Source organism: Periplaneta americana, chromosome 3 (assembly GCF_040183065.1).
Source record: "Periplaneta americana isolate PAMFEO1 chromosome 3, P.americana_PAMFEO1_priV1, whole genome shotgun sequence".
Lineage (NCBI taxonomy): Eukaryota > Metazoa > Arthropoda > Insecta > Blattodea > Blattidae > Periplaneta > Periplaneta americana.
Window position 1 is genome coordinate 77,199,834 of NC_091119.1, and position 72,089 is coordinate 77,271,922.

The window sequence follows — 72,089 nt, forward strand, 5'->3', positions numbered from 1 at the left end:
CCCAAATAATTTCCATTCCCTTTCTTTTTGGCGAAAGTTTAAATTAAATCTCTAGTTTTAATATTTGTCTACACTGTCACTTTTCATCTTTAACCGAACTGATGTGAAAGTCGACCATGTCTGTCTTCAGTATCCAGGAGACGTTGGTGAGCTTATGCGCATGCGCGTCTCGCGTACTCTTCCGTACATGCCTCAATCCGCGGACTATTTCTGACCGTTCCGAACCCGTGTCAAAAGCTTGTTGGAACGCCCGACTGCAGTACATGTTTCCGGTTCAGGACTGGTTCGGATTGTGTTGGAACGCTTTTTCTGTACTGCGCATGCTCACGATGGTTACGGACGGTTCCTGACTGCTGTTGGAACGAACCTAAGATAAACCTTACCAGGTAAAATTTCTAGGCTAGGCTAGGCTTACGGGTAAGGTGTCCCATCCCCTTAACTTGTGCACTGCTCTCTCCACCCCTTAACTTGTACAGTGCTCTAACAGACAAACCACACATTACACAAACGAATGCTTTTGGGAGTTTTACAGAGATGTAAAGATGGGCCTGTATACAAATTTTGGATACGAAATTCCTGTTCGATCCGAAACTCTTCCCTTGTTAGAGTAAATTCGCCTACAAAGTTTACAGTGTGCGACTTTATTGTTACCTTCAACAAAATTAAAGAATTTCCATGCGACGGATATCCGATTTGGTGCCATTTTATTTCACTCAACTACCTTCAGTCCGTACGCGTTGGTTGTCCTTGAGCTAACTGTCGCTTCGCTCCGAACCACCGCATCCCTCCGTATGTCCCCTGTTCCACCAACGATAGTACCGGAGATCACCGGTGGAGAGCTTTATTCGTAATCTCCGATTCCTCCGCGGTAGTAGTCACTCCGATGAGCAGCACTGCTGCATAGCAGAAGAAAAAATACAAATGACATATCATATTTCAAGTAAATTTTATGAAGTTAAGTCCATAGCTTTGTTAATTAGCAGCATTTTTTCATTCGTAAATGTGTAACAGAACTCGGCATACATACCATGTGTACCATAGTATTTTTCTTTTCTTGCAGATTCCCTTTGAAAAAAAAAAAGAACTGGTGAAACAGTGGGTAATAAATATGAAATAAGACAAATTGTGTCCCTCCGATCATAGTTTTTTGTGTTCACGACACTTTTTGTGTTTTTCCTTACTGCTTATAGAAGAAGACGATGTGCTGTAGCTTATAAAAAGTAGGCATATTTCGAAGACTAACGGTAAACCAAATAAATGATTCACTAGTATTGGACCTAAACTAAATACGAATAAAATCACTACAATTCCGTTTTAAACCCAGTCAAAACCTAATAACAATAAAATATTAAAATTGTATTTCAATACTGACATCCAAAATTCTGCAAAACTCTAGGGTAGGCCGTATTGTTGTTAGTATCTTGACTGGAGGGAAACGAAAGAACATAATTATACAATAATAATAATAATAATAATAATAATAATAATAATAATAATTTGTGACGCCTAGACAGACCAGCCCGTGATAGCCTCACGTTCACATTCCGATAATTATACTGTACTCCAACCACGAGAAAGTCTTTGGGGACTGAGACGAAGCGGGGTAATGCTGTGAATGAATGTTGATGTCATAAGATGTCATAAGGTCACACACGTGGGTACTCGTATCTCTATTGGCTAGCACTTACAGCACAAACAATAACATTGATGCACACATATTGACATTACCAAGTTACAAAATTAGATCACTGTTAATCTCCTGGTCTTTTAATCTCTCCATACAGGAAATAACATATGCAGGAGAGCGCATGGTTTTTTAAACTGACGTTATAACGGTAATATTATCTATCTACTTCGTTCCAATAGATGACGCAATAGTAAGCACATTCCTTTCACGGTTGATCTCCTGGTTAGAGAACAGTACACTATTGTAACAAAAATAAAATAAAAGCGAGTTGAGTCATGTTTTACTCAAGTTATAAGCCTATAGGTAAAGATTGATTACTACATTTAGGGCCTACCTTCATCCTATAACATATTATGGTATAATAAATAGTTTTGCAACGTGTAGAGACTAGGAAAACAATTTAATAAAATCATCCCAATCATACGCATTCATTTTATAGGCAGTCTTGCAGGTCGCATTACAAAACTTAAGAATATTAACATTTCTTTCAGATTATTTGCCGGCACTCTTGTCGTACGTACAGTTTCCATGGAAAAGACTGAGACGATTGAATATTCCAAGTCTCAGATGTAAGACACTGCGCATGATCGGAGACCAGAGCACTGATACACAAGATGATGAATATTGAGTTACTTAAATTCAGGCTATTTGGTTTGTTACTAGCATCGTTCCGAAATTCACTTCAAAAACTGCAAAAAATATGATAATATTACGTAAATAAAAAATAAATATATACATAAATCGTGTAGTTAAATCGACAATGGACCTACATGACTAGATCGACACTCCGCACAGAAAGGAAAGCTCTCTTGTCGTTTCAATAGCTCAGACGCTAAGACTTCTGCATGTTGTGTAGAAGAGAGGGAGTTCGATTCTTAGTGTATATCAACTATTTTTGTTTGTCTAAATAACGTTGAAATAGCTAAATAACGTTGAAATAGGGTTTTACAAAGTCCTCAGATTAAGTGTTAATGATCACAGATAATACAAAATTACAAATTATAATATTATAAACGTTAATCTAATGAATGCATTTATACACACACATATACAATGTAAATGCATATATATTAATAACTAGCAATTAAAATGAAATTAAAAAATATTCCTAAGCCACACAGACAAACTTTTACAAAGTTTTAGAGTCCTTAGGTTATGTCATTTGTTGAGTAATTATTATAATATTTTATTAGTAGCATTTCCCATATGTGTAAGAAATGCACTGGCACAAAACAATTTTTGTTAAAAGTGTGGCTTTGGATTATTTCATTCTCACCCCCTCAGTTAATTTTAACTATTTTATCTACGTGTTTGCAATAGGGTTTAATTTAATATGCATTCAATTTTATTCATGTTATGCTTGAATGAAAAAGCACAGTTCCAGTTATTGACTAATTACATATATTAATACTAATTATTAAATGCATCTGTTAAGTAACCAATTGCAGTATCTTTTGCAAAATCTTGAATATATAAGTTGTCAATAATATTTATGTACTATATACTATAAAACGTTAAAAAAATTTGCAATAGATTTGGGATCCTCTACTTTATAATCACTGAAAATGAAAAAAAATATTTAAGGATATTAAACACTGAAGGAGAAAGATTCGGTCCGGTGCTGTGGATTGAATTCGGCGTAGCTCAGTGGTCAGAGCGCTTGGTACGTAGAAATAAGAGACCCGGGTTCGATCCCCAGCGCCGGAGCGAATTTTTCTCCTCAAATATTAAATATTAAATGAAAAAATATTTTCTTTCTTACGATATCTACAAGTTTAACTTTAATAATATTCCGAATAGCTTTAATTGCATTATCTGAATTTTGTACTTTTCTACTCAAATGTATTCTATTTCCCTCTTTCATAATTTTTTATAAATTACACTGTACTTCTTGTAGTATTTAAGAACATGAGGATCATTACACTGCAACTCATTACATATAGATTCTTCTTTTTAATACATGAGATTTTCAAGTCCCTGCGTTGTCTACATTTTTTTACTTTTGAATTTTTCACAACATTGAGTGGAGAACATCCACTGAGTGATTCTGAAATTAAGTGAAAAATACAATACATTTATTCTTAATATCAGTAGTACCGGTACCATATACGTTTTTCCAAGATTCATTTTGTAGACATAAATGTAAATAATCGCTAGATACAGCATTTACAACCCTTTTTTAGTTCTTCAATTAATATTTTCAAATTGTTCAGTGACATTGGAAACACTTAGGATTTGTTTATCATGTTCAGACAAGCCATTGATCATAGATTCTGTCGAATAGAAATTCAGTCTAATTCTGTGTACAAAAATATTATCAATGGCTCTGCTACTTCAGCTTGTATTTTTTTTATTTAATTGGGTTATTTTACGACGCTTTATCAACATCTAGGTTATTTAGCGTCTGAATGAAATGAAGGTGACAATGCCGGGGAAATGAGTCCGGGGCCCAGCACTGAAAGTTACCCAGTATTTGCTCGTATTGGGTTGAGGGAAAACCCTGGAAAAAACCTCAACCAGGTAACTTGCCCCGACCGGGGTTCGAACCCGGGCCACTTGGTTTCGCGGCCAGATGCGCTGACCGTTACTCCACAGGTGTGGAGTTCAGCTTGTATGCTGGTGGGAAAATTACTCTACGACTAAGGTTTTCAGTTTCGAGGAGTGAATTTAATTTACTTTTACTGGAAAAGTTCCGAGAAAGAATCTATATTTATGCCACTGCAGATTACAAATTCCATATGAGATTTCTAAAGTCTTTTCTTTACAAATTCAATGTTGGCTATAAATATTAATAAACAATGTAAGAATTATGAATGATTGTAGTTATAAGTCTGATTTACATTATAAAAAGAAAGAAGTTACTGTACATTCCTCGGTAAGATTCGAACTTTCGATGTTTGGTTTTGTCGTCCAACGCTTAAGTACGGACCTATTCAATGCTTATGTCAATAACCTACAATTTAGCTTTATCAATGTAGTGTCATATCTTGGGGTTTGTTTGCTTAATGTAATTATATATTTAATTTGATTAGTTTCGAAACAATTGGACTTCCTGTAATTTTCTCCAACGAAACAACCATCTCGAATGATTACGAAGATCCTGTTCGTGTCTATCGTGAGAATGGTCTCCGACATGATCAGCGGTATGTGCACCGACGTGAAAGATCGGGGCGCTTTAGCATATCTTGTTGGGGGTGGATGTTTTACGATGGACCTGGCGTTACAGAACGCATCGATGGCCGGTTTAATGCGGGAACTTACGAGCACATTCTGGAAAATGTATTCCTTCTTTCCGTCCGAGAACGTTTTCCCCAAGGAACATTGCTGTTCCAGCAGGATAACCATCCCGTGCACTATGCCGCAAGCATTCAAAGATGGTTTCAAAGGAGACCCGAGATCGAAATCATTAATTGGCCTCCGAAGTCACCTGATTTGAATGTCATCGAAAATTTATGCGCGGAATTGAAAAAGATAAGGATAGCCACCTATGCCCACCGACGCCCTCGAAATCGAGACGAATTGTGGAATCAAGTTGTTGACACCTGGGAAGATCTCGTCGGGGATCAGAACTTAGTACACAATCTCGTGACATCCATGCCGGATCGACTTAGAGCTGTAATAGAAGCTGATGGCATGTGGACAAGATTTTAAGTTAACAGGTCTCTTTTTGTTTCTTATGATTTTTGTTTGAGGAAGAATACTTTTAACTTCCAAGTAAGATTTATTTTTTTAGACGAGGTTCAGCCGACTTGTAAAACCCAGAAATTGTTCATAAATTATTCCATATTTTTCGACAAATTATACACTCGAGGAACTCTGAACAAATTAATTACACCTCAATAAAAAAAAAAGAGTTTTATCTGGGATCGAACACGAGACGTTTCGGTTATACAGTGGAACCGACATTCTACTATATGAGCTACCGAAACAAGACAGTGACAGCAGCAGTCCAGAATGTAGATCCCATAGCAGGCATTTGCCATTCGGTACAGAGAAGCAATGATATTTTGTGACTCGAGTTATGTTGTGATATCGTGGCCTTAAATGGCGATCTACTTCGTGATCCTTATTCTGGTCCTTGTCCTTGTTGTGGTCCTTGTAACAATTCTTGTTGTATTTGTCATGGGACTTATTGTTACGTCGATATCGAGTGAACTGCGCTGTAGAACATCAACTTCCGACGATCAAGAGTCGTCTCATTCCTTTTAACCGTAACTGTACATGAAAATTTTGCTCCGTTAGTTTATTCTTTTACTGTAAGCTTTCATTCTAGGAATAGCTCAAGTGTTTTAAATTTAGCGTACATGAGTTCTTTATTTTAGATTAAGTTACTAGCACGTATTTGACGAAACACTAGGTTTTTCCACTTCAGTTAACTGATTTATGCAAACTAAATGTGACAAATTCTCGACTCCAACCTTACTTATCGTCACGCCCACATTGCTTTAGGCGGTTATTTTAATGGCGGACGGTCTTTCAATTTTTTCAAATATGGCTGCGCTATGGCACTCTATAATCTCTCTTCTAACTCGTTGAAATAGCCACATTTTGCACTGAACCAACTTATATTATGCGAATATTATAAACTACAATACTAGATCTATATCTGTGTGTGTGTGTGTGTGGTGGGGTGTGGTGTGGGGTGTGTGGTGTGTGGTGTGTGGGGTGTGGTGTGGTGTGGTGTAGTGTGGTGTGGGGTGTGTGGTGTGTGGTGTGGTGTGTGTACAGAATGAACCGTAAGTAATGTCATTAATTTCAGGGGGTTACTCTTTGAGATATTTCAAACAATAAAGTTTAATACAATACTCGATTTTACTTCCTTTTTGAGACAAAAAAATGTTTTGTATGAAACATTAAACATATTTTGGGAGAGGCATTGATTTAATTCTCAATGTGCTCAATCAGTTTAAGATAACGTGTTTTATTATAATAAATGATTGAAAGAATTTTAGTTTTGTCCTTTCAATATGAAGAAATTTGATGCGAACAAATGTAACATTTTAAAATTTCTTTGCAGAACGAAAAGTTACGTTTATTCAGCTAGAATTTCTGTACATTTAAAGGACAAAATTAAAATTATTTCAGTCCTTTATTATCATAATATCCTGCTCTCCTAATTTGACTGAAGAGTTTGAGAATGAAATCAACGGCTTTTCCACAACAAGCTATGAAATATTTCATATAAAAGGAAGTAAAAACGAGCAACATTTTATTGAAATTTTTTTATTTAAATATCTCAAAGAATAACCCCCTGAAATTAATAACACCTTATTATGGTTCAATCTGTATATAGCTACAGGAGCTGCCTCCTTTTACAACGAAAAGATTGGGAGCTCAGCTGGATTATCACTGTAACTGACTGCCAAATGCTCGGAATCGCACCGAAAGATCGGGCATATTTTTTAACGTATGAAAAACAAGCAATTTAATTTGGCCAAAAAGTGGTGTCGCCTCCTGTTTGCAGGGCGTCCTTCAATTGTACAGTACAAGCAATGATTTGGATGTTTGTAACTAAGAATCCCTTCTTTTCGACACTTAAAATTAGTTGCATACAATACAGGGTTGTTTCCGATCTCTGATAACGAATTTGAATGACGTCATGTGCGTCAGGAATCACACCGACAGCTAAATTGAGGGGAGAGGTGACAGACCAATAGTGAGTGATTTCATATCACAGTGCACGGTGTATCACAGTAGCAATGCCCAAGAAAATCGAGCCTTTTTGGGAGGGGTATATAACAACTCTTTCCGATGCTAATTACAGTTACGTGAAAATCATAAGAGCCTACAAAACACGTGGTTTCGTTAGTTCCAAGAAAGGCATCTTGTGTGTACGTAATAAGACTGGCAAAGCTTGGATGGGATTAATTACAGAGTGGAAGCAAGCAAATCCACCCCCGTCACAAGTCGCCGCACCCCACGAGATGATACAAATTAATTCCATTCGAGCGTTACCAATCCTAGTAAGTACAAAGAAGATGCGTTTCTTGGAAATAACAAAACCTCGTTTATTGCAGGCTTCTTCTATTTTCACTTACTGTATACTTGGGATTGAAACGGGCGTAATGTAGGCCTACCTCCCCCAAAAATACTCGATTTTCTTGGGAATTTCTGCTGTGAGTCGCTGTGCACTCTGACTATGCATCACTCACTACTGGTCTGCCACCTTGCGCCACAGTTCAGCTGTCGTGTCACTCGTGACGCACATGACGTCATTAAAATTCGTTATCAGAGATATGAAACAACTCTCTATTAAAATGTATACAAAATGAAAAGAATTATGGAATTTAAACCTGATGGGACAAGGAGAGTTGTGTTGTATTGTATTGTATTTATTAACATTCCATGGTGTTCATATATTGCTTTACAGCTAGAATATGGAACAAGTCAAAAAACTTAATACTATTATAAAGTCTTACTTTATAGTCACAGTCTAGATAAAATATATACAGACGAGATTTACAATATAGACTACTAGTACAACACATAGTTTTAGTATCAATTCCAGGAAGTGTTGCTGAATGTCATGAATTCACCTACAGAATAGAAGGCGTGAGAAATTAAGTACTTCTTTAATTTGGCCCTAAATAATCTTATGTTCTGAGTTTCATTTTTTATATCGATAGGGAAGCTATTAAAAATTTTTACTGCCAGGGCTGTGTAATACACTATATGAAGAAGCTTTGTATTAAAAGCTGGTGGAGTGTATTATTTTTATATTATTGTGACGTACCGAAGTACGTGTGATATTTCCGTGCAGGAATTGATTGGAGAGAAGTCGGTTGTGATTGTAGAGACTGGATTAATCTTGCCCAGGTTAAGGACCGATGACTTATGTGAGGGGGGCAAAAAAGCCTTAAGTATAAGCAAGTTGTCATCGTTGATTACATAGTACACGCTGAATGAATATTAGAATCGGAATAAGGTTACAACAACGCAAATAAACACTGAAAGGTATTATACAGGATGTAAAGGGTATAAGTGTCATTATTCTAACTGATAATTGTTTGTCATAAGGAAGAAAAATGTCTTCACAATTGTTTTCTAATTGCAATATTTAACTAATTATTAAAGTTTACAATATTAGGCGTTTGAAAACTTTGCTTGATGGGGAAGAGGGAGTTTACAAGTACACGCTACAGCTCAAGCAGATAGACATATCGGTACAAAACAGATGATCTGTTGTAATGCAGGGGTGGACCGTTCTTTACATAAAACAGCAAATACAAACTGTCAATCTCATTAATAGAAATTTATGGTAAATTTCCATTTTATTTAACAATATTGGCAATATTTGTCCATTTTTTTATTGTACGCCTAAAAAATAAACTGTAATGGTTTACTGCACAAAATCACACGAACTTTTTTTAAATGCAACATTTTAATCTCTCCCGCTTCCATAAAGCAGTACCATTTTTAAACAAATTTCTGTTTGTGTGATTTTCGAAACGAAGTAAGAGACTCCTAGTTTCTAATAATCGTTGAGAAACCGCTACAAAAGTTCGCCGATTAGGTAACCTTCATTGCGGAAAACATTGACGATACATCTTCTTGCCTCACTTGAATTACGACGACTTTCTCCATAAATGAATAACATATGATATTCCTAAACTTTGAATGACATTGTAGGTTGTTTATCGAATACCTGGTACTGACCGAACTGTCCGCTTGGCAGTAGGGGAGACTGTTGTACCTTTCACATAGTGTACCTTTGAACACTTGGAACTTTTTTGTACTAACAATGCCATTCTGTGTTTGCCGTTGATACTAGTTTGTCAAGTAAATTCCAGAGTGCACTAGTGTTGTAGTTAGAGGTTTTTCTCACAGCCATTTTGTCTTCTTCATCAAGTTTATGTTTTGAGCACAGAAAACGAACATTCTGTTGCCTCAGTTTTTATTTATTTGTGTTCATACTTCGTTTAACTTCAAATATTTAATATCACAGCTTGGTTGTCTACAATATTGTGAGCAATATATTGTAATAAGTATTCTTGTTGAACCTAATCTAAACCTAGCCGTATGTTTTTTTTCTAAAGCAGGCATAGTCTTGTAGCTTTGAACACTATTACGTAATGTACCTCTGAACACTGTTCATAGGTACAAGATGTTAGTAAATAATTATATAGGCTATACCATCCTATCATAATAAGTTCTTAACTGAAAAAGTAATACGCGTAATTATTCGTCACTTGAATTTTTACCAAATTTTAAGTTGTTTTTATAATTGTGTATTTCACTTCAACAATGCCAAGAAGTAAAACTGGCAAAACGAGGCATCATATTGATACAGATGCAATGAATGCTGTAATTGCTGCAATTACGAAGCAAACGAAGTTCATAAAGTTAAATTGGGAACTCTTCATAAACGTGTTAAAAATTACAAAAACTCGGGGTCAAGTGAACCACTTTCATAAAATATTCGCTGTGATACAAAGAACGTTTTTTCTGAAGAGGAGGAGGAGGAGGTATTGGTTGGTTATTTAAAAACCTGTGCTAAAGTGAATTTTGGTTTGAGTAAGAAATCTGCTAGAGAATTGGCATACAATTGCAAACAAAAAGAAGGCTGCATGTCATTGGGATGTTAATGAGATAGCTGGGAAGGAGTCGATGAGTCTATTCATGAAGCGACACAAATAAAAGTGTGCCTAACACATCAGAAGCTACTCTGTCTAATTAGTTAACACTATAAACACACCAGACAACTAATTCGTTATTGCACGTTGAATTATACCTCACACATCAACACCAGTGGAAGAGGCATTAAATAGGCAAACTAGCTTTATTTCTCCAGTGGAAATTCGGTCCTACCCCAAAGCTGCCCCAAGAAGTTCTAATAATACAGGAAGAAAACTATGAAGAACAAGGATTAAGATAAATAGTCCTGAAAATGAAGAAATAAGAATGCGGTATGAGCAACAACAAGTTAAAAAAAAAGCAAAGTCAACCAAACCAAAAAGAGCTCTTATTAATTTTCTCATTTCATTTTTCAAATTAAATTACGATGACAATGGACAGATTGATGCTTTCTAGAACTTGTATTATGATATGTGATGAACAATTTTTTTTAAGTTTCCTTAAAAATTCACTTCAGTAACGATGCGTTCAAAGGTACACGAGGGTGTGTTCAATGGTACATGATCATCATGTACCTCTGAATAAAATTTCAAATTTTTGTTTTTCTTTGAAAGTTGAAAATGTGTTGCCTAAAGGTTGACGGTCACTGGCACGAACCGACCGGAACGGAACGAACCGGAAATATTCTGCGAGAGACGTATGCATGTATTTTAAACGGCAAACGCTCACTTGTCCGAACGGAAGCAACCGGCTGCCGGTCCTGACGGACAGGGTTCTCGCGACACGACCCTAGCGGAATTTCCGATGACGATCGTCAGCATTCGTATGTCTTCGCTGGTCTTCGGAGAAAAGTGTGTTGGCTGTTCTCAGTACTTTCCCACTCAACATGTGCTGGTGCGTTGTCCAGACAGATTATTCTTAAAATGGGTGATGAAAAGTTAATTTTAACAGTGCTAATCGCGCTTCTGTGCTGAGTGGCCTTCGAAATGTGATGTTTCCCTTCATTATTTCAGGTGCTAATAACAGATGAAGTTTTAAACATTTTCTTCGCTCATACGAAAGTACTAAAAAAACCATTACTCGATCTTTACACAAATGTGGGCAAAGATGGTTAAATTCATCAAAACACTTTTTTATATTGTTATGACTAGAGCCCGGATTGTATGTAATTACATATTCCGTTCCTACATATGTAGCTATAAGGAAAGCTAAAAATCCGCGAATCGTATTAAATTTAAATTTAAATATACAGAATAAAGAATATAATTACAAACAAACAAGACAAATAGAAATAAAATAATACAATCAATATAAAAAAGGAGATACAGTAGTATTAACAAAATTTGAGACCGAATGAGCAGCGCTCGTGTTCGGTCGCAGTTCAGATATAATATTAATAGGCCTATAAGAGAATATAAAATAAAATAAAATAAAATAGGAAATAAAATAAAAATTACAGTTACAGAAATTATATAATACAATATTAATATAAGAGAAATATAGAAAAAAATAATAAAAATAAATAAGTAAAATAAAATAGGAACTAAAATTTAAATTACAGCATTGTACAACCGAGGGCCAAAATTAATGCTATGCTTTAGACCAGCAGATGTGAGACATTTAGTTTCTATTAATGTTGAATTAATATTTCGTCTTCTGTCATAATTATGTGTCTGTAATACAAATTTATTACGATTTTTTTGATAAAAATTTTACAGTGTATACTTATAAATTTGTTCAATATTAAATACATTAAATTCAGAATAAATTAATTTAGTTGGATAATCGAAACGTTTCTTCAAACAAATTTTAATTATTCGTTTTTGTAGTAAATTTAACGAACTAAGATTAATGTTTGTACTTCCACCCCAAACAATTATACCATATTGAATGGTAGACTGAATAATGGCCAAATAAACATTTCGTAGAACTCTAATGGGTAAGTAGCATCGAAGATTAGCGAAAGGGATCATTATTCCGAAGTTTTAAATGTTTTTACATATTTTGGTGCATAACAAATATTTTGGCATATATTATATATTTTTAAATATTTTGAAGGATATTGTATATTTTGAAAGAATATATACATTTTTTCACTAATTTTCTCTCTACGTAGTGCTTAAGTTATTTTTTAAAATTGTTTATAAAGCTTAGCCCTTCGTCTCTAGTGCATAAATATAATTTGATAATTGAAAATAATAACGTTTTCTGTCAAAAAATGGACATCTCTTTGCAATGCTAATAGTTTGTAGGCTATATCCCTTGAGAAGTAACGGTAAAGTAGGTACAAATACCAATGCGAATGGTAGTAGTGAAGGAAAGAATGAAAATTACCCTGTGGGTATGACCGTTTCGCACAAATACCCCCAATCAGCTGCTCTAAAAGAAAACAATAGTTTTTTCTGTTTTTTTTAAGAAACTTATTTTGACATCAGGTAATACAAGTAGCAAGCCTACTGCCATTCGCATCCAAGTTAAAAGACTGGATTTCAATTGACGATTCCTTTACTAAAATGGTAAAATCGTGCAGTCCTAAGTGTGTGACAAACGCATTGGGTGCTCCATGAAGTCACAATTAGAATAGCATTTAAAAATTGGACTTCATGTGAGAAATAAAAAACGTGCTCCGTCGAAAAGAAAAAGTTCTTCTTACACAAGTGGTGCTGAAACATTCGTCTTCTACAAGTGAATTTAATAAAAATTTGTGCATGGCAATGGTTGCTGCAAACATATACAGTGGTATAAACTTGGAGTTCCAAAGTTCCAAGCATTCCTACGCAAATACTGCAACTTCAATATTTCGCATGAATCAACACTCCGGAAAAAATATTTGAACTCCTGCTACACTGACACAATGGAAACGATTCGAGATGGACTTGATGATTCCTACGTATGGGTTGCCGTTGACGAGACGATCAATAACCGCAGAAAATATGTAAAAATATTTAATTATTAATTGCGCCTCCAAACAATGAGGTTCAATCACATGTGCATCTGTAATGTTTTATTAGTGTGCAAAAATACATCTAATAAAGCTTAGATTTTAAATTACCAAAGTTTTTTTATTTATTACATATTTATCTACATACTTCGTCATTTTTAGCTCCATATTTATGTAGTCTACATAGTTCTCATTTTCACATTACATAAAATCCGGGCTCTAGTTATGGACCCATATTTTCTTTTTTCTTTTCTTTTTTTCTTCCTCATCAGCTAAAGACTCAGTAAAATAAAATAATCTTCGGAACTACTATCCCACTCCATGTTTAAACCAGACTGCCTGTCGACTGTACCGGAATATTCCGAGCAGTGAGCGTCAGAGCTTCCGCGGAAGACGGACGGCTGTAGATTTCCGTTCCGGTCGGTTCGTGCCAGTGAGCGTCAACCTTAACATGCATAATAGAGACGTGGTTTGATAACCTATATGCTTTTTGTCTTATTGTATGTATTGTAACTTGAAATAAGTAAATATAAATGATTTGTATTTAAAATAAGCAAAATTGTTCAAAGCTACAACGATCTCCCGTAAACCTATTGACTGACATGTACGTACAGTTACTCTTAAAATGAATGAGACGACTCTTGGTCGTCGAAGGTTAAAGTTCTACAGCGCGGTTCACTCGATATCGACGTAACAATAAGTACCATGAGAAATACAACAAGAATTGTTACAAGGACCACAACAAGGACAAGGACCAGAATAAGGAACACGAAAAAGATAGCCATTTAAGACCACGATTTCACAACATAGCTCGAGTCATAAAATATCATTGCTTCTCTGTACCGAATGGCAACTGCCTGCTATGGGATCTACATTCTGAACTGCTGCTGTCACTGTCTTGTCTCGGTAGCTCATATAGCAGCGTGTCGGTTTAACTGTATAACCTAAACGATTCGTGTTCGATCTCAGGTAAAACTTTTTTTTATTGAGGTGTAATTAATTTGTTCAGAGTTCCTTGAGTGTATAATTTGTCGAAAAATATGAAATATGGGTTTTACAAGTGGGCTGAACCTCGTCAAAAAAATCTTACTTGGAAGTTAAAAGTATTCTTCCTCAAACAAAAATCATAAGAAACAAAAAGAGACCTGTTAACTTAAAATCTTGTCCACATGCCATCAGCTTCTATTACATCTCTAAGTCAATCCGGCATGGATGTCACGAGATTGTGTACTAAGTTCTGATCCCCGGCGAGATCTTCCCAGGTGTCAACAACTTGATTCCACAATTCGTCTCGATTTCGAGGGCGTCGGTGGGCATAGGTGGCTATTCTGTAGTGACATAAACATAGATTATTTCTCGGCACTTTTCCGTAAAAGTAAATTAAATTCACTCCTTGAAACTGAAAACTTTAGTCGTAGAGTAATTTTCCTACCAGCATACAAGCTGAAGTAGCACAGCCGTTGATAAAAGTTTTGTACACAGAATTAGACTGAATTTCTATTCGACAGAATCTATGATCAATGGCTTGTCTGAACATGATAAACAAATCCTAAGTGTTTCCAATGTCACTGAACAATTTGAAAATATTAATTGAAGAACTAAAAAAGGGTTGTAAATGCTGTATCTAGCGATTATTTACATTTATGTCTACAAAATTAATCTTGGAAAAACGTATATGATACTGGTACTACTGATATTAAGAGCAAATGTATTGTATTTTTCACTTAATTTCAGAATCACTTCAGTGGATGTTCTCCACTCAATGTTGTGAAAAAATTCAAAAGTAAAAAAATGTAGATAACGCAGGGACTTGAAAATCCCATATATTAAAAAGAAGAATCTATATGTAATGGCGGAATCCCCATGTGCCGGCGCCGAGCACTGTGTGAATTGTTCTGGGGACCATGCTTCTAATTCCAAAAATTGCCCGAAGTACTTGGTAGAGAAGAATATCCAAGAGCTCCGAGTCCGAGAAAATATTACTTTTTTTCGAGGCGCGTAAGCGTATTCTAGACCAACAAAAAAAGGCGACAGAAAAATCTTATTCTTCAGTATTGCAGAAGGCAACAGAGAGAATTGATGCATCCACGCAGACGCCACCTCTCGCAAGTATGCCTGGGAAGCGAATTGAGACCGGGACCCAAACATACGTTGACTCTGCGACACAGACTGCTGAGTCAGACGACTCGTGCGGGTTGGATATCAGGCCTTACGTACCTAGAAAGATCGCTGCCGTGATAGCAGAGAAAGATTCTAGGCCTGGTAGAACACCGGAACGTCGCGCTCCTAGCTCGGGTGGCGGATCGAGATCACGCTCTCGATCACGTCCTCGATCAATATCACGATCAGTAGTGCGACGATCTGCAAGTGAGTCGCCACAGCCCAAGATTAAGCAGTCGGAGACAAAGGCATCAATCCATAGAAAAGAAAAAAAGAGAAGATCGCCTGTGAAGCCACCATCATGATTTAGCTCCTCGCGATGACAGATATTGTACAGTGGAATGTGAACGGTGTACGCAGCAGTTATACAGAACTACAACAATTGATCTATCATGAGAACCCTGCTATTTTATGTCTTCAGGAGACACACCTCCGACCCGAACATTCCCTGAATATTTCAGGAAACAATATTTACCGGTACGATCATCTTGCCGGTATTCGGGCCAATGGAGGTTGTGCCATCCTACTCCATCAAAGTATCTTTTCCTCCATCATGAATATTAACACTCCTCATCAATGTATAGCAGCTATAATATCTTTATCTAGCGTCCAGTTCTCTATAGTTTGTGTCTATATGCCCCCTGATATACCTTACACAGTTAATGACGTGGAACACATTCTATTGCAGGTACCTGTTCATATTTGTTAGTCGGAGATTTTAATGCATCTCACCACTCTTGGGGCTCTAATTCTGATGATGATAGAGGAAATAAAATAGCAGAGGTATGTACCCGCCTTAATCTGATTACCCTAAATTCCGGGGAAGCAACACATCTGTCCTCGGCTTACGGTACTTTCTCCATGATAGACATCTCCATTTGTAGCCCAGTTTTATCCACGCATTTCGAATGGTCAGTTATTCATGCCCTTCATGGTAGTGACCACTACCCCATTCCAATGCGTATGTCCGCTTTACGTCCTGCGGAAACTCGCTCTTCAAACTGGGTTATTAAAAAGGCGGACTGGGTCGGATTTTCGGAGTCCATATCATTCGATGATATTGGATATGAAAGTGTGGACTCCGTCGTAGAGCACTTTTCAAATGTGGTTATTAAGTCTGCGGAATTATCTATCCCCCGGTCGTCCTGCAGGCCAAAACGCTTCCCTGTCCCTTGGCGGACGGACGCCTGTAGAAATGCAATCCGAGACCGCAAACGAGCTTTACGCCAATTTGAGCGCCATCCGACCCAAGAAAACTTTGTCCAGCTTAAACGTCTTCGAGCCATAGCTCGTCGCACTGTGTGCGATGCTAAGAAGACGTCCTGGACAAATTACGTCAATTCATTGAAAAAGAACGTCCCAGCTAACATCGTGTGGGACAAAGTCCGTCGGATAATGGGGAAACGTAGTTCTGTAATTCCGGGTCTTCTGAACAACGGCGTAACGACCACCAGTCACATAGAAATTGTAGAGATATTCGCTCACTCATTTGCACAGATAAGCAGCTCAAACAATTATGACCCGGAATTTTTAAAAATTAAGAATACAGCGGAGAAACTGACTCTGAACTTTACATCTAATAACACTGAACAATACAATGCACCGTTCACATCCGAGGAGCTGGAGGCGGCACTGGACGCATCCCCTGACACCTCCCCTGGCCCTGATAACATCCATAACCGTATGCTTCGCCATCTTCCGCCAGCTGGAAAATCCTTTCTTCTGGCAATGTACAACAAGATCTGGACTGAAGGCGTATTTCCATCTGCTTGGCGTTCCGCCAATGTAATCCCAGTCCAGAAACCAGAAAAGGATCCTTCTTTACCTGGCAGTTATAGGCTAATTTGTCTTACCAGCTGTGTATGCAAGGTTATGGAAAAGATGATAAGCAAACGCCTGATGTGGGTACTCGAATCGGAAAACCGATTATCTAATATCCAATGTGGGTTTCGTAAGCACAGATCAGCCGCGGACCATCTTGTTCGGCTAGAGACTGCCATTAGAGATGCTTTCCTCAAGAAGGAACATCTTGTGGCAGTCTTCTTTGATCTAGAAAAGGCTTACGATACCACATGGCGGTATGGCATTCTACAAACTCTGCATGATTGGGGACTTCGTGTCAGCCTGCCAACATTTATTGCGAAGTTCATGGCAGAGCGGTATTTCCGAGTTCGAGTAGGCACCACACTTTCTAACGAACATCTCCAAGAAAATGGCGTTCCGCAGGGGTCTGTATTAAGTGTTCTTCTTTTCTGCATTGCGATCAATGGAATTGCCCACTGTATGGGTGGCCGAGTATCTTCTCTGTTGTACGTTGATGACTTCAGTCTATTTTACAGCTCCCGATATCTTCCATCCATCTGTCGACAGTTGCAACTGGTCATCAACGTACTATCAGAGTGGGCTCTTCGCAATGGTTTTAAATTCTCCACTCAGAAGACGCAGTGTGTCCACTTTTACAACCAACGTGGACTACATCCACATCCTGAACTGCGTCTTAACGGAGTGGAGTTGCAATATACAGACACTGCGAAATTTTTGGGCCTTATCTTTGATTATAAATTAACGTGGGAGGCGCATATACGTGATTTGAGAAGGCGTTGCGAGAAATCCTTAAACATTTTACGCCTTTTGTCAGGGGTTCGCTGGGGTGCAGACCGTACAGTGCTTTTACGTCTTTACCGAGCTCTTATACGATCAAAGCTGGATTATGGCTGTTTTATTTATGGCTCAGCAAATAAATCTAAATTACGTCTTTTAGATACTATCCATCACCATGGGATACGACTCGCTACAGGGGCCTTTCGAACTAGTCGGATAGCGAGTCTTTATTGTGAAGCAGGACAACCATCACTGTATCGGCGACGTAATGTGTTGTGCTCATATGCTGTCAAGCTCCGCTCGCAGCCTGAGCACAATTCTTACAACTCTTTCCATCATTCGTCTCTTTACGGCCGATACAGTGAAAATCCACGGATACTTCGTCCAGCAGGTGTGCGGTTTCGTGAACTGCTCTCTGAGCTGGATATACATCTACCATCAGTTCGCACACTGGAGTATACCGCCATTCCACCGTGGATTATGCGACGTCCTATGTTTGATGTAAGTCTGAGCCGCTGTTTTAAGAATTTTACACCAGCTTTTGTTTATAGACTACGTTTTAGTGAACTTTTATCCCGATATCCAAATTATTCATTAGTTTTTACTGACGGATTCCGGATAAATGATTGTGTTGGTTGTTCCTTCGTTACAAATGGAAAGATATTTAAATACAGACTAAGCCAATATACTAGTGTTTTTACTGCTGAACTCTATGCATTTTACAGAGTTTTCTTGTTGAAATTAGGCAACCTCGGGGTAGATTCCTTATCTGTTCCGACTCTTTAAGTGCCATCCAGTCCTTGCAGTCTTTTAATTGTGATGATCCGCTTGTCTTGAGAACTCAGCAGCTGTTCCATACTCTCCTTTGCTCTGGTTATGAGATTGGAGTAGTGTGGATTCCTGGTCATGTAGGGATTCCAGGAAATGAGGCCGCGGATGCTGCAGCCAGGGCTGGCGCACTGAATGGCTCTCTGGTATATTGGCGCGAGAGGTGGCAAGACATTCGAAACTACTTGAAATATAAAATTTGGTGGCAATGGGAAGGAGAATGGTCTGCACAAGAGGGAAACAAATTACGAAATATAAAGAATACTGTTCGAGTTTGGGATTCGTCTACAAGAGCGTCGCGACACGAGGAGGTTTTACTCACCCGGTTGAGGATTGGCCATTGTCAACTGACACACGGCCATCTCCTACGTGGCGAACCTCAGCCGGAGTGCGATATGTGCCATGTTCCACTTACGGTGGAACACTTTTTATTGCGTTGCAGGAAATATGACCATGCACGGAGGCAATATGGAATTCGGCCGACATTACTTGACGCTCTTGGAAATGATTTTAATTGTATGAATGCAGTTCTGAGATTTTTATCAAATACAGGTTTGGATAAGGTGATTTAGTTTTTTATTGATCCGTTTTACTTATCCTCCGGACCTTTACATCCGGTGGTTACATTTGTTGTTTTATATCTTATTTTACATTGTTGACTTTTCGGACTTTATACATCCGAATATTTTATAATATTTTATGCTTTCACAAGTTATCTCTGGTGGCCTTAGTTTTATTGTTTTATTTGTTCGTCTTGAATACCACCTAGTGTGGTAGAATTGCTCACTTTTATGATTCTGTAGAAATCACCTTATGTATACTGCATTTGTGTGCCTCGTTTTATCGTGACAACGCTTTTTAGTTCTTTTAGCACTCTGATTATTGTATTATTTATGTATTTGTTATATTAAGAATTTTAAATAAGGGCGCAAATAGCTATAGTAGCTGACGCGCCCTTCTTAAACACTACTACTACTACTACTACTACTACTACTACTACTACTACTACTACCACTACTACTACTACTACTACTACTACTACTACTACTACCACTACTACTACTACTACTACTACTACTACTACTACTACTACTACTACTACTACTACTACTATATGTAATGAGTTGCAATGTAATGATCCACATGTTCTTAAATACTACAAGAAGTACAGTGCAATTTATAAAAAATTATGAAAGAGGGAAATAGAATACATTTGAATAGAAAAGTACAAAATTCAGATAATGTAATTAAAGCTATTCGGTTATTATTAAAGTTAAACTTGTAGATATCCTAAGAAAGACAATATTTTTTTCATTAAAACCAGTGATTATAAAGTAGAGGGTCCCAAATCTATTGCAAATTCTTTTAACGTCTTATAGTATATACAGTGAAACTTGTGTAATTCGAACGTTTTTTAATTCGAATTATTCTTTATTTCGAAGTTTTCCTTTGTCCTCTTGAATTTCCTATGGAAACAGTGCATAAATATAGTCTTTTATTCGAACATAATTTTGTTTAATTCGATGAAAAGAAATCCAGAATGGACATGAGTTTTACAGTGAAATGTGGTAAAGGCGGAACGAGCCAGTACTGTAACAAATTTACCTGACCATAGGGGTTGGAGGCTGGAACCGGGAATGCATTGTATCTCCTTTTCGGAGAAAGTGGTCCCAGTGCGGGTTGACAACCCTTGGAGTGTCATTCACCTCGAAAGTATAGTTACTGTACTCAGTTAAAACGGTCACTGTGCATTGCTTTTCACAAACTCCGAAACTCCCCTTGCAATAGACTCGCCTACACCGCATCTTGTCGAGCGTTAAGGTCTAACTGTAACTGTATGAAGTTGTCTGTTCTGTGAAGATCTAGTGTGTTGTTTAGTTCCGAATTTTCATAATGCCGCGAGGTGAATACAAAACACTCACATTAGCGCAGAAAATTGAAGTGATAAAGGAAGTGGAAAAGGGCGTGAAGAAAAAAAATGTGATTGCGAAGGAATATGGCATTCCTCCGAATACATTATCGACTTATTTAAAAAAATAAGATGCGATATATAACAGTTGGGGTATGCATGGAAGAGGAGAGAGGAAACGAGTGAGAGGACCAGAATATCCGGACATTGACGAGAGCGTATTGAAATGGTTTACGCAAGCGCGTAACAAAACCATTCCTCTTAGTGGTACACTAATTAGGGCGAAAGCAGAAGAGTTTGCCTCTAAATTAGGGAAAAGTTATTTTAAGGCCAGTACTGGCTGGCTTGATGGGTTCAAAGAAAGAAATGGCATTTCTTTCAAATCAGTTTGCGGAGAAAGTGCACAGGTTAATGTGGAAGCAGCTGATGATTGGAAAAGAAAGCTGTTGGAAATTATTGCAGAGAAAGACGCAAAAGACATTTTTAATGTCGATGAGACCGGGTTATTTTTCAAGTGTACTCCGGATAAGACATTTGCGTTCAAAGGTGAAAAGTGTAGTGCCGGGAAACATAGTAAAGAGCGTATTACAGTTTTAGTAGGAGCTAACATGGATGGTTCGGAGAAACGTCCTTTGCTAGTGATCGGAAAATCTGCTAATCCTCGCTGCTTTAAAAATGTGAGAACTAAGCCAGTGGAATACGAAGCCAATAAAAAGGCATGGATGACGGGTGAGCTCTTCGCAAAATGGCTACTTAAATTGGACAAAAAATTCCACAGACAAAATAGAACGGTATTGTTGTTCATTGACAATTGCACAGCGCATAACAACATTCCATTGCTTCAAAATGTGAAGGTTTTGTTTTTCCCGCCAAATATGACGTCAGTAGTTCAACCGATGGACCAAGGCGTAATTCGAAACCTGAAGCATTTTACCGCGGACTTGTGGTCCAGAAAATTCTGTCAGGCATCGATACTGAAGAAATGGTAAAAATAGACCTTCTAGACGCTTGCCGTATGATTCAAAATGCCTGGCAAAAAGTTACATGTGACACTGTTGCCAACTGCTTCCGGAATGCCGGATTTGTACATCAACGCGAAGAATCTCAACCGCAGCAAGACAGCGAGGACATCACACCTTCTGTTGAGTACTGGGAAGATGTGGGCCACGATTTACCATATGAGACTTTTGTATCCTTCGATGATAGTCTGGCTGTTTGTGGGGAGCTTACGGTTGAAGACATCTTGGCTGAAGTACGCAACAAGAAGGCCAAAAATGCATCCTCAGACGAAGAAGAAGAAAACCAATCTGAACTTCCCGAAACCCCTCTGCCGACATCAACTGAGGCGATCTTTCACTTCCGAGAGCTAAGAAGATTCATTGAGGGATACCAAAATGTGCATGGTTCTCTGTTTGATGCATTAAATAAACTGGAGGACTTTACAGTAACCCAGCAAATCAATAAAAAGAAGCAGACTAAAATCACATCCTACTTAACAAAGGCCTAGTAAGGTATGTTTTTTAACTACTGTATGTGTTGTGCATAAATGTTTACTAATTACTGTACCGTACTGTTTTTATGTAATAGGCCTATCATTATACAGCACTATATTTTTTTGTATTATAATACCCTGTTGTCTTGAAATGTTATAGTAATACATAGTACATACAGTGCACCTGTAGTTTGCCTTCTGCAGTACCATTTTTTTCAATTCGAATTTTTCCATAATTCGAATTTTTTCTTATGCCCTTCAGATTCGAATTACACAAGTTTCACTGTAGTACAGAAATATTATTGACAACTTAAACATTCAAGATTTAGCAGAAGATACTGCAATTGGTTACTTAACAGATGCATTTAATAATTAGTATTAATATATGTAATTAGTCAATAACTGCAACAGTACTTTTTCATTCAATCATAACGTGAATAAAATTGAATGCATATTAAATTAAACACTATTGCATACACGTAGATAAAATAGTTAAAATCGACTGAAGGGTTGAGAATGAAATAATCCAAAGCCACACTTTTAACAAAAATTGTTTTGTGCCAGTGCATTTCTTACACATATGGGAAATGCTACTAATAAAATATTATAATAATTACTCAACAAATGACATAACCTAAGGACTCTAAAACTTTGTAAAAGTTTGTCTGTGTGGCTTAGGAATATTTTTTAATTTGATTTTAATTGTTAGTTTTTAATATACAGTATATGCATTTACATTGTATATGTGTATATATAAATGCATTCATTAGATTAACATTTATAATATTATAACTTGTAATTTTGTATTGTCCATGATCATTAAGACTTAATCTGAGGACTTTTTAAAACTCTATTTCAACGTTACTTAGCCATTTCAACGTTATTTAGACAAAAGAAATCGTTGATGTAGACTAAGAATCGAACTTGCTCTCTTCTACACAACATGCAGAAGTCTTAGCGTTTGAGCTATTGAAACGACAAGAAAGCTTTCCTTTCTATGCGGAGTGTCGATCTAGTCATAAAGGTCCGTTGTCGATTTAATTACACGATTTATGTATATATTTATCTTATATTTACGTAATATTATCTTTTTTTTTTTTTGCAGTTTTTGAAGTGAATTTCGGAACGATGCTAGTAACAAACCAAATAGCCTGAATTTAAGTAACTCAATATTCGTTATCTTGTGTATCAGTGCTCTGGTCTCCGATCATGCGCAGTGTCTTACATCAGAGACATAGGAATATTCAATCGTCTCATTCTTTTCCAGGGAAACTGTACGTCTGTGCAGAGTACTGCCTGCTGAACACGTTGCCACGTCTCTCACGCCAGAATATTAACAAATTTAAGCATCCAATTTTATTTAATTTCACGAAAATGTAATAGAACACAGAAATATCTATTTAAACTAATATTAACTCTTTGTTAGATATACCTCCTGATGTAATTGTTTTCGTAATTTTACTAACGATATAAGCAGTATAACGCGAATAAATATAAGATATGAAATATTTTTTTCTGGGAAAACTATTAAGTTTTGTCCCTATGTTGTATTGACTTTTCGACCCTCTAGACCGTCTCCGACGACTATGAAAAGGACGGCACTTATACCCCTTACATTCTGTATAAGTACAAAACACAACTAAAACTAAAATATTATTTAGTAACACTTCTGAGTATAATAAACACTAATTTCCTCAAAATAACTGATCATATATTAAGAGCTGCAGTACGCCATGTAGATAAACAATCAAGACCTCTTCTATTTATAAACAATAAAATTATTGAAACTAAAAACGGTATGGTTACTGTTATTAACATATCATCTGGTGACGCACTATTATTTGATAACGTAAATCTTCAGTATACATTAGATGTAGGGTAAACATTGGTAATTTCATGATAATTTCATGAAAATTAATTTATAATGCAAATGTGTAAATATATCCTTATTCCGATTTTTTCATCTAAAATACGATAATTTGCTGTACATATCTGGAGACATAAAAGATTGGACACGTTCTTGAACAAGTGCCAAAAACCACTTTTACAACTTAAGCCAAAAGGTTGGTTATTTCGTGATAACCTTGGTAATTTCGTGATACTACAGTGATAATTTCGTGAGGGTTAGAAGAATTGTGTAAAAATTCATTAAAGTCAAATGAAATTTACACTTATTGCTACAAGACTTCAAACATACTAATTCCGTCTAATATTCATAGCAAGAAAACATGGAAATACATATCAACACATAATAAGAATGAAATCAAAGTAAACATTGAAATTTAAAAGGCATCTTATTTGCTCTGAAAGTGTGAACACTTTTATTACGGACTTTACTATAGCCTATATTACTAGGGTAACTCCAAAATTAATGTGTAACATTTGTCCAAAAATTATATTTTTAACCCACAGCTTTGCTATTTGACAGTATGTAGATACATCCTTTAGGAAGAAAATGACACTTTTCTACATAATCCCCGTCCTTTCAACTGCCTTACGTAACCTAGGAACGAGAGCCTATAGACCAGCACGGTAAAAGTCTGGACCAACACGTCTGAGCCACTCTTTAGCAGCGTGCACAAGAGAGTCATCTTCTAACCTCGTTCCGCGAAGAGATCCTTCAGTTTACCAAAGAGATGGTAATCGCACGGTGCTAGCTCAGGACTGTAAGACGGATGTTTCAGTGTTGTCTATCCGAATTTTCTGATCTGGTCTGTGGTCTTGTGACTGATATATGGCTGTGCGTTGTCGTGCAATAGCAGAACATCCTGCTTCTCCCGATGTCGCCGAACACGACTCAGTCGAGCTTGAAGTTTCTTGAGAGTTGCCACATACGCATCAGAATTAATGGTGGTTCCGTGTGGCATGATGTCCATAAGCAAGAGTCCTTCTGAATCGAAAAACACAGTAGCCATAATTTCTCCTGCTGAAGGTGCACTTTTGAATTTCTATTTCTTTGGTGAATTTGCATGATGCCACTCCATTGTCTGCCTCTGTCTCCGGTCCAAAATGGTGGAGCCATGTTCCATCTTCTGTCAAAATTCTTGCAAGTAAGTCATCTAGCACTTATCATTGATGCTTAGCATGGTAACAAATCAAACAGACGCTACACTGAACCCATTGCGTCTCCCTTTTCTTTTTTGTTATCACATCTTATCTTCAGATATCTAAAATTCGTATTGTAATACAATTTTTAAAATAATATAAAATGTAACGCTTAATACTCAACAAAATTTCGCCTCAAACAGCTAAGATTTCCATCAGTAAAGCTAAGCCTATATGGCGACTACAGCTGTATCTAAAATTCCAAAAACATTTCCTAAAATTTCATTAAGATATAATAAATCTTTGTACCAAATATCATATGCTTACCTTTAGTAATAAGCCTGTTATGTAATTACAAACATCCACAAAATTTGTACGCCTGAGAAGTCGACGCTAACTTGCTCTCTCCAAACATAAAAGCTCACTGAAGCAACTACAATAGTCGTACAAAGCGTAGCTGTATGTTTCTGGAAACCGGACAACATATGCAATCCCTAGGCGGAAATTTGAATCTCGTAACACCATTGGTTAGTTTACGAAGGAACAAAGAAAAAATATCACGAAATAACCACTGCCACGAAATTACCAATGTTTACCCTATATCAAATTTAATTACAAATTTATAAGAAGCTTATGTTTAATATCATCTGTTTTTACCGACTACTACTAGTACTACTACTACAACTAACTACTACTAATACTACTACTACTACTTACTACTTACTACTTAGTATTTACTACTTACTACTACTACTACTACTTACTACTACTACTACTACTTGCTACTACTACTAGTTACTAATACTACCTACTACTACTACTACTACTTACTACTACAACTACTTACTACTTACTACTACTACTTACTACTTACTACTACAACTACTTACTACTTACTACTACTACTTACTACTACTACTACTTACTACTACTTACTACAACTTACTACTAACTAATACTTACTACTACTACTAATACTACTACTACTTACTACTAACTACTACTTACTACTACTACTTACTACTAACTACTACTTAATACTACTACTACTTACTACTACTACTAATTACTACCACTTACTATCACTACTTACTACTACTACTACTACTACTACTACTACTACTACTAATTACTACTACTACTATTTACTACTACTACTTACTACTACTAATACTTACTACTACTACTACTAACTACTACTACTAACTACTATTACTACTACTAACTACTACTGCTAACTACTACTACTAACTCAAACTACTAACTACTACTGCTAACTACTACTACTAACTCAAACTACTAACTACTACTACTAACTCGAACTACTACTTACTACTAACTACTACTACTACTAACTACTACTTACTACTACTACTAACTACTACTTACTACTTACTACTTACTACTACTACTACTACTACCACTTACTACTAACTACTACTTAATACTACTACTACTACTTACTACTAACTACTACTTAATACCACTACTACTACTACTACTACTACTAACTACTAACTACTAACTACTTACTACTACTACTACTTACTACTAACTACTACTTACTACTACTACTTACTACTACTACTTACTACTAACTACTACTTAATACTACTACTACTTACTACTACTTACTACTAACTACTACTACATACTACTACTACATACTACTACTAATTACTACTACTTACTACTACTACTACTACTACTACTACTACTACTACTACTACTACTTACTACTACTACTACTACATACTACTATCTACTACTACTACTTACTAACTACTACTACTACTTACTAACTACTACTACTACTACTACATACCATAACCTACTACCTACTACTACAAACCATAACCTACTACCTACTACTACAAACCATAACCTACAATCGAAGAAATATTTTTACTTACTTTTTAGACGAAGTATTTGAGCGTAACCATAATTAATTATGCCATTCTACAGAACGCAAAGCAATTACAATTCAGAAATATAATGAATGATATATATTACATAATAAATTACATTTACTTTACAAAACACAGAATAATTTATAATTATTAGTTTCAATATATTTACATTTCAGGAGCGTTCATTTAACGTCCAACTGTAATAAAATTAATCATACTATCGTAACCATAATGAAGACAGAATTTTTAATAAACAACACATAATTTACAGTTAAGAAATATGGAAATAGACTTCCCGTTATATTTCAAGCGCAATTATTGACTGCTAACCACAATTAATAAAACCATTTTACAATTTTACACAAAATAAAAACAATAATTTACAATATCATGAAACATAATGCAACATATTCATTTACGTGTTATTCACAAATCAACTGGTTTTTAACAATGCCATTCTGAAGAAAAATCGAAAATAAAGAGCAATCGAGTAACAATTTTTCTATTTTTTTTTGGCAACTTCACATTCTTCATCGCTTTTCCTTTTCCCAACTTGTGTTTCTTCAAGTTGTCTTTGTTTCCTTTTTTTTTTTTTACTTGGTTATTTAACGATGCTGTATCAATTACTAGGATATTTAGTGTCAATGGAATTGGCGATAGCGAGATGGTATTTGGCAATCTGAGGCCGAGAATTCGCCATAGATTACCTAACATTTGCCTTACAGTTTGGGAAAACCTCGGGATAACTCAACCAGGTAATTAGCCCAAGCGGGAATCGAACCCATGCCCGAGCGCAACTCAGGATCAGCAAGCAAAAGCGCTTCCACCTGAGCGGCGCCGGTGGTTTTGCTTTTCGTTTTTTAAATATTTTATTCTCCTATAATATACAGTATGTTCTTTGTAAAATAAAAGCTTTTACAACTTCGGTTGGAATGGGCGAATATTTATATACAGCTATTTTTACTAAGTTATTTACATTTTTGCTTTTCTTAAGTAAACTTCTTCTTGAAATCTGTTACTAATTTATTTAATACCTTAGCATCCAAAATCCAATTGTCTGAAGGTTCTGACAAACCACCAAAAGATAATTAATGTGAAATTGACTCCGGAAAAGAATACGAATTCTCCATACTTTTTTCGACAGGTATGTGTAGCATTCCAGTTCTGGTTGGGTAACTTACCTGAAAATTTTCCGGCAACCCATCCTGCCATATATTTTAATTCAGCCTCTTCAGAATCAAACTGTAAGACTGTTCTGTTGGTTTTTGGTACTGGAGATCCCATATTCAATTCAATTCAATTCAATTTATTAAACCATTAAACATACTGTGATAGGCTTAGTCACAATACAGAAGGGAGGAAAAAAAAGCATACATTTGAAGAATACACATATAATTGAAAACAGTAAAGTTTAATTAGAATGAAAACACAAAACATTTGGAACTCTAAAATTAATGAAAGACTTCATTCTTAATGTAATAATTGTAACTAAATGTAAATAACTTTATTTATTAAGAAACAATTTCGTATGAATTTATGTTAAGAAACTCATCTACAGAGTAGAAAGGATTAATTAAAAGCCAATTATAAAATCTAGCTTTGAAACTATTGGTTGGTAACCTAATATTGACTGAGAATCTTATTATATAATTTCATCCCCATGACAGAAAAATTTGTACTAGTATTATGTAATCTACAGTATGGAATATTAATTTGTTCACTATTTCTAATTTCATGATCATGTATATTGGCTATTAATGAGTAATTCTCTATATTTTGTCGAGTGTAAAGGACTAGATAGTAGTATATATATACTGTATATATACTGCATATAATAAATTTATGACAGTTAATATCTGTGATTGTTTGAAAAGAGGTCGACAATGTTCAAGATAGTTTGATTGACATATAATTCTAATGGCTTTCTTTTGCAAAATCAAGACACTCTCAATTTTGCTACCATTTCCCCAAAAAATCAAGGCATACCTAATTATCGACTGAAAGAACGAAAAGTAGGCACATCTTAAATAATTTTGAGAAACGCAAGTCACTAATTTCTTTAATAAATATATAACTCTTGATAATTTTGTGCATATATATTCGATATGTTCTTCCCATGTTAAACTGGAGTCTATGAAAAGTCCTAGAAATTTGGTATTGTTTTATATGTTGTCCTTTTCTATTACATGATTTAGGGTAAAAGTTATGTTGAGAGTCTTTTCTTGATTAAGCAAAAAACCATTAGATTCAAACCATAAAGCCATCATAGATAGAATATCATTGGTTAGAGCATGTAATTCATTCAGAGTAGAGCTAGAACATAAGAATGTAGTGTCATCAGCATACATAATTGTTATAGCTTTAATGAATTTAGGAAGGTCATTTATTGCTACTAAGAATAGCATATCTGAAGAAGACCAAGAGAGAATAATTAACACTCAAATAAGCAACGCGTAACTCATTCATATGGCTATTTTGCAATGCATTGAATTCCATAATCCATATCTATTGGTTTCAGTTTTCTCTTCGAAGTAAATTCAAGAGTTCTGCTTGTATCATAATCTTCATCAGTAAAATGTTCGGAGCGCACGTGACAATGCGTGGATTCCACTTTCCACCTTTGCGAAACTTTCGAACCCATTTCCGGTATATAATTTTATATTTAGGAAAATTATGAAACATTACTTATTTCCCTTAATTTTTAGCTTTTCTCTACTGTTATTGCTGACGGCTACGGCACAACATGTATGTACTATCTGTCATTGCTAGACCCATTTACGTAATAGGATATTAATTTAGGCTGAAGAAAGATAACATTTGAATTCCGTGGTACACACACACACACATGATCGGGGAAACCAAGTCTATCAATGACGTCACATTACCCCACTTACCCGCTATTTTTCTTCGTCAAAATGTAGCTGATTGTGATAACCTCCTCATTCGACAGACCTTGAGTTAGACCAAGGAAATAAATGTTTGGGTATTTATGGATATTATAAAAGTCTTTGATACAGTTGATCATTATATTTTATTAGAGAAATTAAACATGTTAGGTATTAATTGTCATATTTAAAGTATATTGCATACCTGAATAATAAAAGCCATATTTACACCAATATGGTTATACAGTATTTGGGCCATCCAGTTATCTTCTGACTAGAGCTGCGGCGGGAACTGTCTCACCGATAAGGCAACACCTACGGCCGGGCGGGAAAGTGGGCGAAAGGGTTTAACTGGTCCAAGTTCGACATGCATGTTGACATTTTTTACTTATTTTATATTAAGTCGACTGCCATTATACATGGAGAGCATTCAATTTAGTGACTTGGTGGCCTGGATTCCACAGTACTATATAATGTTGGGCGAAGAATCTACGTAAAGATTAATTTTTTAGGTCCTACAGAACTTGGAGTCAGGCCACAAAGGGAAAAACACTAGAGGAGAGGGATTCGATCCGGTGCTGTGGGTTGAACTTCGGTGTAGCTCAATGGTTAGAGCACTTGGTACGTAGAATCAAGGACCCGGGTTCGATCCCTGGCGTCAGAGCGAATTTTTCTACTCTAATATCAATTGTTACCATAACAAATAACAAAAATTAATCTATACGTAGTACTTTTATGTTAAATATTCATGCTTGCTATATTTCGTTGCCGTGGTAAAGTATGTAAGTTTTAGTCAATCCCATACGAAAGAAAAAATATTTTATTTCAAATTAATGGCTGTAATACATTTGCACTTGCAACGCTACTAATAATAGGACAGACTCATTATACAAAAATCAGAATTTCTATAAGCTTACAATTACTTATTTGATGTAATATGATAAGAAAATAGTTGGAAACTAGAACACTTTGGTAAGTTTGTTTGTAATTTCATCATGTTTGTTGTATTACTTTGTGTATGTGGCTTGGCCGTGGTAATAGTTGAGTGAACGTCTGTAGCTGAGATAGTTGACGATTCCAAATTGATTATGTGTTGAAATTTTAGTTTTGAACATAGATTAACTCGATGGTGTTGTGGTAAAGGGGGTTAAGTAATTTTTTGTTCAAATGGAGGTTTGTTCCCCAGGTGAATACACAAGTTAAATTCTGCAAGTGGGTGTGTAAAAGCAAAATAATACTAGTATTTGATCTGTTTTATTTTTGTAGAAAATTATTTACAATAAGGGTTCGAAATTTAATTTTCATGTATCTCATAATTCATCTTTATTACTTATCTCCCTTTATCCAAACACTATCGAACTATATGTTTTGCAGCTTAAAATTGTAGTGGGTTTTTAGGTATAATATAGTCACCAAAATAGTCTCTTCTATTTGCTTATGTATATACAGTATGGATTTCTTCGAGTTGTTATCAGTATTGTTTTATAGAATTATTTGACACCAGGAGAGTTTCCACTTTTTTTTTTCACCTGATATAATTGAGTGTAGCAACTGAGTTTGATTTGACATAATATTTGAAGATTCTGAATGGATATCGCATTGATTATTTTCAACTTGAATGTCCATGCTTCAGTATTATACCCTTGCAGGGGGTGCAACTCTCATTGGAAGATTTCTTACATGAAATAGAGACACATCTAACGGAGCCTGTCTTCAATAATTGATCGTTCCTTCAATAATTTCTCAGTAGGTGGCAAACAAATCGAATTCTGCTCCAAACATGAGCGACCGTATTTTCATTTGAAATTCAAATTTTAACGCTCGAGTTCACTGACAACAGTACCAGCAGAATATAGTACTATTCAAGTCTTTTGTTAATGTGTGTTATACGTGTTATTTTATTCTATTCAACAAAATAGCAGGTAAGTAGTTAATACATACTTACTGCTGAATATATAGGCTAAATGTAAATGTATTTAATGAAAATATAAATACCATATTAAACATAACGAGGATTATTGTGATATAGTTTTCACATACTGTCACTGAGCTTATTGTAAGGTGAAATGACTGACTGGTGCGCTTCAGGAAAACAATTGCAAAAGAATTAAATACATAATATGTGCTATTTATTAGGGATGTAAGAAACATCACAACAATATTTTCTATGATTCCAGTAGCCTATGTCACAGAAAACTAGGGCCAGAACATGCTGTGTACCAGGTTGTCTGGGCTTCATCAAATTACAGATGATGTCCACGATACCAAATAAAAGCCTTTTAACACGAAACATGTGTACCGGTACAGTTTGTCTGAATATTGCGATATTAAAAGACAAAGACAAACAACTAATCGTATGTTTCAATGTTAGATTCACTTAAAAAAAAAAAAAAAACACGGTTGTATTACTACTCCCTGCAGGTCCGAAGACGGAAGTAATTCAAATCCAAAGAAATAGGATTAAGTAAACAATATTACATGCCTCTCAACATATTTCGGAAAGTGGAAAGAATACCAAGTCCGGATTCCTTCTATTTGAGCCTACACGTAGGGTAAGGTTGCCTATATCGCACCACTTTAGTATTTATAATTTTTATTGAACAATACAGTTTTTATTTTCTGCATTCCTTCAAAGAGATACATTCCCAGAACATTTACCTTTCATGTAAAAAAGAATCCTTGAATTTTATTTAATATTTTTTAATTAAAATTACATTTGCGAAACACATGTCAATGGTGCCATTTAGGCAACTAGTATCCTAAAAAGCACCTGCGGTTTCTTAAATCGCACCTCTTTATCTGCAGGTAACAGGATGAAGGAAAGCTTTTAATATTGAACATATTGAAGAGTATTTGAATGAATAATGTAATACATGCAAATTACAAGTTTATTGAAATTAATGAAAGAGAGTAACGCATCTTCAAATGAAATTGAAAAAATAGAGCGTAAATTACGTAACATTTAAACTTTCTGAATGCGTTTTTTATTGTTACACATTTGCCAAGTGCTTCACCAGGCATTCAGACTGTAAACTGCGTCACCTTTTCTCCATGATTACCTCGAAGCCACCTAAGAACTGCTTCATGATATAGCTGTCTGAAATGATTTGAAGATAGAAACATTTAAAGGCTGGCCTATGAGTACTACGACGAGGAAGCTGAAACAGGAACATACCATTTTCCCGAGATAATCTAGCTTCTAAATTTTTGGAATGGGTCGTATAGATGGACATACAGAAGCAGCACTTTTTTCTATGGCAGGTTTGAGTGGCAAATAAAATGTTTGAGCTTTTCGGCAAATAGTTCACTGTTGATGTAACCTGACTCAGAGCAAACAAATAACGATCCTGGAGGAGCACCAGCTGATAATAAAGGACGCACTCTTTGACGTTTAACAATTATCACAGGTGGCACAGAATACCTGGTGCGCTTGTACAACACACACTTGTTGTATTAACGCCCTTCTCACCACTTGATATTGCACCCACCTGATACATTCCTAGTTCAGTTAAAATTTTTGGGACCTTCTTTTGTACGGTTAGAATTGCTACAGTTGCTCATATCGCACCGGTGCGAATTAGGCACCTACAAAGTGGTGCGAATTGAGAAACTACGCCATAAGTTATTATTTCCTTCATTCTAGCCTATAATCACCACATGTTCGAAAATCTTACTAAGTTAAATGTTCTTTAATATATCTTTAAACGAATAACATCTTAAAATTATGGATTCCTTTGCATACAAATCCGTTATTTAGTTACAAAATGTTAGCTAAATATACTTCCACCTGAGCGATTATATTAGATACACTATCACCACGCTGCTGACACAAAGAAGTGGCAGAAAGCAAGTGACATGCTGGAAGTTCATATGGTGGATTGTAACAACACCACTAGATGCAACACTACTACAGTAATTTGTTTTAAACTGGCAGTGGTGCGATTTAGGAAGCGGTGCGATTTATGCTACTCTACCCTATTACGTATTTAATTCTTTCGCATTTGTTTGCTTGAAGCGTATCAATAATTATTCTCGTTATGTTTCATTTATATTTACAATTTCAGTAAATACATTTCCATTTAAAACCCAGTAAGTATCAATTCCTTACATAATCTGTTGAACGGAATACAAGAACACGTATAAGCCATTCCATCCCTTAAGAGTTATAAAAAACATGCCCATTCCCTTCCCAACTCGAAATACGAAGCTGATAACTAATTATTGACTATTGTTACCGGCGGGTGGGTTGGAAAAGGAGGATAAAATTGTAGTCGAAATGGAATATAAATTATGTACATTCCAGTAGTGAATAAAATGGTTTCGCAGTAGTGAATATTGTTACCGACACAGAAAGAAAGGTGGGCGGTAAGGTAGTAAATGCTGTTACCGACTTCAGATTTGCAATCGCCCGCAGATGGCTCTACGGTCGTCCTGGCATCCTACGTTGGTATCGTTTAAGCATTGAGCTGCACATCTTTCTGTGTGTGATCTGTGATATCCTTCTAGCACTGTCGCATTGGACGAAAAATTTAATTAATCTTAAAGTAAAGATATAATAATATAGTGTAACTTAACAAGATACTACTTTTAAAATTACGAATACGCTTTAAGTAATTGGCATAGAAATGACTTCAAATGATTGCAAATAACACAGTAGTTTTGTAAACACTCAAAAGATGCGTTTTAAACATCCGCCATTCCCGACAACAATCGACTAGAAAAAAAAGTCACAGACGGGGAGACCTCTAGCGTCGAGGTTTTGAGAATCAGCAGGGAAAGGTACTAGACAGATGGCTCTATCTGCACACCGATAGCAGAACTACGTCTTGCAATGCTGAAAAGAAGAAAGCCGTAAGTTTCGCACAATATTGTCGTTAAAAAGGGTTCCCCAGTTATACATACATCTTTATAATCGTGTGTTGGAGTACAGAAACAACTCCTAGTATCTAGGTGTGATCTTAGACAGAAAGTTAAACCGACTATTACACTCTTACCACGTCATACTACTTTTGACCAATAAAACGGTACGAAAGGACGTATTTCAACCAATCATGGCTGCTTATCGCACAATTTTATCGCGTCTCTAGCATTTGTTTAATTTTATCGCGTCCCTAACATTTGTTTAATTTTATCGCGTCCCTAGCATTTGTTTCTTTGTTTGCCAACATTTGAAACTGCGCTGGTCTGGACGTCAAAAAAAAAAAAAAAAAAAAAATATATATATATATATATATATAATTACAAACCACTCCAGTCGATGCACAGCAATTTCAAATATAACTCGCATTGGCATTCAAGAAATTCAAGAACAAGAATTAATAAAAATCACTGATCATACCTATGCATCTTCTGAAATCCGATTTACAAATAAATGAAGAGCACCATTCGGAAATCCTGAATAAGTTGAATACACCATGTAGGCCTAAATCAACGAGTTCCACTTCTATTACGCACACGTCCAATATAACATCAATTGAACCACCAACCACATTCAAATTTGAAAATTGTACATTCAATAATTATTCCTTTTAAAATTATTCATGTTTATTTTTTATGTCATCGTCGTTAATTAAAACTTTTCTAACACTTGTGTACAGTATATTAGTTAGGTTATTATATAGCTTCTGTTATATGATATTATGGATAGTCACGTATCAGAGATTGTTTAATATTAAGATTTATTGAAAATCATCTGTCAAGTGACGTTGATTACTGGGATTCGGATAATTGAAGTTTTAATAATAACTGTTTTAATAATAAAAATGAAACTGAATCAACAAAGCCTTCTTGACTAGTAACATTGCCATCGTGTATACGTGTAGATCGAGAACTTCTCGACGAGAAGGCATTGCTCACTACTGCCATCTAGCGTAATATTTGTAATGTTGAGATGGTACAATAATACATTTGAAGACAGTTGTATTTTCGTAAGTCAATTAATATTTTATTGTATTGGAGTACTTCGTTACTTCTAATCTTTATATACTTTCTTCTAATCGTGTAATAGTCAATTAAATCCCACTCGAGTTTTGATTTTCTCTAGATAAATCAAAACGTCTAGTGAGATTACTGTTGATAAAAACATTTCCAGTTTTCTAAAGGCAAAGCCGTGCGTCGAATAATAATTCTTCCTGTGTTCAAATCTGGAGCAATATCTACAGATTGCAAATTCTTGCTTTATAGATCCGTCATACTTCCAATGCTGATTCAGCATAGGCATATAAAAAATAAACTAAAGCCTTTAAAGGTTGCCCAGAATAAGTCTTTGAGTATTATTCATGACTCTGATTGGTACACCGGTTCACGAGGATCTGCAGATTGAATATTTGTCTGTAATTTTGAAAAACCTGACACAGAAATCCTACTTAGGCTACACATTGACAAGAGTCCGAATTCTACATTGCGGCACATTTGACAATACAACGTAAACCAATTTTGTAAAATACAGTACTCTAAAAATGATTCTGAATCCCTGAAGTTGATCTTTGTTCTGTGTGTATGTGTTTGTGTATTTAATTATTGTATGAAGTAGACCTGTATGTATTTTTGTATTGTGTTTGTGTAGATGTTTTATAAGAGTAATGTGTTAATTTTATATATTTATCTATTACTCCATTTTATTTTATCGCCACAGTATCGTGTTTCCAGTGTCTTTGAGTTTTTGTTCTCGTAATTTGTTAGGTGAATAATGTATTAAATGTAAAAAAAAAACATTTTTAGCCAATAGCCAGAGATTTTTAAAAATCCTATTCTGTGTATAATATTATAAGAATATAAAAAAAATGCAACAAAACAAACAGATTTGGATTCTCAGTAAAATCGAAATTAATTGAATCCATTACACAATGGAACAGTAAAGATAAAGGAGATTTTGAAATTTGAACTAAGCCCTACGCCCCCTACGAAATTGGAAATAAGCGTCAGTACATTTAAGTCACTCAGAGATGGGAGAATATTGATTGAAGCTGGTAGTGAAGAAGAAATTGAGACACTGGGTTCGATTATGAATAAAAAGTGCGGTGGAAAGTTGAAGTAAGAACTCAAAATTTAGACAATCCAAGGATCATAATTATTCTGAATGTCCCTGAAGATATAACTACAAAAACAGTGAAGAAGTGACTACTTTAGCGCAAAACTCGGAGTTGGAACTAAAGGAAGATATACAGTAGGTCGACAAGGTAGAAAATACTTCTTGCTGGTTTGATATATTCACGTGACCGAAGAGGGAGAAGACAACGTCACAGGCAATTAGCCCGTTAGGCCTTGTTATACTATTCTCCGCTGCAAACCTCCTGCATTTGACCTTCAGCGGCTTCACAGCCCCCGCGAATCACAGGAGTGCAGCGTTGTCTAATAAAGGAATATCGCTATCAAAGGAGACGTTGACGGTCAGGTATTTATTTAATTCTGAAATTTGGTAGCTTACCAGATACAAAGAGAATCCATTTATAATTACTCCCGATAAAGACCCGTAATTTTAGGTCAAACAATTTCCTCTGTACAATTATTACAAGGATGTGGGTTATGGCGCAGGTAACGCATTCCGGAAGAATAGAGCTATTGTTCAGAACCCTGCATCGCTCAAGACTCGTACTTACAAGAAAACAGAAAATAAACACACACAGTCAAACTGACACACTCTTATGATTCTTCCCTGTATTTATATTTGCATTAAAAAACAGGTCATTTCTAGTTTCATGTGAAAGAATATTTCTTTTTACATCTTGTCGTTCAGTAAAGCAAGTGGTAGTGAAGAGAGACAGAAGGTTGTGTTTTACACAGACTACGCACAATTGATATTTAGAGTTTACGGGCCGTATTCATAGACATTTTTAGCCCGGGCTTTCGGTGGATTATCAGCGTTTTTCGTATTCATAAACCAGTGTTAGCGATAGGATATGATTTGAATTCTGTACTAGTAACCAGTGGATAGCCGGGGCTAGCTTAGTACGCTCGTAGCGCGTGCTGCGAAATGTCTATGAATACGGGAGTTATTTTTTTAATAGTCCAACGTTCTTCCTCTTTTAACAGGCAAAAGACTGAGTCTTGAGGCCTTCGATGAAGCGAAAACAGTCGTTTAACTCGCCGTATCTCTTTTTCAACATTTCTCTCACTTTGACTCTCTATCTAACGTGAAAAACGAAAAAGTTTGCCGCTTACTAACTTTTGAAGGTGTAAATGTCGATTTTGAACAGATCACTTCGAAGTTAAATATTTTTTTCTATAGTTCCAAAAAATATTTCTATTTCGAATTTTTTTCTATGCGTTCCTCAAACATTCACCTATCAATCATAAAAATTATAGCGCGATTGATTCACTATCTTAGGAGCTACAATTAATGGTGACATCATAGTCCAAATTAGCCACATACCGTATCTGTTTCAACGTTTCCTGTTTAATTTTCTACTTTATCTCTTCTAATTGGTCTTATCATCACATGACTCATATTTAAAAATTCAAATAGGCTTCTTTTTTTCTTTTGAATGCATTCAGCGTTCTCATCGTTCCATATCCTTAATCATTTATTTTTATATCTTCTGTTTTTTCCCAATTTCTTCTGATGCATTTTTAAAATTGTCATCTTAAAGGATTTCCATTCTAAATTTATATTTCTGTTCTTTGGGTTTTGTTAGAAGTAGGCCTTTAACACTGTCCTCCATTAACAAATTAATTTACTTTAAATGTAATTTTAATTATTCCTTCCTAATTTTTCATTTTCACCATCTTCTTAGTAATTTAATTTGGAAAAGTACTAAAACATGGACTGATCTCTATACACTCAGTATCTTCTACTAGAACTGTAATCTTTGGATTTGCAACAACATTTTCAGTTATCGTTCTTGAGCCCCTCTCTTGCTCCGTGTGTATTTATGGTTTTCCTTGTGTTTAAAAAGTACCTATTAGTTATTTTAGTTCATTAACAGCAGCTAAATCTATTAACTTTCTTGTATTAGAATCAAGTAGTCTTTCTTATTGATTTTATTTAGTGTATTTAGTAATATGTTATAAAATGTTCCTTTTTCTACATGTTTTTATTCTTCTGGAGCATTTATAACTTATCTGTAATTCTTAAATATTCTCTTTTTACTTTAATTCGTAAAGTTACTTTCCTTTCATTAATAAATGTAGTACATATGAATTTTACTTCTACAGAATTTTTTAATCAAAAGCGCCATTCTTGGTACTGCGCGTTTACGTAATTCTACTCTATTTTAGAACATAATGTACTCGTTGAATTCCTTTTATTCATTCTCCTTCCTTTTTATTTTAATAATAATAATAATAATAATAATAATAATAATAATAATAATAATAATAATAATAGTCTAATAATAGTAGTAATAATAATAATAATAATAATAATAATAATCTACTCTGTTAGTTTCAGCAGTTATGAAAAAAGAGGCAGGAAATTATAAAAGATTCATGATTGCGTGTAAAATCTATACAAGAAAGGGTAATGAATTTATTATAAGTAAATACAATTTGCTCTAAGTTTTAAGTGCGTGTAATGAACGGAATGAAATAAGTCATGAATAAGTGAATCCTCTAACGGTAGTAGTAGTGGTGGTAGTGGTATTGGTGGTGGTGATAATGATAATGGTAGTTGTAATGGTGGTAGCAGGAGCAGCAGCAGCAGCAGTAGTATGTAACGCCAGTTGTGTAACCCAAATTACCAACAGAATGATTGCTCAGGGTGCGTCATAGGAGGCTGGTCTACGCTATACCCGCAATGAGATGAAGTGATGATGGAGATTTGTTGGAATCTACCGGGAAACCGCAACTCCCGGATCGAACCCGGGTTTATAGGATTATAAACCCAGAGTTCTAGCCACTAGACTGACTAGACCATCGTGGCGATTTATCCTGTAAATGTTGTTATTTATCCATCTGTATGTGAATAGTGTCAAGTTTGTATTAAATTTCTATATTTACACATAATATTGTGCACGCTTTAGACTTAGAACAGAAATTAGCCTCTCAAAGAAAGAAAGCGTGACCGAAAACCAATATTTACACCAAGGTCAGAACATTGATTAAAGATGATTTGCTGGAAAAATTGCTTTGCTACTATAAAACAAATGAAAGCAATACCATCCCTGTATCTGAAAGAACCGTAAGAAGCAAACTTTGAGAAACGGACTTAAAGGACCGTAGGCCCGCTCGGAATTCCAGATCACCTCCTGTTATGGTTTTGAAACGTTGCATGTGGCCAAAAGATATTGCATTTCTGGAAATCGGTAAATTTAATTTATTATAGGGTATTTTTTTCTCACACTGAATTACATAATTATTCATCATTTTATTTTAGATTTGTTTTAGTGATGGATCCATATTTGAAATCTTGGCAAACAAATCTCTGTTTGTGCGAAGATGCCATGGTGAAGAATATCAGTCAGATTCCGTAATGAGTTTTATTAAACTTTAATCCCTCTCGGACATGATTCAGTCTGTTACCAGGGCACTGGACCTCTGTACATATGTAGTTAATGGGACATGCGGCAGATTCACTCCAAGGAGAAGTTGAACAGGTTGCTGCCTCAACTAGGGGAATGGTTCCCAAATAGAGAACATTTCGATTTTATGCAAGATGGAACTCCTTGTCATACTGTCCGATTAGTAAAAGCCTTTTATTTATACCAAAATTTGTAATATGTAGGCTATTTTAATGTGAGATTGGTAAGCAATTTTGAATTTTGAAGAATATTCGTATACGAGTATTATAGTAGTATTGTAAAATCTTTGTTAATGTATGTAATTTTTGCTTGCAATAATAAACTTAACTTAGTAACAGTAATTAATAACTTTCAATGGCTGAGCTGTTTGGACTTTTTTCCATTGCTAATTGTCAAAATTATAACGCAAGGTTTCGAATAGTGGATCTCTCTTCGTCGTCAGTTGAAAACCTACTGTGGGGATCGTTACAAATAGTTAGCTGTCCAAACAACTCAACCATTGAACAATTCACCGTTGCTCTCACCCCCCTTCATTCAGATCAATTAGTAACTTGTCATTAAAAATATTCAATAATACAATAAAAAATTAACCCTGCCGGGAAGCTAACTCACAACTCTGATTCCGAAATCAGAAACCTTACTCCCACGCTACACCACCTCGTAACATTTGCTGCATTGTAGACGTATCGCTATCAAAGAATCAAACATCACAGTATTGCCTTCGAACGCCTTACTCGTATGAACCTGACTTAAAAACTTTACATTTAAAGTAGTACTAAGTGTCGGCCTATTCTTTTTGAATTTAACTGTACATGGATTTTCCTATTAATAAAGCCTTTTGTCGAATTTCTTTCCTCGTTCTAGAAACTGAATTATGCGCAATACTATGTCAACACCATATAATTGCTAAGACTATGGAAGCATTTTAGTAAACAGGGATGGGAGGTTATTCGAAAATAACAGGTTATCGATTAACCGGTTATTTTTAAATTAATTTAACCTGAAGAAGGTAACCGATCAAAAATAACCGGTTAACCGCTTATTATCCGGTTATTATTATTATTTGACATTTTAAACTCGGCAAATTAGTTAGGAAAACAAATTGAGAGGTTATTTACAATATAAATCAAATAACAATTTACAATCAATTGTAAACCAACCAGAAGACACGTTAAAAACGCTATTACATGCTGAAGATCAACAATGACGTCCTTGATCAAAATATGAGTACAAATGATAAGAAGTTATGAAATTGAATTTAGTTAATTACTTCACTCACATTAGAGCCATAGTAAGATAAATAAAAAAATAACAAAATTGCATAATTTTTGTAATAATAATCTTGATTATGAAACATTTTGACGGGAAATTAATTCTCCTATAACCAATAAATATTGATGTCAAAATTTCTCGCCGTTTGAAATGCTTCAATACCAGCAAATACATTATAAGTCAATCAGAGAAAGTCGGCGATTGAGATAGGCATAGGATATTGATATTAAATCGAAATCTCATTTCTTTTTGTCATCTAGGACAGATGAAGTAAGTAAAGCAGTAGCCCATACCCATCTAGGAACGGTCTACGAGACAATTTGTATACAGAATTGATTGCATAGAATACAAAATAATAAAAATAAACGATGTTCGACTGACATCAAATTTGAGATAGACTTAAAATACATTTGATTCGATGCATATTTTAAAAATAAGCGGTTAGCCGGTTATTGACGAAAATAACCGGTTATTAGGTTAAATTGGCAAGCAAAATTAAGTAATTAACCGGTTAACCGTATGAAAATAACCGGTTATCAAAATAACCAGTTATTTTTGCCCATCCCTAGTAAACACTTCCTTCATTTCATGGCAAGCCATGGAAAGCCAGGTTTTGTTGCATTACGCTGACTTCGTACTTTTCTCCTAGGCAGGTTTGTGTTTCTAGATGACTTACTGGTTCCACATTTAGGAACTGAGATACGTTTCAGTTGGACTGGTGATTGTTGGATGGAGTGGTAACCCCAATTTTTTTTTTTTTTTTTTTTTTTTTTTATCTTCAATAGCTTTGTGCCCAATCAAATGTACTTCCCACATTTCCGCTTCCTGCATGCCTAACGGCAAAAGGCCGCACAGCCACGTCTCAGGTTTTCTTTGTATAGGTGTTGCTATCTCGAACTGGTCTGCGTGTTACACTCTCACCTTAGCAAATTTGTATAAACGATGTGACTGTAGCGTGAAAGCTGACGAGGAAGGAAATAATCACAAGAGAAACGTTTTTCTTTGATGATCGACAAAGAAGAGAACAAAGAGTGTATAGACATAAAGTGGGAACCATAACCTTTAATCGTCCCACTACTTCTGCTTGGCCTAGCAATATATTATAATTTCTTCACCAGAATGATATTAACAAAACATTCAGAAACATGACTACTTGGATAGTTTGCTGCTACTAACACACAAAAATCTTTCGAGATTCTCTTAGATAATGAACAGGAAAAAATTTCGGAGCAGAAGAAGATATGAGATGTTAGACAACATTAAGACATAGGAATAATATGCGGAGACTAAGAGGAATGCAGAAAATAGTGAAGATTTGAGAATGCTGGGTTTGCAGTTTGAATGAATGAACAGTATGAAGAATTACATTTTTGGTGTGAAAGCTTTCTCAAAGCATAAATCGTCACCCAGATGATAGGACAGTTAGTGATGAAGATGAAGAAGAAGGATGAATCTTGAAGAGTGAAAACATTTTCAATAAAGTTTGCCTGAAGTCCTCGAGACAGAGACAAATTGTTATATGCCGAAAATAAAGAAATGGGTCTACCGACTTTTATACCTTTCAAGCGGAACCAAGTTAAGCATTTTTTCAGCATTATTTGTCCTTCGCCGAATGTGAACTCTCGAATATCTACGTCAGTATGGTACGCAGCAACTTGACTGTAGGGGTGACTTCTTTGAGGTCATTGGTAAGCAATATTTTAGTTTCTAGTACATACTGTGATTTATGTAAAGTTATTATAGGTAAGGTACAACGTGTGGTCATGGTTTGCATGATTGTAATAAAATGGTTTTTGAATCTAAGTGCTCCCTCTTTCATATCTCGGAGCAATTAAACAAAAATTAGAACATGTGAAATAACCATTTCTTACATCATTCGCAATAACTTTCTTACAACCTCTCTATTCCGAAGTCTCAAACATTCATTTTCGGAATTCTTTACAGTACCTGCTCGTGTGGCAGAAATAATTGGCAATACACATTAAAGATCCAAAATGAAAGCAGTCGAAATATCAGGGTTAAATTTGCGGATATGCGACAACGTAAGAGCGTCTGATAATGGAAACGGTACTTTTTAGTCTGTTAATTAACGACACTGTATCAACTATTAGGTTCTTTACCGCTGGAATGTTACGACTCGACCCAGCCCAGCAAACAGGAAATTTGTTAGCTCTTACTGGAGTGTCAAGATCAAAATGAATTATTTTTTTTCTCTTGAAATCTTATAGTTTATATCTCAATTTGATTATCTGTGTCTTATTAATGATTAATTTTGTGTTTATTGTGCCATATTTTTAATGTTCATTATGTAATGAGATGCCATTTATAATGGATTAAGTCCCAAATAAGAAGACATATGTTACAAGAACATATTTGCTTTGTTTATCACTATCAATGTACAGTCCTAAAATGTCACCTGACATGTTACTTGGAGAAAGGCAGATCTTGCCATTGGAACAAAAAATTGAAAACACACGAGTGCGGTTTTTTCATATTGGAAGTTGAGAGCATTGTAGCTACTACACTTGAAGTTCGTCTCCAATGCTTGCTTACTTGCTTGCTCCTTCGTTCGTTCGTTACTTAGTTATTGCATTACTTACTTATTTGAAATCGTAAAAATATTTTTTTCACATAGCAAAAGAATAGTGTTTCACACATACCAATTTCCATTATTGTACAAGATACAGTAATGGAGGAAAAAAATGTTGAATATTTCCAAAAATGTTACTGCTGTAATCTGTACCTAACTCCTTAACTTCTGAATACACCCAACCAGGTAATCAGCGCAAGCTTGAATGGAATCCACACCAGAGTACAAGTCGAAATCAGGAGGCAAATTTATTAATAATCGCATACTTACTTTAATATTATTATAACATTATTATTATTATTATTATTATTATTATTATTATTATTATTATTTTTCAAAACTGACAAATTCATATTTGTAGATAATAAGAACAGCATTTGAATACACGATTTTGTTCAGAAACATACGCCCGCAATAATTTATTATCGGTATTCAGAATGCCTATCTCTTACCTGAAAATACACGATGTTCCGTTCAAACGTTCCACATTTTAATTAATCATTGCTGACAAGGTATACGAAATTATGGAATGAGAAGGTACTAAAAGAAAGAGAAACTCAAAGAATTTTTATTTATGAATTTGATGTTGATTGTTCACTCACTATGTTGTGCCACAATCGCATAAAGAAAAATGGCAATTTTGCAGCAGCGCGCACAATCTGTATTCTGATATGCAAAGACAAAATCAGTCATTATAGTGCAACGAAATTACCGGAGAGAATACGGAGGAAATGTACCTCATGGAAAACCTATTAAGACTTGATGTGAGAAGTTTCTGGCGACTGGAAATGTCAAAAAATAATCCGGAGGTTCTTTGATATCCCGCTCGAATTTATTCCACCTTCTCATCTGAAACACGTCGACGAGAACACTTTCAGGCGCAAGAAAATTCACACGCCATACCTTAATGGTTTTCCCATTAGGTGCACCTCTTCAAAATTCTCTCTGGTAATTTCTTTGCACTGTAGTGTTGATTTTGTGTCTGCATACCAGAATACAGATTGTGCGCGCTGCTGCGGAGTCGCCATTTAGCTTTATGCCATTGTGGTGCAACATAGTGAGTGAATAATCAACTTCAAATTCATTAAATAAAAATCCTTGGAGTTTCTGTTTCTTTTAGTACCACTCGCATTCCATATTTGATAAACCTTGTTAGCAATGATTAATTAAAATGTGGGAGGTTTGAACGGAAAACCGTGTCCTTTAAATGGACGAATTGCGAGTGGTTGTTTAGGTTTTTCAGTAAATGTTAGAAAACAGTACGGTAACAACTTATGACTATAATACTGTATTATGTTGCTGCCATATCTTTATATCTTCCGCTTGCTGATTGCATTTGCTAATTTTCGTGCAGTTGTTAGGGAAGAAGTTGAAAATTACAAAACGCTAATATTGATATTTATTGTTAGTTACCCTATTCCCCACATAAGTGTCACGTGAAAGGATAGAATGCGAAATAACCAACAAAACAAAACGGGAGTTCGACTAAAATATTTCGATTAATAACATGGTAGGCCTAACTTCCTTTTCCAATTCACTACGGGATAAAGCAAGGAGATGCACTATCACTTTTACTTTTTAACTTCGCTCTAAAATATGCCATTAGCAAAGCTCAGGATAACAGAGAGGGTTTGGAATTGAACAGGTTACATCTTCTTGTCTATGCGGATGACGTGGATATGTTAGGAGTGAATCCACAAACGATTAGGGAGAACACGGAAATTTTACTTGAAGCAAGGTTTGGAAGTAAATCCTGAAACGATAAAGCATATGATTATGTCTCGTGACCAGAATATTGTACGAAATTTAAGTATAAAAATTAGAGATTTATCCTTCGAAGAGGTGGAGAAATTCAGATATCTTTGGAGCAACAGTAACAAATAGACTATAAATGGCACTCGGAAGGAAATTAAACGCAGAATAAATATGGGAAATGCCTGTTATTATTCGGCTGAGAAGCTTTTGTCATCTAGTCTGCTGTCAAAAAATCTGCAAGTTAGAATTTATAAAACAGTTATATTACCGGTTGTTCTGTATGGTTGTGAAACTTGGGCTCTCACTTTGAGAGAGGAACAGAGATTGAGGGTGTTTGAGAATAAGGTTCTTAGGAAAATATTTGGTGCTAAGGGGGATGAAGTTGCAGAAGAATGGAGAAAGTTACACAACGCAGAACTGCACGCATTGTATTCTTCACCTGACGTAATTAGGAACATTAAATCCAGACGTTTGAGATTGGCAGAGCATGTGGCACGTATGGCGAATCCAAAAATGCTTATAGAGTGTTAGTTGGGAGGCCGAAGGGAAAAGGACCTTTGGGGAGACCGAGACGTAGATGGAAGGATAATACACTATCTACCAAAAAGTAATTGGGCACCGTTTTTGCCCCTTTAGAATCTCGTGGTACCACCTCTTGTTGCTATAACAGCAGCCACCCTGTCAGGCATGCTCTCTATACCTGTTTGTGTAGGATATCCACAGGAACGAGTCTCCATTCCTCTTGCAACATGGCACTCAGTTGGACATAATGGAAGTTGGCCGCATCTCCCGAGACCTCAATCGCCGGTTCAATTTATCCCAAAGGTGCTCAATGGGATTGAGGACTCTGTGCAGGCCAGTCCAACCGGTGAGCATTATCGTCTGCGTACCACTGCATAGTAGCCGCTGAAACATGGTGCCAACTTCCAGGATATCCTACTCAGACTAGTGGAGAGCTTGCCTGACAGGATGGCTGCTGTTATAGTAACAAGAGGTGGTACCATGAGGTTTTAAAGGGGCAAAAACAGTGCCCAATTACTTTTTGGTAGATAGTGTATTAAAATGGATTTGAGGGAGTTGGGATATAATGACAGTGACTGGATTAATCTTGCACAGGATGGGGACCGATGGCGGGCTTGTGTGATGGCGGCATTGAACATCCGGATTCCTTAAAAGCCCGTAAGTAAGTAATATGGTAGCTTACGGATATACATGTACTATTATGTGTGGTAATATTTGAGGTCAGGTTACAAAATATCGGATATATTGTAATTGAATTCTATCAAGCAGGAACAATACCATGAAGAACTTGAATGACTGCTATTCTAGAGGATATGAAGGGAAGAAATGTATTAAACGATCAGCGTAGAGATAGTACTTCGCTCTTAGAAGAAATTACCTTCAACGAATAGTTGATAGTGATTACCAAATGTACTCTTTTTAGATTTAATTTGATTGTATTTGGTTCATCAGATTGTTAACATTGTAAAGCTGACGGAGTAATAAAAATTAAAATGACATGTTTTATGAAATGCCCCTGCCATCAGAAGAGAAGAAACCTGAATGAAAAATTATTTAAGCTATTGGTTTTATTATTGCCATTAGTAGATTTATTGCTGTTATTGTTATTGTTACTGCAAGCATCGCCCTCCACTTCACTAGAGCATTATAAATCTAAGCCGGGGGATTTGTCTACTCAAAATGACGAGAGCTCTGCTCTTCAAGCCGTTACGAAAAGAAAAAGCTTTTATTATAATGTGGAAAGTGAGCTGGATTTTTATATATAGAAACGCTCTCGCCCCATTTCAAAATGTGGATAATCGGATTAGCGGCACAATAGCGCGCGCACTGCGGTACTCTAGGCGGCCACGGAGACGAGTTGGGCTGCTCTGTTTTGGTATTGGGACAAGTTGATAATGTACAAAGGCGATGAGTTTGGTTATTGCCCTATGTCTACGGCGACTTAATTCTAAGGTTGTGCTTTAGCAAGTGCAGACGAGTTTCAATTCTGCGGTTTCGTATATTTAAAGAAACTACACAAGTTATTCGGGTGGCGTGCAGTAGCTCCGCGCTTAAGACGGTCGGTGGGCCGGAAACTCGTAGATTTGATTCCCGATGGGATCATGAATTTTTCCCACTTTAGCTCTGATTTGAAGGTGTTGATGTGTCACTTATGGGAAAGGATTTTGATTTTCTTGCAATACCTCTAGACACTTTACTACTTTACTGTAGAAAAACAAAGAGAGTTTAATAAAGAGACACATTTGGCTTTTATCGATTTTAAAAAGGCTTTTGATAAAGTTAATAGAAAAAAGTTATTTGAAATCCTGAAAGAAGATCATGTTCAAAACCAGTTAATAAATACAATCTATAATTTTTATTGTGAAAATTGTATTTCAGTGTGTACTGGAAACAACCAAACTGAGTGGAAATCAATTAATCAAGGTGTTCGACAAGATTGTAGCCTATCCTCATTACTATTTACTATATATGGATCATATGATTAGAAAAATGGTAATTTGAACATCAATAGAAATTTAAAGTTAGATATATTACTGTTTGCAGATGATGTAAATTATTAGTAGATTCTGAAGATGGCCTCCAAGTTCTGCTTTCCAATTACAACTCATTTCTGAGGACTACGTGGTGGATATTTCAATTAATAAAACTAAAGTAATGGGATTCCTCGGCAAACATAATTTCCTGAGCAAAATTTGCCTTTATAATATACTTGAAGAACAGGTCTCATGTTTCAAATATTTGGGTTATCATTTGAGCTATGAACAAGAAAAAAGATATTTCTACAAAACTGAATTACTTTAACTTTGCAATGAATACCATTAATAACATTTCAAACCTTCTCTTGTCCAAAAAACAAAATAATTAAAGCCTATAAAACACTGGCGAGACCTGTTCTCATATATGGAAGTGAAGCTTGGACAGTACGTAAATGTGATGAACACAGAATCACTGCCAATGAAATGAAGTTTTTTAAAGAACTGCTGCCTATACTAGATTAGACAAGAAGAAAAATTGGAATATTTTGAAAGAATTAAATATTGACCCAATTTTAGAGAAAACTCAAAATTATAGACAGAAATGGAAATTTCATATAACTTGCTCAGGATGCCTGGAACAAGGATACCACGCCAAGCAGTAAATTATTGCCCATTAGGAACAAGATCTTTGGGTCGTCCGCTGAAACGATAGAGTGAGACCGTAACGGGCCACCAGGCTTAATACGTGATAGGGAAAAGAAGAAGAAGACCCCTAGAAAAAGAACGAAACACAAGCTCACAAAGTGAAGGGTTGAAGATTTTAAAGTTGCTTTTAGCATTGTTAGTAAAAAGAAAAGTTTTAGCACAGACTGAACATTATTCTTACTTCTGTGTTGTTACCTTACCTGAACCTATTTTAATTTGTTCATTATAGAAGTGAATGAACTGGGATTCAATATTTGTACATTCTGTATTTGTTATTAATTTTCTGTTAACCGTAATTTATGTCAAATATGTCTAAGAACAGAAACCTGCATAAGTAATATCAAGTAAACTGATACCTTTTACTATTATTCAGTTTTGTTCGAATCTGAAATCTTTCAATATATTCTCTTGAGACCGGAGTAATTCTGATAGAATCTTTGTGTTTGGTAGGACTGTAATTTACAAACTAATTTTAATTTATATTCACAGCCATACAACCTTATACCTTCTAAATATAAGGTATGAATATTGGAGTATCACATGTTTGTTCAGGTAGGCCTATACAAAATTATAGGCTTAGTATGCATACCAACTGCCAGAAGACAGTTTAAGGCTGCTTAAATGTGTTAGAGAATGTTATCTTCGCATAGCATTGTGCATATCATACGAGTAATAAGTTATTTTACGCTACAAGAAACGCGTTCCACCCAATGCCAAATTAACATAGATGCAAAGTGCAGGGTTGTTTCCGATCTCTGATAACGAATTTGAATGACGTCATGTGTGTCAGGAATCACACCGACTGCTGAATTGCGGCGAGAGGTGACAAATCAGTAGTGAGTGATTTCATAATCAGAGTTCACGGTGTATCACAGTAGCAATGTCCAAGAAAATCGAACCTTTTTGGGAGGGGTACATAACAATCTTTTCCGATGCCAAGTACAGTTACGTGAAAATCATAGGGGCCTGCAAGAAACGTGATTTCGTTATTTCCAAGAAAGGCATCTTGTGTGTACCTAATAAGACTGGCAAAGCTCGGATGGGATTAATTCCAGAGTGGAAAAAGCAAGCAAATCCACCCCCCGTGACAAGTCGCCGGACCCACGAGATGATACAAATTAATTCCAGTAGATCTCCAAACGTGTTTCATTGGTGGCCAGATAAACGTACTGTACTTACATCAAGGTATTTCCTAGCATTTCTAATGATATAGATTCTCAAACAGCATAAACTCACTACTGAAGTATCAAAGGAATTGTGTATGGTGACCTAGGAGGCACGGAATTGGATCAGCTTTCATAATCCATCTCCTTGGATGTAATGAAGCCATATTTCACCTTGCTGGAAATAGTATCCCTGAGGTATTCGGGAAATTGCATAATTTATCAGTATTATTAAGTAATTCATTCCTATTATTATGTCTTATAAAAATAATGGCCCGATAAGATATCATGGACTCAAGGCACACCACACATTCAGTTTCCGACTGTCACGCTCATGTTCAGTATCCAAATGTGAGGCTTCACTTCACCAAATTCTATAGTTTTGTCTGTTGACAATGTCAGGAACATGGAAGATCACTTCAACAAAACAGTATGACTGAGAAATCCACTGCCATCAGTCAACATCTATCCGGTGCAACATTAACCTAAAAAAAAAAAAGAAAAAAGCAATTCGTTGAGATTTGGTTTACTGTGATAACACCCTCATCAATTAAAACAATGGACAGTATAAAGACAGCAATTATTATACAGAATCAAAATTTGACAATTTAGGAAGTTTTAAAAAGGAAAAAGTTTGATCTACAATAAATCGTTCGCAAGATATATTTGATTTTCATTGATAATAACCAGAGCCAGATGTAGCTATAATGAAAACTAAAATGTCGGCGATTCACGCAAAAGGGATCATTATTTCGAAGTTTCAAGTTATTTTTTTTTTACATGTTTTGGTGCATAACAGATATTTTGGCATATATTACATATTTTGGAAGATATTGTATATTTTTAAAGAATGCGGACTTTTTTTCACCAATTTTCCCTCTATTTAATTCATGAGTTATACGTAGTTTTCTTGAGAAGTTAGTCTGACATCAGGTGATACAGCTAGCTAGTCTACTGCTATGGCGCCAGTCGTATCCAAATTATAAGATTGAATTTAAATTGACGATATCTTTGCTAGTGATGGTAAAATCGTGCTATTTAAAGTGTGTGACAAACGCATTGAGTGCTCTATGAAGTCACAAGAAAAAGTTAGTTCTTCTCACACAAGTGGTGCTGGAACTTTTTTCGTCTTCTACTAGTGAATTTAATAAAGATATGTGCATGGCAATTGTTGCTGCAAACATACCATGATATAAATATGGAGTGTAAAGTTTCAGCCATTCCTATGCAAATATTGCGACGTCAATATTCCGGATGAATCAACACTCCGGAAAAATTATTTGAGCTGCTGCTACACTGACACAATGGAAACTATTAGAGCTTAACTTGGCGATTTTTATTGTACGGTCGCTCGGAGAAAAACCAGAGGAAGGAGTGCAATAAGTGAGTAAGCTACCGAAGCAGTGGTGGTTGTTACACAACTCGACACGCGACTAAGGAAGCAGCGTTGCTACATCTACTAGAGTACGTCACTTAAACTTCCGACTTACGATCTTTGTTTAATTTCACTAATAACATTGTCATTTTTGTTAGCATATTGTTATTATTATTATTATTATTATTATTACTGTTCATATTAGGCCTACTCCATGTATTGTGGGTCCCTATCACCACGGCATGGCGCGTCCTCAGGTTGCGGATAGAGGAGACGGCCTCCAGATATGGAGGGTAGCTGCGAATATATTGAATAAGCAGTCGTGGACAGCCGATAAGGGGTGGTGCTCCAGCTTGGGGGTTGGGCGAAGAGCTAACAACCCATCACCGTAAAAATCAGCTTGTTACGTATCCCTATAGAGACTGGATTAATCTTGCACAGGATAGGGACCGCTGGCGGGCTTATGTGAGGGCGGCAATGAACCTTCGGGTTCCTTAAAAGCCATTTGTAAGTATTAGGCCTACTATTAATAACCCGCGAGTGAACGGGTCATGAAAAGTTACGTAACTGTACTGATTGGGTCTCTCAGACCCATTTTATGAATAAGAAAAAAAGTAGGTATATTTATTTGAGTCATATATTCATAGTTTTATTCTTCTATACAGTTAACATAATACATTTGTGAAGTTTACAAATTTCAGAACAGTATAATCTATAACAAATGAGTCATTTTTTCTAGCAACACAGCAATTCGCAATCTGTGCCTTTTGTCTTTTCTTGCACTGGACTAAAAATTATATCCAATGTAGGAGATATGTGGTTGTTGTAACATTCATAAATGGTGCGTCGTAGGCTATTATATCACGTCCGAAATCAAGTTCCTTGAATTTCGTAACTGCTTGTAATGCAGTCTGGGTTTTCTTTTTAGGAAAGTCATACTCGGTTATATTGACAGAAATTATTATTTTCTTCACTAGTGATCTTGAAACACTCGTAGAGCGACTAGTTTTAGCAATTGGTGAATTACATTTGGCTTCTTCTTCACTGAAAAATAAGTGTACATTTTTTTTTTATAATACGTGCATCTTGTCTCTCTTCTAATGAATGACCTCTTCCAACAGGATAATTACGAACATTACATCACTATGTTGTTCACTCTCTTCAGCAGACTCCCATCGTTACCACATATTTCACTAATTTTAATGTAGGCCTACACTAAGAAAACTAAACATATAATGCACATTACGCGCACTCCAAAGGCGTTAAAGAACTGGCAACTATGTGATGTTTACCTCTGCGCAGGACGAAGGAAGTGTAAGTTCACTCTTAGCTGAGAGACTACAACGTGTTCATAATGTGTGCATACGATTCATCTGCAATACTCGTAAATTTGACCATATAACACCTTCCCTCCAGTTACTTTCATGGGTGCGTCTGAAGGAACGAGGAACAATACATTCACTATCTCTTCTATTTAGAATCATGCATACTTCTACTCCGAATTATCTCTTATCGCGCTTTCAATTTCTTACAACTCTTCGAAACCGGCATCAAGCACTTCTTTCTATCTCTAATCATAGAACGTCTCTATACTCATCCTCCTACACTGTAGAAATGCCGCGTCTCTGGAATTCTTTACCTAATGACGTCAGGGACTGCCGGACTTTATCACAATTCAAAATTAAATTGGAACATTTTGTCTTGTTAAATGCTTTTTAGGTATTGCTAGAAGTGTTGATTTGTGTTTTTTACTCTAGATTAAAACCGCAAATTTCTTGCTTATGTTATTTAATTAGGATACAATTAATTATACTTAATCACTCATTTAAAGTTTGTGTGACTGCAACCTGTGTATATTTTTGTGTGACTGCAACCTGTGTATATTTTTGTGTGACTTTATTTTGTTTATAGTGTTTTTTTTTTTTATTTCTGTTATTGTATTTGTATTTCTGGTGGTGTGGAAGAGAAGGCCTGATGGCCTTAACTACACCAGAATAAGTAAATAAATCAATAAATAAATAAATGAATAAATAAATAAATAACAAAGAAAGAAACAGACAGACAGACAAATAAACAAATAAATAATGAAATAAATAAATAAACAAATAAATAAAAAAACAAATAAACGAACAAACAAACGAATAAACGAATGAATGAACGAAAGAATACTGTAACTTGTGTGGCATTCTACTTTCAGCCCCCATCTCCCTGGTTTTTCTTCGAGCGAACGTACAATTCGTATGGGTTGTCGTTGACGGTCAATCGATGACCGCAGAAAATATGGGAAAATATTTAATTATTAATTGTGCCTCCAAACAATAATTAAATGGGGATGAATCACATGTGCACCTGTGATTTTTTATCAGTGTGCAAAAATACATCTAATAAAGCCTACATTTTAAGTGACAGTAGCCCTCAAAAGTATTTTGTAGAATGACAGTTTCGAAACTATGTGGGCATACACGGATTCACAAGAATTTCTCCACTGTTGAAATGAAAAGCATGTATTTCTCTTACAAGTAACACTAATGTATACATAATGTGATGAAAATTGATGTAAACAAAAATTATTTTTCGAATGACTAAGACTCAAAAGTATTTTGTAACTTTGAAATGAACTGAATATGAATAAATCCTTCTGTTTAGAGAAAAAGTACTTAATATTTTGTAGCATAAACTCTTGCTTTGATGACAGCATTACATCTTCTTGGCGTAGAAACCACTAGATTTTCCAGGCGCTCCTTTAAAATGTTCATCCACTTTTTCCTTAAAATCTCAAAAAATTGATGTTTATTGGAGTACTGCCTGTAACGAACACGTCGATCCAACTCCTTCCAGAGATGTTCTACTGGATTTAAGTCGGAGATTTGAGTTGGCCATTCCAAAATCCTATTTTTTCTCTGTAAACATATTTATGACATGGGCTGATACATGTTTCTGATAGTTGTCCTGTTGGAAAATCCATTGCCGTGGCATGCATCTCCTTCCATGTGGCACCATATATTCTTCCAGGATATTCCGGTACATGAAACGATCCATTTTGCCCTAGACTTCAGTCACAGGTCTAACACCACTTCTGGAAAAACAACCCCAGATCATGACGCTACCACCACAGTGCTTTATTGTAGGAACCTGATACTTCTTGCTGTTTCTTTCATTTATAGGACGTCGTACGTACGTAATACTATTAGAGGATAATAGATTAAATTGACTCTCGTCACTCCATAAGATGCGAGACCAGTCTTGAGAGTCCACTTGGGAATATGTTTCTGCGAACTTCAGTCTGGCCTAGCATATAAACCTTGAGTACTTAGGCGACGTTTTACTGTTGAAACATGAAGTTTTAATGCATAATTTGTTCCCAAATCGCTCCATATTGCCATTTCCGACTTCAGTGGGTTAGCAGAAGACTGTTTTTTTATGATTCAATCTACTCTGTTTGAAGTTTTCCGAGGACGACCTGATCGGGGCTTAGTATTTACATTGCCTGTTTGTTTATAACGCCGATACCACACACTTACTAGTTGTTGTGATATACCAAAATCCTTGGCAACAGAGGACTGTGTTTTGCCTTGTCGAAGGGCATTTAATGCAGCTTCCCTTAATTCCACTAGATATTCCTTTTGTTTCGACATGCCTTTAATCTATAAGAAGAAGTAATTTCATGCAGGACACTAAAAATATTACATTCATGTCTGTAGAATGTATTACCAAATACTTATGAGGCAGAGAAATTGAAATTGTTATTGATGTAAACAAAACTTACGAGTATTCAGACGCGTGACCATAGCAACGTGAGCACCTTAGTAACTGACACAGCAGTACGACTCACTTTGTTATTGCAGTAGCGAAACAGTGCTGGCAACAAAAAACTCTCATTACAAAATACTTTTGAGCGCTACTGTATTTATGTACATGTTTCTCATTTTCGTATTACATAAAATCCGGGCTCTAATAATAACTCTGACGCATACGCTATATGTAGCATATTATTTTAAATTATATATATATATATATATATATATATATATATATATATATATATTGTTAATTTTATTAGTAACAACAATGTAATTTATTCGTCACAACAATAATTCCTTTCTACAATTCACCTTAAACGCTCTAGTCAACAATTGGATCTTCACTCAACAAAGTATTCGTTATAGCACTCCACCGACGACAATGACAGTTTACTTGGATTATTACGCACAACAATGAACTGTTAATCTTAACTAATATTTACAAAGCACTATTTACAAATCAGAACTACCAGTTCTCAGTTCACAGTTCTTCTATCTCAGTCACTCGAGTTCACGGTATCTCGAACCACAGACCTTCAGAGACAGTTCACTGTACTCGAACTCGGGTCCCTCCAACTGCGGTCCACTGCACTCGAACTCAGGTCCCTCCAACTGCGGTCCACTGCACTCGAACTCAGGCCTTCGGATGCTGACGCAGATGCGGACGCACACTCGAGTCGAACTCCGGCTGGCTTGCTTGCTCTGGCTTTCTCACTGACTGAATAACTGAAAACTCTGAAACTCTGTCTAGTTCGCTGGCGCCTGCTCTTTTATAGCAAAATCATAGTTGCGAGAACCTTCTACAGGTGTGTAGAGAATTATCTCAATATCTCTACATCGACAGACGTCTGGAATAATCGGGAAGGTCGTTCCACATCCACTGCGAAGCAGCTGCGCGAGCAGACTCGTCGCGTGACGTAATACACCCTCTCTCTCTTCTCTCCACCGCGCGACGTCACTCAATGTTCCGTGGAGCCCGTGCGATCTGCTTTCTTGCGGGACGCTGGTCGTGAGTTCGATTCTCACGTCGCTGTCACATTGCCCCCTCCTTAGGGCTGCTCGTCCCGGGCAGTCCCTTGGTAGGCTGCTAATCGGTCCAGATGCACCACCATCATCTTCCCTCGAGGTTGTCGCTGGATCCGGTACACCACGTCGTTGATCCGGGTCACCACGCGGTATAGTCCATCCCAGGCACGCTGCAGCTTTGGTGATTTCCCTTTGGTCCTGGTAGGTCGATACAGCCACACCAGGTCGCCCTCCTGGAATCCTGCAGAGTTGGCTAATCTGTCGTAGCGCACCTTCATCCTGTCGCTGGCCATCTTGAGGTGCTCTCTGGCCAGTTGGTGAATTCCATTCAACTTCTCGGTGAGTTCTGCCACATAGTCAGTCGCTGGCTGGTCGGCGCTGGGTGGCGTGCCAAACAGCAGATCACAGGGCAGGCGCAGCTCTCTCCCGAAGACCATGTTTGCCGGTGTCATCCCTGTTGTATCGTGGACCGAAGCTCTGTAGGCCAAGAGGAACAGTGGGACTCTGGCATCCCAGTCTCGTTGATGGTTGGACACCACCTTCCGCAGATGCTCTTCCAAGGTTTTGATGTAGCGTTCCACCATACCATCGGACTGTGGGTGGAGGGGAGTGGTCCTGGTTTTATGCACCCCCAGACGCTCGAACAATTCTCCCATCAGGTTGGATTCGAAGTTGCGCCCCTGATCGCTATGCAATTCCCGGGGCACACCGAATCGGCAGATGAAGTTGTCAAGCAGCGCGTCGGCCACCGTCGAAGCCTCTTGGTTGGGAATCGCGTACACCTCTGGCCATTTTGTGAAGTAATCCATGGCGACTAGCAGGTAGCGGTTCCCGCGATCCGTGACCGGAAACGGTCCAGCAACGTCGATGGCGATCCTCTCAAAAGGAGCTCCCACGTTGTACTGCTGCATGGCTCCCCTGCTGCGGGTCCTTGGTCCGCGACTGGCTGCACAGGTGTCGCATCTTCGGCACCATTGTTCCGTGTCGGTCCTCTGATGCAACCAATAGAACCTCTGCCTTAACTTGTCCAGCGTCCTGTTGGCTCCCAGGTGGCCTCCAGTCACTCCAGCATGAGTCTCCTCCAGCACTTCCTTCACCTTGCTCCTGGGCAGGACAAGTTGTTCTATGCGGGTCCTTCCATCGGCCGACTCCCAAATCCTCTTCAGGATACCGTCCTTGACAGTGAAGGATTCCCACTGGGCCCAGTAGCTCTTGTAAGTGGTGCTACGGTTGGCGATATCGGCCCATACTGGTCTCTGGCCGGACTCCACATCACGCAGTAGCTGTCCAATGTTTGGGTCCTCCAGCTGCTCCCTCCTTATGGCGGCGTTATCCCATCCTGGGCTCGGCTGGGCGGCAATTGCTCTTACTGCGTGGGCGCCATCCCGCTCTTCTACTTTCAGGCAGTGTTTGCAGCCATCCGGGCACGGACGTCGTGACAGGGCATCAGCGTTGGAATGTTTCTTCCCTTGTCGGTGTTCAGAGGTGAAGTTGTACTCCTGCAGACGTTGAACCCAACGGGCGGTCTGCCCCTCCAGATTCTTGAAGCCCAATAGCCAGGTGAGTGCAGAATGGTCTGTCCTCAGATGGAATTCCTGGCCATACAAATATTTGTGGAAGTGCTTCAGGGCTTCCACAATGGCAAGAAGTTCTCTACGCGTCACACAGTAGTTTCTCTCAGCCTTGGATAGTGTTCGGCTGAAGTAGGCAATCACCCTCTCTTGCCCGTCCTGTTCCTGAGAGAGTACTCCGCCGATGCCTACGTTGCTAGCGTCCGTGTCGAGCGTGAACTTCCTTCCAGGGATGGGATATCCCAGTACAGGAGCAGTGCAGAGCGCCTCTTTCAGCGACTGGAAGGATGACTCCGCCTCGTCTGTCCACTGGAATTGTCGTTTCTCCTCGGTCAGCTGGGTTAGAGGCTTAGCGATGTTGGCGTACCCAGCTACGAACCTTCTGTAATAAGTGCAGAGGCCGAGAAAGCGGCGCAGCTCCTGCTTGTCCCTCGGTCTCGGCCATCCTCTGACGGCTTGTAGCTTCTCCGGGTCCGTGGCCACTCCGTTGGTCCCTACTACGTGTCCCAAGTAGTTGACCTTCTTCTGGAATAGATGACATTTCTTCGGGTTCAACTTCAGTCTGGCTTGTCGCAGTCTCTCGAACACTTTCCTCAGGTTCAACAGCTGTTCGCCGAAAGTCTTGCCCACCACGATGACGTCATCAAGGTACAGCAAACAGGTGTCGTATGTCAGGCCTCTCATTACGGACTCCATTAGTCTCTGGAATGTAGCCGGGGCGTTGCAGAGGCCGAACGGCATAACGGTGAACTGCCATAGTCCCTGGCCTGTAGAGAATGCCGTTTTCTCCTTATCCTCCGGATGTAGCGCCACCTGCCAGTATCCTGACTTGAGATCCAACGTCGAGAACCACTCTGCTCCGGCCAGGGTGTCCAAGGTGTCGTCAATTCGTGGAAGGGGAAAGCAGTCCTTCTTGGTGACGTCATTCAGTCTTCTGTAGTCCACGCAGAAGCGCAGGTCCCCATTCTTCTTCTTCACCAGCACCACAGGTGATGACCAAGGGCTGTCGGATTCCTCGATGACCCCTCTTGCTTTCATGTCCTCCAGTTGGTTGTCAATCTCCCTCTGTTTAGCTAGAGGGACGCGTCGAGGAGGTTGTCTGATTGGGCGAGCATTTCCGGTGTCGATGCGGTGCTGGACTTTCTCCGTTCTCCCGTAGTCATTTTCAGACAGACTGAACACGTCCTGAAATTCTGTCAGTAGATCGTGGACTTGTCTTCTTTCTCTTTTGCTTAAATTCGCCGGCAATTCTCGAGCCAGCTCTTTCAGTGATGGGTCTAAATCTGGACGTGGTCGGTGACACTCCTCGTTTTCTGCCAGCGACGTCACAGACACCACCGGCTCGACGTTACCTAGTACAGTTCCACTAGGCACCTCCTTGTCCCGATTGGTGACATTCAGGACCCTCACCGGTACCACCTTCTGATTCGGGAGTAAGGATCTGGCCACATAAACCCCATCTATCGGAGTTGTTTGCGAATCGAGGAGCAGGTTTCTCTTAGGTTTTCCGTCCAGTCTTGCCGTCACCACCATCTCGCAGCCTGCTGGGATTGTCACTTGATTCTCCAAGGTGAGTCTGCTGGCCATGGGTTGGTCTTCGACGTCTCTCAGGAACACTTCATCCTGACCAAAACGGAGGATACGGCGCCGGACGTCCACCGTTGCATCGAAGATCCGCATGGCGTCGAGTCCCAGGATGACGTCTTCAGTGATGTTGGCGACGAACACCCACATCTCCAGTCTCCTCTTTCCCAAGGTCAAGTCCAGGAAAACCTCTCTTTGGATGGGCAGGTTCTCGCCTGAGGCAGTACGTAGCTCATACCGGCGCAGCGGCGTCCTCCCAGGTAGTCCACGCACGACTTCCGGTCTGGCGATAGTGAGCGACGCCCCGGTGTCTACCAGTACTCTGCATGGGCGGCCTCTTATCCATCCGTCAGCAATCAGCCCATCGTCGCATCTTCTGTTAACCGTCTTCAAGATCAGCCGAGGGGATGGTGATGACGGCGCCGACGTGCCCCTCATCGCATCGGCCCCTTTTAGTTTTCCTGTTTGTGACCAGATCGGTCACAGTCCCTCCTCAGGTGTCCAGGCTCGCCGCAGGACCAGCAGGTAGGCACTCCTCGTCTTCGTCGCTCGGGTGATTTCGGTTGACGTTCCTCGACGTCGGCCGCCGCGACGCTCCTAATCCGGTGCGATGCCGAGACGTTCGCCGTCAACTTGGCTGCCTCCATCCTGAGGGCCGCCGCCAGAGCTGCATTGATGGTGCGATGCTCTGCCAGGAGTAGCTGTTGCTTTATTTCCGGGTCTCGAACTCCGCTGCCGAAGGTGTAGGCCGCCTCTCCAGCGATGAAGTCATTAGGTAGGCCCCTGAGCGCCTTATGGGCCAGTTGTTCCACCGCCATCGCGAATTCTTGCAGGGACTCGCCTGACTGTTGGACCCTCGTTTTCAGTTGGGTCCTGAATGCTGCAGCAAGTTGATGGTCACCATAACGTCCCTCCAAGGCCGCCATTATCTCAGCGGCTGTCCCACCTTCTGGAACGCTGTGAAGAATCTCCGACGCCTGTCCTTGAAGCGCGGTCAGCAGCTGAGTAGTCTTCTCCGCTGGGGTCCACCCATTATGTGCTGCGGTGGCCTCGAACTGGCGACGGAATATCGCCCAAGACGTCGTACCGTCGAACTTCGGCGTCTTGACGTTGTGATGTCTGGCTGAAGGCGATGATTCCGCAGGGCCACTATATGGAGTCCTCAACTCTGTGGCCGCTTCTTGCATGGCACGTCGAACTTCCTCGGCAACTATCTGTTTATGTTCTCTAGCCTGGCGATCCACCAACGCGAGAATGTGCTTGTTTTCTTCAGCATGTCGGTCCATCACCTCACTCGTCTGCTCTTGACGACGCTCGAGATCGCGGATTTTTCCGTCGAAATGGTCTACCTCCTGTCTCAACTCGGCTACTGTCTCGTTTATAGTTGTAAAATTCTGGTTTAATTTATCCAGATCGGCCTTAAGTTCGTCTTTCACAATGGCGACAATTCCATCTACGTGGGCCGAAACACTTTCGATTTGTGTAGTGACGTCATCTTTCACTCCGCTTATGTCGCCTTTCACTCCGCTTATGTCACTTTTCATCTCTGTTTTCACTTCGCTTATGTCACTTTTCATCTCCGTTTTCACTTCACTTATGTCGCCCTTCACTTCACTTATGTCGCTTTTCATCTCCGTTTTCACATCACTTATGTCGTTCTTAACCTCACTGATGTGCTTGTTCATTTCTGCTTTCATTTCTGCGATGGCTTGCAGGATCTGCTGTAGGTTCTCCATTGTCGATAATATCCCGATTCTGACACCAGTGTTAATTTTATTAGTAACAACAATGTAATTTATTCGTCACAACAATAATTCCTTTCTACAATTCACCTTAAACGCTCTCGTCAACAATTGGATCTTCACTCAACAAAGTATTCGTTATAGCACTCCACCGACGACAATGACAGTTTACTTGGATTATTACGCACAACAATGAACTGTTAATCTTAACTAATATTTACAAAGCACTATTTACAAATCAGAACTACCAGTTCTCAGTTCACAGTTCTTCTATCTTAGTCACTCGAGTTCACGGTATCTCGAACCACAGACCTTCAGAGACAGTTCACTGTACTCGAACTCGGGTCCCTCCAACTGCGGTCCACTGCACTCGAACTCAGGTCCCTCCAACTGCGGTCCACTGCACTCGAACTCAGGCCTTCGGATGCTGACGCAGATGCGGACGCACACTCGAGTCGAACTCCGGCTGGCTTGCTTGCTCTGGCTTTCTCACTGACTGAATAACTGAAAACTCTGAAACTCTGTCTAGTTCGCTGGCGCCTGCTCTTTTATAGCAAAATCATAGTTGCGAGAACCTTCTACAGGTGTGTAGAGAATTATCTCAATATCTCTACATCGACAGACGTCTGGAATAATCGGGAAGGTCGTTCCACATCCACTGCGAAGCAGCTGCGCGAGCAGACTCGTCGCGTGACGTAATACACCCTCTCTCTCTTCTCTCCACCGCGCGACGTCACTCAATGTTCCGTGGAGCCCGTGCGATCTGCTTTCTTGCGGGACGCTGGTCGTGAGTTCGATTCTCACGTCGCTGTCACAATATATATATATTGTGTGTGTGTGTGTGGATGAACTTCTTTAAAAAAATGAGTCATGACCTATTTGATCAAGATAGATATTTTATTGTAGGAAACCATTACTCTGAAACACATAATTACTTCGCTGCCATTACGTGTCTTAATGTCGAACAACATGGACATAGATTTCCTGATCTAGAACATTCGTATAACGAAGAACGTCACGTATCTGTACAAATGTCTTACAGCAGATGTCTTTGATAGTTCTAGAGCAGGGGATCCAATACTGTGACTCCAGAGAGTCACGCATACTTACCCCTTCCTTATCCTTTCCATAACGCTCGAAGGCCGCCCGTCCCAATGCAATGCAAAGACATCGCAGTACGTATCTACTCGTATACACGTCAGTGGCTGAAGTAGTAATATGAATTCTTCAGACCGACGTCGCATGTTTCATAGTGATTAGGACTGTTTTTTTTTGTCGTTGATGACGATAAAATTAGACGTTTGTTCTACTCGACACAATTCAATTACAGTAGAGCGCAGTGGCGGCTGATTGAGGCAAGTGAGGCCGGGCCTCAGTCACTTGGCTTATCTGAAATCAAATTTTGTGTTTTTATATAATATATTAGTTATTTCAATGAAAAATATATCGCAGTAGAAGGATTTGAAAACTTTGTAGTGTATATAGACCTGTTTTGCCGTAAAATTTGTTCCTCAGGCCAGGATCGCTCGTGCCGGGTCTGGTTAGTGATGCAGTAAAATTTGCTCCTGAGGCCAGCATCGCTCGTGCCGGGTCTGGCTTCTGGATTTCGTATATTTCGCGGGTTTTGAGGTTGGGCTTGAGAAGCTGTAGCTGAGGCACAATTCGTCTGGCCTCGTTGCCTGGTCAGTTGTCACTTCCCCCATCCGTTGACAGGTCTTGAGGGTAGAAGGGTGGGAATAGCGGTTGTGACTTGTCTTCCTAAATAGGTCATAAATAACATAAAAATTCCCGCTCTTTGGCAGGCAGAGACCCACATTGTTCTCTCTCCTTATGTCTCAGTTTATGACTTAAGCGAGGGTGTTGTACTATTGTACTTCGTAGTACAGTAGTAAGTATGGGCCAATGTTGTTATGTGTTTCGGGAAAAAATAAACACAAATGCGAGAAATATTGATGATATAGTTAATTCATTGTTAGAGTGTCCTTTTTCGAGAAGAAATAATATTGAAAGAAAGGAACTTTTAAATAAAGAGATAGCTTAGTGAGATACCTACGACATCGCTGACAATTTTTCTGCTAGATAATCTTAAATGCGAGTTTCTATTGCATCCTGGTATGGGCAACATATATGGTTCAGCGGTAATGTGGTGCAAAATAAACTTTTATGTTGGCCTTATTTGTTGCTGTCAAAGGAAACAAAAATAAAAAAAAGAAGAAAGGGGAATTTCAACACATACTTTTCAGCTGAGCATAATATGTGCTGATTCATCACACTCAAACAATCACTGAAACAAACTCACAGCATAACTTATTTGGTGAGTGACATTATTATTTTTCATCAATAATAATAATAATAATAATAATAATAATAATAATGATATTAATAATTAATATCATGAATAAACATTTCCTATCGGAGGCACTTAAACTATGTAGTTGCAACTGGCCTCACCGAGAATTTCGATCACCGGCCGCTACTGGTAGAGCGTCTCGTTTAGGCACAGTGAAAACATAAACAAATTGCAGGTAACGTGTGGGGGAGGTCGAGCCGTACGATAAACATGAGGGATGCACAAGGTTTTAGTTACAATTAATTATATTAATTAACATTAATTTACATTTTCCAAAAACGCACAAAATAAAATGACACAAATTGCATAACATTATCATATACACATTTTAACAAACAAGGAATTGTAATGTTGAAATAATTGAATATAACAAACAAATTTTGCTACTTAGTCTAGCCTATATGATGTTATTTTCAAGCAGAATTTTTACGGTCATGAATTTCATACTCTGTATGGCTAATATATTATCACCACATTCTGTACTGTACCTGAATAAATTGCACTTTGAGAAGAGATAATTATTATGTTTAGGAGATAGTGTTGTCACTTCAGACCAATATAGGCTACTGTAGTTTTGTTAATTCGGCCACAGAAGACGGTGATATTATGTTAGTCATACAGAGAATGCAATTTATGGCCGTAAAAATGCTGTTTGAAAGCAACATCATATAAGTAGCAAAATTTGATTTATTATATTGAATTATTTCAACATTACAATTGTTTATTTGTTAAAATGTGTGTATGATAAAGTTATGCAATTTGTGTTCTATTGTTTTGTGTTTTTTTGGAAAATATAATTTCAATTAATGCTCCGCCATAAATGTTGTAACTAAAACCTTGTGCATCCCTCGTGTTTATCGTACGACTCGTCCTCTCCCACACGTTACCTGAACTTTCTTTATGTTTTCACTGTGCCTAAACGAGACGCTCTACTGTATGTTTGTCACTTTAATATTATAAGACATTTTAACAAATCTCATCACACAAATTATGGAGAGCATGTACTTTCAGATATTTATAATTATTGTTGTACAGTGTTTCCTCATTTATTTGCATCTTTTTACAGGACTGTGATACAAGAAATGACGTCACCTGTATGGATCTGCGACCTTGCATTTTTGACAGATTTGTCACAACATCTCGATATTTTAGATAATAGTTTGCAGGGGAAATAGCAAACATTCGTGTCAATGATAGACTCCATTAAGACATTCATGGCTAAATTACAACTATTGGCGAGTCAGTTTGAGGAAAGTTATGTGTATCATTTTCCGTGTATGTCCATTTCTTACAAAATTACAAAAACCATACTTCAAACTCTTATCATGGAATTTGAAAAGAAATTTGCAGACGTTAAGTCTATTGACAAAGAGATGCAACTGTTTACATATCCTCTCACATTTACTCCCATTGAAGGTCCCCCTGAACTGTAATTAGAATTAATTGACTTGAAGAATAATACAACTATGTGATGTTCAGGGATGTCTAGTCCTGAGATTTTTAAAAGTCTACCAGAAGAGAAGTTTCCAAACCTACGATTATTTGCTGAATGATTAATAACAATTGAGGCACTCAGAAGCAAAGTAATATAAGTAACATTTTTTTTAAAAAGTGAGATAAGTATATATTCTAAATCTTTAACGTCATTTCTGTTCAGAGAAAAAGTAATATAAGTGCAGTTCCAGTCAGTGCTGCTCCATGTTGGCCTTACTCTTGTATTACAATGCATACAGAGTTTTGACTGAGAGGCAAACTAATACAAGTGCGTTGTTTACGTATTGTTGTTGCGTTTCTTCTGTGTTTGACTAATTCATTTGCCATAATGGAGAGAGGTAATAGATTACATATTCGAAACATCTTCGTGGAAGGCCTGCACATATTGAGCTGGACCAACTATACAGTGATCCAATAAGGATAACTTTTGCTAAGTGGAGCAACTTGCAATAGCTAATGAAATTCATCCCACTCTTTCCTTGATGCCCTGAAGCATTAGGATGGGCCTATAATAAGGACTGTAGGGCGTGGAAAAGTGCGTGGAAGAGGAAGTTGAAGGAATATTCGCGGTAGGAACACTACAGACGCACTTAATGACAGAACGTAATGAACAGCAGGCTGAATTTAATTTAAAATTTGAAATTTTCTTAGCCCTCTTCTTTCGGAGTACCAAAAACCACATCAACTGTTGTCCTAGAAATTGAATATAATATTCAACCAATCAGACACTATGTATTAAAAAAGGATCTAAAAATATATTTAAAATTGCAAGCCTCATCCAGATCTCAGATGTTCTTCAAACTGTCAGATAATATCCTATGTAATTTCTACAAAATAAACAAAGAAGAAATACCAGTCTATATCACAGACACACTCATTGCTAAAACTCCAGTTGTAAATGAAATTTCTCCATGAAAAGGGATAATTCCAGAACATAGCTTACAAATTTCACGAAATCATTTAAAAAATGATCCTCCATACATTCTTAAGTTATATGCCATGGAACTACTCTGCAGCATATATAAGGATTACCTTCAAATTTATACAGATGAATCTCTAAACCCTGATGATGGAACATCAGGAGCAGGGTATTATATTCCAAAATATCAAGAAAATTATTTCATACCATGTTCAGCCTCCTCCAGTTTTGACACTGAATTGCTAGCTATTGATGCTGCTTTTTCGTGTGTTACTCAAATTTCTGAAAGATCTATTTGAATACTTACCGACTCCAAGGGGGCTATATTTAATATAATCAAATATGTACCACACCTATACGCACATAGAATTATTCCAATTCAGAAACAACTAAGTGAACTAAAAAAACTCCAAAAGAAAATAAAATTTCAATGGATACCTAGTCATTGCGGTCTACCTGGAAACGAGAAAGTCGATAACGTTGCGAAACAGGCAAAATATTTGCAACCGAGACCTCTTCTAGTGATATCTCTATCCAATACCTTTACTTCAGTAAAGTTTCATTTTATAAACTTATGGATCAACAATTGGCTCTCTTCTGACAAAGGAAAAATTTTACAGTCCATTAAAAATAAACCGAATGACCTGGAAATGTACAAAAACTTGCCCAGACATGTTCAATCATTTTTAACAAGAGTCAGAACAAGTCACATTGTCACACAATTGTACCTCCACCGATTTCACATTTCTGATAATCCTATTTGTCTGTGGTGTAATAATCATGATGAAGATCTGGAACACATTCTTCTATATTGTCCATCCATAAACCACAAAAGAAGTAAATTAAAATCATCAGTATCAGTTGCAGAAGATACATCTCTGCAGTGTATATTGACTACACCCTAACTCTGGCTACTAGCAACAGGCATCTATAATGAACACCGATCAAAATACCCCTAATTTACTGTGAAAAAGAAGACCTGAAAATACTACAGTGGGCTATAGTTGACTTTATGTTGTCTGCAAATAACTGAATACATTAAGAAGATTGATTGATTGATTGATTCTTTCGGTTATACAGACATTTTTTGTTATAATATGATAATAAGAAAGCTCAAGTGCTGTTAAGACAGAAATGTTTCAATGTTGTAAGCAATGTCCTTGTTCTTGTTTTAAATAATATAAAAATACTGAAAACCCTTGCACTTATATTACTTTTCCACAAAAATATTTTAGTGGAAAAATAATGCAAGTGACTTTAGGGCCCTATTTTACCTAAACTGTTTTATTTTGCAATTCATTTTGCATAATTTTCAGAAAAGTCTGTGAATATGTTAGAAATTTAATTTTTTCAGTCGTTGACTTTACTACATTATATATTTTGTTAGGTGTTAACCTTTACATAATAAATTGTGTGATGTATGAACGTTTTCGTTGACCATGTCAACATCATCAGATACACTCTGTCATTTTACAATATCAATACTCTCAATGTTATCTACACAATTCACATACAATACATGTTTTCTGTCATATGAAGGTGAAACCTATTGAAAAATTATATGAATTAATTTTATAATGTTGAATTGTGGATACCCCAACTGTCAACAATTAAAATATACTTATATTATTATGGGTATATTCTTTGCAAATCATCATATGTGAACGATAATATGAACGATGTAATGATATGAGGCTAAAAGTAAGATAAAATATAAAAATATAAAAATGATGAACTAACTCTATTTAATGCTTTACTATGCATGTGAGGATTTGCAAATTACAATATTTTGTTACAAGGTATTCACTTTTCTATATCATAGTATGAAATTCTGGCCTGTTATAACTGCCTATATTTTGTAGATCTTGGTGTTATTGTTTATGCCAATATGTTGAGTTTGACCTGTTTATAGTTAATCAGATGATGGGCGTATGTTCTGTTGTTGTTCATGTTACACTGAAAAATAATCAAAGTCGTAGGTAGTTAGTCTAATTTTGAAACTGATGGATTTGATTTTAATAATTGTAATGTATTAAATGAAACTTACGGATAATTATTCAATGTAGTAGTGATGTTGTAGAAGTTTATTTAACATGGTGTGAATCAAAAGTCTGAAATCACTGAAAGAAATTAAGTGTTGAAAATTAATATTAGCTTAGTTATAACAAATGTGCAATTTGTTATATAAATTTGATTGAAAGTCCGGTTTCAATTGATGTTGAAAAATATGGGATGGCTACGAAGTACACTAAATAAAATGTAAATGTCGGTAATAAATTCTAACTTTGTTAGAGCAAGTCGGAAATATTTAATTATGTTGACTACATACATTGAACGATACTCACTAGTTGTGGAAGTGTTTTCTGTGGATGTTGGTCGTGTACTAGCTGAGTGGAGACTGTGTACCTATGTTTGACATAGTTCACGTAAGAAGCAAATAGTGCGCGCATGAATACACCGCATCACATGCTGTATAGTGTGTTTTGTAAATTTGGTAAATTTTCATTAATCAATGATTTATCTTTTTTATAATATTTCGAAATGTAAAATTCTTCTGCCGTGTTTATTTGTGTATTATCTTTATATGTTTTGATTATTGTTAGGGTATCATTTATTGATCCAAGTTCATGTCCATATTGAATGAGATGGGATGCATATTTAGATTTTGTTCTGTTGTGTTTAAAATCGGAGATGTGCTCTTTGTATCTTGTTTTAAAATTCCGTTTTGTTTGCCCAATATATTTTGCATTACAGGTTTTGCACTTTAACATGTATACTCCTTTCATGTTAATTTTATCGGTGTAGTGTAACTGATTGTTGATATTATTATTTAATTTATTGTTGGTTTTATATGCTAATTTTATATTTTCTTTTTGGAAAAAGTTTGCTAATTTGTTGGAAATTACTTTATTATATGTTAACGTTGACCATGTTTTGTTATTTTCTTTAGTGTTCCTGGATAAAGTAGAAGAACTTTTCGTTCTTTGTTCATTTTCTTTTTTATGTATTAGTTTTTTAATTAAGGTTCTGTTATAACCATTTTCTTTTGCGATGTTAAGAATATTTTGTATCTCCTTTCTATATTTTGTGCGAGATAAGGGAATCTGTACTGCTCTGTTTATTAAATAATGAAACGTGCTTAATTTATGAGAAAAAGGATGTTCTGAGGTTGCTGGTATAATATGATTGGTATGTGTTGGTTTCCTATAAATATCAAAGGATAAGCTATCTTTTTGTTTTATTATTTTTATATCCAAAAATGGTATGGATTTATTCTTTTCCAATTCAATTGTAAATTTTAGGTTGTTATGGATTTGATTGAAATCATGTACGATGGAATCACTATTCGTTTTGTTGTTATATATTATAATGGTATCGTCTACATATCTGCGGTAATATGTTATATTGTGTTTATTTAATAAATTTTGAACATGGTTTTCTTCTATGTGCTGCAAAAAGATTTCTGTTAGGATGCCAGATAACGGACTCCCCATTGCTAAACCAGTATTTTGTTTATATACTTTTTGATTAAAAGTGAAATAATTTTGTGACGTGCAAAGTGTTAGTAACTGGATTACTTGTTCGATTATGGAATCACTAACTTTGTTTTCACTGAGCTTTCTTTTAATTAATTCTATTGTTTCTTGAACCGGTATGTTCGTGTATAAATTTTCTATGTCCAGAGATATTAATTTTGTATCTTTGTTGATCGTGATGTTTTTTAGTTCATTTACTAAATGTTCTGTATTTCTTATAGAGTATGTGTTTTTCAAATTAAGGGTTTGTTGTAACCATTTTTGCAAGAATTTACTTAGTTTGTAATTGGGTGAGTTCATGCTATTGACAATTGGTCGCATTGAGAGAACAGTTTTATGCGTTTTAGGCAAAGCTTTTAGGGTTGGTATTGAAGGGTTCATATTTATGTATTTGCTCGCTTCTGTTTCTGGAATAATTTGTGGTACTGATTTTAATGCTGTTCTGATTTGTTTTTGAAAAGAATCGGTGGGGTCCAGTTTTATTTCTTCAATTTTGGATTTTACTAAAAAATCATTAGTTTTCTCATTATATTGGTCTTTGGTCATGATTACAATTGCATTGTTTTTGTCTGCTTTTACATGTACTAAATCATTTTCTTTTAATTTTCGTTTTAATTTGATTATCTTGCTTTTCATTTTCTTGGCATTCTGTATGAAGTTACTTGTTCTGGGATCATTTTTGTAATCATTTATAATTTTAGATGCATTATACCTTAGATAATCTTTATTTTCATGAGAACTGTTTTGAATTATGGTTTCGGTTTCAATTATTGTGTCTTCTACTATTCGGGCAAGGTTTGTCTGAGGAAAGTTGTTTTTATAACCTTGATTAAGAATTTGAATATCATCTTCCGAAAATGTAATGTTTGATAAGTTGACAAATTTTAACTGGTTCTTATTTTCTTTTTCTTTTGTTTTGGTCGGTTCGTGTCTGGAAATGTTATTCTTATCTGCTAATGTCGCTAATTTGTTTTGTAGGTGGTTATATTTTTTGTCCATTGAACATTTTATTTTATCCTGAACTATGCTGTCTAAAATTGGCCAATTGTTTCCAAAAGTCTTCCCTACTAGTAAGTGCATTTCATATAATTTAATGTTGATGTGATCTTTTTTCTTATGGAGAAATTTAATTTCATTTTTTACCCAATTTAACTCTGCTTTTGATTTTGTTAGTTTTGCTGTAAATGATTTATTCTTAATTTTGATTTTAGCATAGTTGGGTATTGTATTTTGTTGAAGACATTTTTGATTAAACCAAATATTGGCTTTTGTATTGTGTAGTTTTGTTTTGAGGTTCAGATATTGTCTATACGTTTTTGCCTGACTGGCATTTAATATTTTGCAATTCATTTTGCATAATTTTCAGAAAAGTCTGTGAATATGTTAGAAATTTAATTTTTTCAGTCGTTAATTGTTGACAGTTGGGGTATCCACAATTCAACATTATAAAATTAATTCATATAATTTTTCAATAGGTTTCACCTTCATATGACAGAAAACATGTATTGTATGTGAATTGTGTAGATAACATTGAGAGTATTGATATTGTAAAATGACAGAGTGTATCTGATGATGTTGACATGGTCAACGAAAACGTTCATACATCACACAATTTATTATGTAAAGGTTAACACCTAACAAAATATATAATGTAGTAAAGTCAACGACTGAAAAAAAAATTAAATTTCTAACATAAACTGTTTTAGAATAGATAATTTCTATTTAGAAGTTAAAAAATATATAGGTACCAACATATACAACTGTAAATTTACAGCAACATAGTCCTGTAACAGATTTTTTTAATTTTCGTTTCAACTTCAAAGTCACTTATCTCAAAACTTACTAAATGTCACTTGTATCACTTTGCTTCTGAGTGCCTCAATTATGCAAATCTGCCTTTCAGGTAATAGCTCCCTGTGAAGCAGACTTGAATAATTTCGAAGGAAAAATTGTTCCGGGGCCGGGTATCGATTCCTGGACCCTTCGCTTAGCGCACGAATTCTCTACCGACTGAGCTACCCAGGAACCATACACGACACCGTCACAATTTTTCCCTTTATGTCCACACAACTCAAATGGGCTGACAAGACGCCAAAAAACCCAACTTTGAGTGCACACAACCTGTGTGACTTAAATTGAGGCTTCCTGTTAACGTACCTCCAGTAAGTATATACTATGCAAATCTGGCTTTCAGGTAATAACCTCCTGTGAAGCAGACTT